This window comes from Nymphalis io, chromosome 13 (assembly GCF_905147045.1).
Source record: "Nymphalis io chromosome 13, ilAglIoxx1.1, whole genome shotgun sequence".
Lineage (NCBI taxonomy): Eukaryota > Metazoa > Arthropoda > Insecta > Lepidoptera > Nymphalidae > Nymphalis > Nymphalis io.
This window is the reverse complement of record NC_065900.1, coordinates 9794825-9866913: the sequence shown is the minus strand read 5'-3', so window position 1 is coordinate 9866913 and position 72089 is coordinate 9794825. Positions and strand designations below refer to the sequence as shown.

The 72089-nt window shown below is 35.8% G+C and overlaps 2 protein-coding genes and 1 non-coding gene across 3 annotated transcripts; 1 reads left to right on the top strand and 2 right to left on the bottom strand.

Annotated features, from left to right (window-relative positions):
• Nucleotides 1-14412: 14412 nt before the first annotated feature.
• LOC126772973 (uncharacterized) lies at nucleotides 14413-14724 on the bottom strand. The gene has a single exon (XM_050493577.1). The coding sequence runs from the start codon at nucleotides 14722-14724 to the stop codon at nucleotides 14413-14415; it is 312 nt and encodes a 103-aa protein (XP_050349534.1).
• Nucleotides 14725-14863: 139 nt separating this feature from the next.
• Nucleotides 14864-14936, top strand: Trnav-cac (transfer RNA valine (anticodon CAC)). Its single transcript has one exon. It is a non-coding gene; the product is annotated as a tRNA-Val (tRNA).
• Nucleotides 14937-27447: 12511 nt separating this feature from the next.
• LOC126772972 (uncharacterized) lies at nucleotides 27448-56150 on the bottom strand. Its single transcript, XM_050493576.1, has 16 exons — nucleotides 55330-56150; nucleotides 54685-54751; nucleotides 54194-54277; nucleotides 53229-53505; nucleotides 52630-52719; nucleotides 52453-52521; nucleotides 51365-51553; nucleotides 50018-50101; nucleotides 44945-45028; nucleotides 39872-39955; nucleotides 34594-34713; nucleotides 34126-34219; nucleotides 32841-32893; nucleotides 31959-32095; nucleotides 27882-27988; nucleotides 27448-27485 (listed from the first exon to the last, which is right to left on the bottom strand). Exons 1-16 carry the CDS (start codon nucleotides 55355-55357, stop codon nucleotides 27448-27450), a joined length of 1605 nt encoding a protein of 534 aa, XP_050349533.1. The 5' UTR covers nucleotides 55358-56150.
• Nucleotides 56151-72089: the final 15939 nt, after the last annotated feature.

The window sequence follows — 72089 nt, the reverse complement described above, 5'->3', positions numbered from 1 at the left end:
ACAAATAAGCTTTGCCCCTGTTCCCAAAGGATTTCACAAAATCCGCATAATAGCAAGAGCTCGGCTTTAGGCCGTGGTCCAAGATTCTCTGGAATTGATACAAAATACGATGTGACACTATGTGGTTTTTGCTTTATGTGGTACACCTTTTATTAGATATTTGGTTGTATAAAAGCAAATTTAAATTACTGGTTATTTTATAATAACACATTTTTATAATAAATATATGTCAACGCCAACAGACATTGGCATTGTAAGAAATGTTAAACATCGCTTACATCACCAATGCGCCAATAAACATGGGAACCAATATGTTATATGCCTGTAATTACACTGGATCACTCACCTTCCAAAACAAGAATACCAATTACTGCTGTTTTGCGGTAGAATATCTGATGATCGGGTGGTACCTACCCAGACGAGCTTGCACAAAGCCCTACCACTAGTCAAAACTACTTACTCATTCGGAATTCGGATTACAGTCACTAAACGTTTTCATTATACGTAAATCGTAGTCAGTGATAATTTTTTTGCATAGATAGGTAAAAAAAATCGCACTAGGAGTATTTTTATTTATTTATATTACATTGTTATATATTTATATTCATATGTAAAATCAATACAAGCTTACAATGGCGAAACTGTGTAATTCATGGAGAAATGATGTTATATTTTTCTTGGGTCTTAAAATTATTTGAGTTTTAACTTTAAGCATCTTATTAGCATTATAAATAAGAAAGCAAAATAATAAAGTGAAATCGATTGCATTGGTGCAGTGTGTATCTCTGCATAATTAGAAGAAGTTCTGAATACATTTAATGCATCTCTAACAAGAACTGCTCAGCGGAATATAAAAACAATATGTGTAAAGTGTTATAAAGGGTTAATTGAAAAATTTATATGTGGAAATTTGAAGTAGATAGTTATAGCAGATAAGTTTCATTACTAATACCACGTATATTAAGAACTAAGCTTATAACAAAATCAAAAATATTTGACCCCTGATGCATCTTGCCACAAATGTCGACAGTGAGATTTAAGACAGTCTATCTTCGCACATTTTATTAAATTACGCATCTTTCTAAGTAAAGCTCAAAACTATACATATAAATAAAATTGAAGTGTCTGTTATTTCAAAATAACTGCCACTTTTAAAGGTAAACAAAAGCAGAAAAACCAGATAGGAGAGATTATTTTTTATCAGAAAATAACGATATAACGATTCAGATAACTCTTCAAATCACTTCTCATTGTAGAGTAAATTGATTTCCCAAAATAATGCAATAAAAAAACAGATATATGTCTGATTAAATAAGCCAGCTGTGAGTTCAGCTACACCTTCGTTATTTTTTCGGTTATACATGGCTGTAGCTGCCTCATTGGTCACGTGCTAAGTTTATAACGCTGCATATCCAGTCCTAGATACAAAGCCGATACAAGAACGATACAGCTATCAAAAATTTTCAGTTACAGCGTGGAGTCTGAAAATTAATAGGGTTTTCACTCTCATGCCTCCTAAATCCGTTGGTCCTACAACTGAACTCTTCCCGTTCGAGTCAGATTTAAATTTTCATTTGATTATAAGATAAAGAGAATAGATAATGTTTGTGCATACATAGTTCTCTTTTGAAAATGCCTGACGTGATTCGTCAGGCTCAGTGGTAAGAACGCGTGAATCTTAACCGATGATCGTGGGTTCAAACCCGGCAAGCACCACTGAATTTTCATGTGCTTAATTTGTGATTATAATTCATCTCGTGCTTTACGGTGAAGGAAAACATCGTGAGGAAACCTGCATGTGTCTAATTTCACTGAAATTCTGCTACATGTGTATTCCACCAACCCGCATTGGAGCAGCGTGGTGGAATAAGCTCCAAACCTTCTCCTCAAAAAGAGGAGAGGAGGCCTTTAGCCCAGCAGTGGGACATTCACAGGCTGTTACGGTTACGGTACGGGATTTGTCAAGGCGATATCACGCTACTATTAACATACATGGCTGTTTTAGATTTATGATAAGTAAAATATTTGAGTGAGTTATGTTTCATGCAAGCCCGTCTAGATACCTACTCCACTTACACATTTTACTGCCAAAGAGCAATACTTAGTAATATAGTGCTCCGGTTTGAAGGATCATTAAGCCACATTATCTAAAAGTGTAATTTACAACATCTTAGACATAAAGGTTTGCGGTACATTGGCGATATATAGTTAAAATATCTTATGGCGCGATATCTATGGACGGTGGTGACCAATAGGTCCACATATATAACTCATTTATAAAATGATGTTTCCTGAGATAATCACATTCAAACATATAAACTCTCCAACTATTTAATATTAGTGCCGACAGCACATCAAAATAACTTAATGTCTGATTAGCGATTAACCTAGATTATTCTAGCCCGCTCTTAATTCGATCTCGAGGTCAAACTGTTTAAACGCCTTGTAAATATGTTAATCTTCCAATCTAGACTAGGCCATATCATCATTTAAAAAAAAACAAACCATTCTTTGTACTTTACTAATTCATTGTTTTTTTTCTCTCTATAATTTGCAGTGATTTCCTGGAGTTAAGAGTTTACTGTAAAGCTATCACAACGCTATATGTCTTATGTTTATTATATTATAGGCTTAAGCATTACCAAGTGACTATACAAATTTAAAGTTTTTTTTTTTTAATTAAAAAAAGAAAACATTTTCTCCCTTTTTTAAATTATTGATTTAAATGAATAAACCAAAGAAATAACATTATTTTTAATAATATCCCAAAAGAATGCTTGTGTAAGGAAGGATTGAGAGATATCTACTACTAATTAAAATATGGTATTGAAGATCGTACTATCTATTAAAACATATTTAACCCATTCCCTCCCTACACGTGTATCAAATGTGATTCACGGCTATGAACCTGTTGAGATCGAATTAAATTTTGTACAATATATTATATAATATTAGTTCAAAGAATCTTTATTCACAAAATAAAAAAAAAACTAACGTCACTTACATGAGAACAACATGACATAAAGTTAAATATAATAATGGTCGCCATATAGGTAGGTACTCAGCTAACGAGATACCAAGTAATTTTCTTATGTCATCAGTATTAATTTTCCAAAATGTAGCGTGAGAGCCGATACATGAACTCGTTAATTGAGCTTACATTTTTATGGTACGTAGTAATTTGTTATAAAGTTGTACTCGTTCAAAGGTTATACGTACGGTTATACGTTCTTTTCGTACATACTTACTTCTAATTTAACGGGAGAGTTAGTAAATTAGGTCTATAGAATATTAATTTCGAAGAAAAATGGCGTATGTGATGTTTAACATATTATTGTTTTATGTTGCAATAATTGAAGTTAAATACGCGATTTTGGATTAATCGAATCTACCGTGATGACGAAATTTTCTTAACTTCTATTACACGATTGAGTTAACAATTCGTGTCACATGCCGCATATAAATTAGGTATGAATTTTACTTATTTATAATTAAGCGAGATTGTGGTCGTAACTTCGTTCATATTTAATACGACAATGATTCGACTATTCAATTATTAAATACTTTTTACGTCAATGTCATTATTTTTTTTGTTAAAATATTATAGGCTATTTATATTTTATAGGCCATTCTTAGTAAAACTTTATATTATTATGTCCTCCTAACGAGGCTAGTCAAGATCACTAACATAATTGTGACCACACGTGTTGTACAGCACAAGTGTGTGAGAGTTTCCTTTGAGATTGACCGCCGTGACCGAAATCGAGCATCATATATTCGTATTTTTATGGAATGCAACAGAATACCCATGCAAAAGTTTTAGGATGAAAGCCGCAAAATTTTACAAAAAAAGAACGCAGTATTTTAAATGAAAAATTCAGCAGGTTTCACATATGCCAACGTTTGCTTTTTGTATGTAAAAAGGCTCCCACGTATCGCCTTTTTTCGAAAACGACGTTACACGTCCTATCATTACGGTAAAAAGCCACGAAAATATAATTACGAGAATGCCTTTATACATGAAACCAAACCAAGCTTTTTTTGACTAGTCGAGTTTTATGAAAGCAAAATTAGTCTTGAATTTACGAAATAATAACAAAATTTTAATTTACCTCTAAATATCTCTTACGAAATCTTTATCAATTTTACACAAAGAATTTCATGCTTGTTTTTATTCGGATTCTATGAGTTCACATTTTTAACATGAAATCGAAGAGAAACTTTGTATCTCATAGTTCTAGTTGTTACTCTTACGTGCGTAAAATTATCTGACCTAGTATCATAATGGTATACTAGTTGGAGACGGAGCAGTATCCGCTTATAGGAGACATTGATATACATGCCTGTCATTAGCTAGTCACTGAATATTATAATGCAGTGTCCCCGGCGCGTATATCTGTGTGTCTGTCTGAATGCAGTTAACTACCGAACGGTTTTTCATACAAATTTCACTAATGGGTGGAGTGATTCATGAGGAAGGAGTAAGTATGTAATCCATTTTTTTTTATAGAAAAGGAAGGCGGACGAGCATGTCAACCATCGCTTACATAGCCAATGCGCCACCAACCTTGGGAACTAAGATTTTATGTCCATTGTGCCTATAATTATACTGGCTCACTCATCCTTCAAACCGGAACACAACAATAACAAGAACTGCTGTTTTGCGGTAGAATATCTGATGAATGGGTGGTACCTACCCAGACGAGCTTGCACAAAGTTATTACCATATAAACGTTTTGTAGACCCTTATTGAGCACGTGCAAAGCTGGCACGAGTATATTATAAAAAAATTAATAAAACCGAATTAATATCCTACAACTAACAATAAGCTTTTGCTTCGGTTGTCCTCTTCTGCAGGAAAGATTTTTTTTTTATAGAATAGGAAGGTGGACGAGCATATGGGCCACCTGATGGTAAGTGGTCACCAAACGCCCTTAGACATTGGCATTGTAAGAAATGTCAACCATCGCTTATAGCCAATGAGCCACCAACCTTGGGAACTAAGATTTTATGTCCCTTGTGCCTGTAATTACACTGGCTCACTCATCCTTCAAACCGGAACACAACAATATCAAGTATTGCTGTTTTGCGGTAGAATATCTGATGAGCGGCTGGTACCTACCCAGACGAGCTTACACAAAGCCCCACCAAGATGTGGAAGATTATGCCTTCAGTCTGGGTCTACTTTATTGCTGGTTGCTAAATATCTTTGGTGGATGATGATAGATTTATTTCGACACATACAGATTTCTTATGTTATATTTTGATGCCAATTACAAAATTTAGAACACAAAAAACTTAGTGCTACTTAGATTTAAATCAATATTCTGTTAAACTTCTTGTATTTTATTTACTGGACCATCTAAGGTATTAAATATATCTATTGTAGCGATATTATTGTATTGTAATAACGATATTTATAAAAATATATGAAAATTATGAAATTTATATTCTATACTTTATTATAAAGATTACAAGAAAGTCGTAATGATGAGAAATAAGCTGTTGTTTCTTGTGTCTATAATAAAATGAGATATAAAAATATTGCTTTTCGAATGTGGTACAATGGAGTGGGTTACCACCCACTACCAAAAGAAACTTGCTCTTAGCCATACCGCCAGTATATTACAAGCTCAACTTACTTGTATATATGTTAATAAATTAATTCTAGTGTATAAGAGACGAGGTGTATATTTTATGTGAAACGAGTAGAGTTAAACAACTTACGACGGCAACACGTTCACACGCGTGTCATCGTCGAGTCTCGTCGTGTATACTGATATTTATGGCAATCAGTTAAACGGTTTAGAAATTAATGTGCTGTAATGCTATCTAGTAGAAAGATACGACAAAGCATAAAAACTTCTCCATGAAAAAATATTATTATACATTTTACATTAATAGCTATTTGTCAAACAGTGACGAATTATATTAACCTCAATCATACATACCAACATATTTTTTTATATTGTATACGGTTATACAATATTAAAGCAAATATATTTGCGAGCAAAACAACAAATCGTAATTCACGCGTGAATTTATCATTTATTCACGCCTCAAATAATTCAATCAAGCTTTATGTATTATGAACATATAATTTCCACGCAATGTTACGTCACATTTCACCAAACGCAGTTCATGTTGTCTCATTGAACTTAATTTCAATTAAACAACGGTAGCAAATTCGTTACTCTTGATACACAGGGGAGTTTATGTATATCACAATCAACTTACCCACAATGAATTGACTGGAATTAATACCGATTTGATCAATACATAATTTGAATGCTGACATAAGATACAGTATTTTACGTTTGAAGTTATATTTAAGTAAATGTTTTTATAAAAAGAGAACATTTAAAGCTTCCGTTGATACAAATATTTTAAAAAGATTCGACAAAAAGAAAACTTTGTGAAGTAATTCACTTAAGATTTCTGACTTATATTGAATGCAATTTGAGCGTGAAGAACGAGATCTTGTCGGACAAACTTTTGTCACTAAAAACTATTATGCAAATTCACGTAATGCGATATCGCTAAAATTATGTCTAAATAATAATAAATACAAAAATTGAAGAGATTTTCAGTCACAGTCTCTTTTTTAACTTAATATTAATTTTCTTGAGCTACAAATCTTTGGGTTTTTAATAAAAGGTGTGTTTTTTTTAATTCATGTTAGCCCGATGTCATTGTCTACATACAAAAACCTTAACTAAAAAAAAACCACGAAAAAGTTCAATATCTCAACTATATTATTTACCTTATGTTAATACATCCTTACTATATTGGAAATTCAAAAGTAAATTTTGATTGCAATTTGCAAAAGTAAGTTTGATTGTTTGTTGTTTTAGCTATTTAACCAACCCTCATTAAATTTTTCATAAATGTTGTCAGGGGTACAAAATGAACTCATCTGATCTCGTCCCCCGCACCCGGGGGATTCCTGGGCGGAAACTAGTACATTTTTTGTACGTGGCACATCGATTAGCAATAAAATGTTAATCGAATAAATGTATCGTAAATACTATTTAAAAAAAAATTCAGTCCATATTCATTCTGATGTCACTGTTCACTATTATAAATAACTAATCCTTCAAAAATGTACCACAGGAAGGACAAACTCTCATTACATCATTCATTGTATTTATTTATGATTATAAAAAAGAAAAAATAATGATAATAATATCTATAGACTCGTTTTAATTTTATAAATTAAAACATAAAATCCATAAAGAAAATATTTTTATTTTTGAAGAAGGAGTATTTTTCTATATATTAAAAAAATATCCGCCTATTAATATTACATAAAGGAAGAAAAGAAAAATACATTAGAAAACAGATATCGTGAATATGGAACAGAAGTCCACTATGCGGCTAAGCTATATTATTACAGCTACGAGTACCTACATATTTTATTTAACATTGTACGATTGTATAATATTTATAATTTATTTATTGAATCTGTCTAAATTTTGTTTTTTCTTAAATTATCAAGATTTTAGTATTTTATGTGTCAGTTATTTCTGCTTCCTCATTACTATAAATATAAGAGTGTGATTGTGTATTTAATTAAAATATATTAGTTATCAAGTTTTAGTTTTTAAGCATATTCCTTTATTTGTATTTCTACTCCATTTCTGCCAGTGCGGTAACTCCAAAACTTCAACTCTTTGTTTCATATTATTAAATAAAACGTATTTCGCTGACTCTGATATTACAATTTATATGAGTTTTGGAGTCAGAGGTCCACCAACTATGTCACTTATGTAAAAACCCTAGATTTATAAAAAACTGCCAACTACAGTTGTGTACATTTTTTTGGGTATAAATATTTTTTTTATTGTTATTACTTATGTTATACTTACCATCGCCTACATCACCAATGCGCCACCAACCTTGATAACTACGATGTTATATCCCTTGTGCCTATAATTACACTGGCTCACTCACCCTTCAAACCGAGACACAGCAATACCGAGTACTGCTGTTTTGCGATAGAATATCTGATGTGTGGGTGGTACCTACCGAGACGAGCTTGCTTAGATGCAAGGTATTTAAGCAACAGAATCGTAGATCGGAAGATTTGTATAAAATAAATTATTCTTCAAGCCATTTAAGTCACTATAAAATATATTAAGTGAAACTACAGGAATTCACAGTAAGTTTATTGGTGATTATTAAAATAATCTAAAAGTAAAAATAAAAACCCTTAACCTTACTTTTTTCTAATCAGAATGACATAGAAGCATGAACTTCTTGCTTTAAAATCACGCACTTTCAAACAATCATTTATCTTTTCCTTATACTTAAGTGCGAGTGAAGCCACGGGCTAAAGCTAGTTTTTCAATTTCAATAAAATAAATAAATTTGACTCCAAGAGAATTTAAACCTCTTGTTGAATAACAATTACGAATAATTGGCATAAATGAATTGAACTATTTGAAGCCTCCGTAATTTTTCGATTGAAAATACAGGTTTCTTTTACTTAACTAAACTACTGGCTTGTAAACTGAATCCAGAAAGGTACACTTTTAAATGTTTGCAGATTTTTCTCGCAACGAGTTGATGGGTAGTACAAATTAATGAAATTGGATAGCCTTTGACTCAAACACATTTGGTTACGTATTCACTAGCAATATGGTAAGCTCACTGCAGTGCGAGAAAATATACATTAATTACTTACAAAGAAAGATTAAAGATTAAAGCAATATTAATTGAATTCGAGAGTAATTCCTGTAATTGTTGCAAAATGTTTTAACATTTTTTTTAAGTCAAGCGGTGTAAGCAACACGCTATTTGAAGTTGTCATTTATAAGAGGATAAGAGAGTGTCATGCCGATACGGCAAACGAGTCGGTTTTTGTCTTAAGGTGTGCCAATGTTATAGATTTTTTTAAATCAATAATAATTGATGATTATGTGGTACCTTCCCCGAAGGGCCTGCACAAAACCTTGTCACTGGGTAAAACTTGGTCGTGTTGCGGCTTCGCTTCACTTTTTTTTTGATATTGTCTAGCGATAAAATCATTTCTTGTAGACAGATATCGTGCATGATTTTACGATTGTTTGATGGCTTACAATAAAAAGTACTTGTTTTTATAAAATTTAATAAATTTGGTAAATTTAAAACTTATTTATTTTTGAAGATGTTTTGCAAAGAATTATTCAAATAATGGAAATACCTAAAGGGACGCTCGTTTATAGCACGATAATTAGGATAGCTTTGTTGGTCCGAAATTTAGCAATTTTTCCTTTGTGTTTGAATAATTTTATTACCTCCTAATGTATTTATTTCAAAATAATTTTCTATCTTGTCTTTGTTGTTACTCATAAAATACAAATATACTAGATATTTGTATTTTATGAGTAAAATTTATATTATTAAAACTAATTATGATATATTTTTTTGTAAATTCTTATAAGGTCTCCTCAATGTTGTAGTTCCGTATTCCTGGAAAACAAGAATAAAGAAAAGGAAAAATGATTCATGTGATATAAAACCCATAAACACACCAATATACGTATGTATATAATATTAATATTGTTTTTCTCGACTTCAGAGAATAAGATGAATTGTCAAAACATTTCACAGGCGTCCAAATACTCCTTGATTTGTATCTGTGAATTTCAGCTTCAATTTACGTGCCGTTTCCACCTGGATATCATATCGTATTCTACGCATTATTATAATACTATTCAATAACTTATCCTTCTTAATAACATTCTTTCTTTTCCTAAATTAAACCCACAAGATTTTCCTCCCACAGTTCTACAGCCATAAATCAAATGATTTGATAGGATCTATAAAATATATCGACTATAAGAAAAATAAAGGAGAAATTTTTCTTGCCACAAATTTGGCGAAGATAAAGCTTGCTGATGTAATAGACAGTATTCCGCCATTATCTAGTATTTATTAGCAATCGCTGAAAAGAATCATTGGAAAGAATTTCTCGACTGAATTTCGTTGTGTTTTGTTTCATTTCGCGTTAAGAGTATCTAACTGAAGCTATAATAAGACACGAGATGATATTTTTGAAATTGGTGATTTTGGCAGTGTATGAAAAATAAAGATACTGCCTGTACAAAATAAAAATATAAAAAAATTAATTTACTTAAAACAACATCATATTTGTAATACTAGTTACGAAGATTTTTTAGTTTTAATATATCTATAATTTAATGAACCAGTTTCCGCCAGCGGCTTTGCTCGCGAGTCAAGTACTCAATATCATTTTCTGTATCTTATCTTTGTCAGAATAATGTGTATGCAAAATTTCATGGTGATCGTTTAAACAGTTAAGGTGCGAAAACGTAACAAGCATACAAATAAGCTCACTTTCACATTTATAATATTAGTAAGAATGTGATGCTTCTTTTCAGTAACTAAATTGTACCATTTTAATATTGTACAAAATAGTAAATTTACAATCGAGTAATATTTTCATAAGATTTTTTTTCATTTGTATAATATGAATATTTATTTCTACAGAATTATATGAAAACAATTAGAAATTATTTATTACTATTATTAAATTTAAATTATTAATTTTTATTATTTTAGTCAAATTTAAAATAGTCCCTCCCGATTCCCACCCGACGCAAAGCTGCCCATAATGCAGGCCGCATTTCCGCGCTGTACGTCAATGGACAACCTTTGTGCCAAGTGGGACCCGGAGCGACTGTCAAATCCAGAGGGGATTTGACAGTCGCTCTCTAAGGCGACAGCCAATTTCCCTTATTAAAGTAAGGGCATCCGACCCCCAACATCCGACGTCTCGAACGATAGTGGCACAAATAAATAATTTTTAAACAAGGGGGCATACACACAATTTTTAAACTTCTCCCGCTTCCTCGGTGCTGCACTCTCAGCAGCCGCCCCAGCCGTCCGTGTTGTGTGGGCCACGTGAGAGGTCGCGAAGGTATTGACACAGGTAGCATCCCATATCAAACTTCTTCCCCTTTGCCATGGGACCAGTGTCAAACCATCTCTCTTTCTTGTTCTCTTGCCATCGGAGCGACTGAGACGTGGTAGTTCCAGGACGCATGGGACATTCGCCGAAACCAAGGCCCTCCGGACAATGACGTTTAGAGCGTGGTGTCGGGGAAATCTACCCGAGCATCGTCCGCAACTCAATGCGAAAATTAGAAATTAATGTTGTTATTACAGAATATTATTAATTAGTTACTTGATATTATTGGTAATCTATGATATTATTATAAATGTAAGAGTATATTTGCTTGTTCCACTTGAATCCGATTCTTTCGCCTAAACTCATTAAATTCAACATGCTAGCTCACAAAAATGCGACGAGCATGTTTTTACTTTTATTTTTTACAGGCAAGTAGAAAAGCAAATGGGTCATAGTAAGTGATCACCTCCGCCCATAGACTTAAGCCTTGTAAAAAACTTATCATTTCATACACTGACAGAACACCAACATGGTTTTTATGTTATATACCTGCCCATAATTCCACCAGTTTACTTTCCAATCAGAATACAGCAAAACAGAGTACTGATTGTTTTATGATGATAGGATGATTGAAGAATAAATTTTAGTAGGAGTTAATGTCGCATTTATAATATTAGTACAGACATAAATATAATACATTAAAATAAATCTGCGTAATAGAAGACACATTTATTATATCATAATTATAATTGGTTACTCACCGTGACAGTTGGCATAATATATTATGTTGTTTTTTTATATATTTGCCGGGAGGGCAAATGATTGTACTCCACCCGATGGTAAGTGGTAGTAGAGTCCAAGCGCGATGACGGCCAGTACAGTCGGGAAGAGTTAGTTTAGTTTTTTTATGGAGAAGGTTTATAAACTTTGTTATAGCTAGCCGTTGATGATAGTTTTTATAGCTTAGCTATGCCGCAGCAGCATATCAACTTCTAAGCGTTTGGTTATCACAATCGGTATGTGTATATACAGAAACAGACATTTAATATATATTTTGCGTGTAAATATATATAAGAGTTCGAGATTTAAAATTGTTCATCCTACATGGTTGTATGCCTAACTGTGTAACAAATTTTATTAATGTTATTGTAATTAAATAATGAATACAAATATATACAATACGATTATTACCATTAATATTTGCTTTTTAATTTTTTTTTTTTAAAGTTAGAAGATACTTCTCAATGATTAATTTTATTATTATATCGCCAAAAACAAAACTGTATTGCTTTTTTCTGGTTTGAAGGGTGAGTGAGCCAGTTATTACAGGCGCAAAGGACATATTAAGTTCTCAGATCAGTTTAGATGGATGGAACTGCATCATCATACCGGCCAACTTCTGAGTTGACGTGTGATATATAAAATACACCTTCTGGGCGATATACAGAGTCCAAGATGGTTTAAATTTCAAAGCGCCCTCAAACTTCCAGTGACGCTGCTAGGACTAGTAGGACAATAGCTCTTAGCCCTCCAGTATTTTTGTAATAAACAGGACTAACTTCCGTTTATATTTCATATGGTAATAAAAATAAATAAGTAATAATGAAACGTTTATAATAATCGTAACGACAAAATAATAATAGGTGAACTAAAATTTAATAATAAACTTACAAAAAAGCCATTAAGCCAGCGGCTAGGTTTAAATTAGCTCACTACGGATGGAGAGATTACTTGGCTATCGAGCCAAATAACCTCTCACTTTATTTTTTAGTATATTTGTTGACATTATTAAAAAATGTAATTCGGTAAATGCAAATTCGGATCTGTTAGTATTTTATAAAAGTTCAGACAGCCTAATCATACTCATATTAAGTATACAGGGAATTATTAAAAAAAATGTAAATAAATAAAGTAATTTACTGCTGGCCTTAGGCCTTCTCTCCTTTTTGAGTAGAAGGTTTGGGGCTTCCTCCACTCGTCCGCCACATGCAGGTAGACGATGTTTTTAGTCATCGCTGAGCAAGAGACGGATTATAAATACCAATTAATCACATTAATATTCAATGGTGCCCGGGTTTGATCTCAGTCGGAATCATTGGTTAAGGTTCGTGTCTTCCAATCACTGGGCCCTCACGCCTCAAGTACTTATTTTAGATAATTACATTATTCAAAGCCCAACCTCAATAACATTAATAATGATATTAAGATATTGCAGCGGATCGACGAACACGTCGCATCGATGTGATGTTCGTTATAGTATTTAGTTAGAACCTAATTTTGATCAAGCGAACTAAATATTTGCAAACTTTTTTGTTCAAATTTAATGCAGTATTAATTATGGTCATCATTCGTTCATATCCTATACTCGCTTTAATTACATACTTCAAAATAAGAACCCTCAAAACGTCACAAGGGATCAAAAACAGTACCTAAAATTCTCAAACGCGAGGCATTTATTTCTTGCTTCAATGAGCTTTTAAGCCCGACCCTTATAAAGTTTTACTTTTTCGTACACCTAATTGCCTTGACTTAACGTATTTCTTATTAGGTATTTCATACGATAATAATTACAGCAACATACCAGACGTTGCTGTATAAGTTAATTAAAAGGAGAAAAGTCTTCGCTTTTTTATTTAAAAAGGATAGGCAGATTCACTACTGGGCCACTAAATGGTTACCACCGTCCATACACAGTGTGAGAAAATTTATCAGAACCATCTTTTTCATCGCCATTATAATTAATATATTCGCTCCCTTGTTAAAGAAAAAATTTGATCAATATTAAATCCCCAACGTAACTAACATAATTATCTGAATAAGGATTAAAATGAATTCGAGAAAATGGCTTCGCAAATAACTTGTATTTTTCTACTTATTCTCTAGGGAGGGTTCCCAGGGTACAGTGAACCCCCCTAGTCCCGGCGCCTATTGCAGCGGGGGGAGGAGGTCGGGTCTGCAGCAGCATCTTCTTCCCATGCCCGCTCCGCGGTCTCCTTCTGTGACATCGCACTTTCACAGAAGGAGACCATCTCCGACCAGCACCCCTCGCTTCCGGGCATCTCGTCGATGATGCTCGGCAAGGAGAGGTCTCTGCCGACAACCGCCGCCAGGGAATGCCTCTGGGGCTTGCACGCGGCACACTACGTCAGGGTGTGATGCGCCGTGTGGTATGACGCACCACACTCGTGGCAGGAGGGTGACACCTCCCGCCGCGCTATCTCGTGCAAATACTTACCGAAACAGCCATGTCCGGTAAGCACCTGCGTCAGCCTGAACGAGAGCGTGCCTCGTTTCCTTTTGACCCAGCAACTCAAGTGGGGACGTACCGCCTCCACTGTCGCCAGGACCGCCGTGGGGGACCCCAGGTCCTCCTCCCATCGGGTGATCAGGGCCTGCTGGGCTAGAGCCCTGATCCGCCCGACCTCTGCCGACCCTGGACGGTCGCCGCATTCCCTCGCCTCGGCCCGGAAGCGGCACACCTCCGCGAGCACCTCCGCCTAGAGTTCCCAGGGCGGGTCGCCCGCGAGGAGGGTCGCCGCTATCCAGAACACCGTACGATATCCCCTGATCGCCCTCACCGCTATGACCTTCTGCGGCTTCCGCAGGAGGGCCCGGTTTTGTGTTGTGAGTGCGTCCACCCATATCGGGACACCGTACAGTGCCATCGACCTCACTACACCGGCATAGAGGCGCCGGCATAGTGATTCCGGTCCTCCCACGTTGGGTAGGAGGCGGCCTAAGGTGGCGGCGGCATTGACGAGCTTCGGGCCGAGTTGCACGAAATGCTGCCCGAATCTCCATCGAGGCATGTTAGCCTACAAAAACTATTTCTTGGACAAAAAAAAACCGGCATAGTTCAGCCATTTTATACAAAATATATACAAATTATGTGTATAACCCCACGTTTGCTACTCTGTAGTTATCGTGTATTTCGTTATTATAAACAACGTTTCCGTAGTGTAGCGGTTATCACGTGTGCTTCACACGCACAAGGTCCCCGGTTCGATCCCGGGCGGAAACAATAATATCGGAATGATCATCCTTTTAGTTTTTCAGTGAAATATTAAAATATTAACACAGTGTTGTTTACCAATTACTTTGCTTGGTTAGCATCCCTTTTGATTTATTTTTTATTAAATTAAATTATAGCATAACTGCATATTCCGACTTCGTGCGGTCAAAATATGGATATTATCCCTTGAATTTTTCAATCATTAAGATATAAATATTCGCCAATTGATCTATTCACCCACACAGTACTGTGCTAAGGACATATATCTATAATATAATATACGAGCATAATCCATAATGCATTCATTTTTATATTCTTATGTTCTGTTTACAGCTTCTATGTGTGAGCGATGGGGTCATCGTATATTCGACCTCTTAAAAAAGTTGGCCTGTTATTTGTTTTTTTAATGTAATAGGTAAGTGATCACCACCACCCACAAAAATTGACACTATAAGAAATATATCATCCCTTCCATCGCCAATGTGTCACCAACCTTGGAAAGTATAATGTTATGTCCCTTGCTCTTGTAGCCGGGCAGGTAGTTAATTAAGCGGAACAAGTCTTTGAATCATGAGTTACCTGAATACTAGGTAATCAAATTTTAAATCATTTTAAAATGAAAGCAAAAATAAACTTTTACTGGTGGTAGGGCTATGTGCAAGCTCGTCTGGGTAAATACCACCTACTCATCAGATATTCTACTGCTAAACAGTGGTACTTGGTATTGTTGTGTTGGTTTGAAGGGTGAATAAGCCAGTGTAATTACAGGCACAAGGGACAAACCATCTTAGTTTTCAAGGTTAGTGGCGCATTGACGATGTAAGCGATCATCAAGCATTTTGATCGATTAAATAAAATTTAATACGATTTTTTCAGTGTGATTTGTTCTAACTGCACTTTTAACATCTAAGGTCAGTTGAGCTTACATATGTGATGAAGTTTAGATATTAAATAATCACTTGGCCCGTATAGTTAGTCACTATTAATATTTTCCGATCATTATAAGAAATGCCCTAATCATTTATCATTTGATCCATAAGATATATAAAGTCAAGGAAAATAACAGAATGAAATATTAAATGACAATTTTACCATCCTAATATACTACTCACATTTTATATGAGTACCAAATTTAGTGTATTATTGGCCATAATTATTATTCGCAATAAGAGAACATCAATAGCTGAGAACATTAAAGCTGCCAACTTAATTATTTCATGTTGTAGCCAATATTAAATCAAATTGAAGTGTAAATATGTGAACAAATCGTATATAAGCTTATTAATGCGCGTCGAAATTACACTAATTTATAAAATTACATTTATATTCACGCTCATTTTAATTAACAATTGGATTAACTAGTATTGCGAGAAACTAAAAAGTTAACGACAAATTTGTTTTAATTTTTAACGCTTACAGGTAATTAGATAACATGAACTGTCTTCTTCTTAAGAATGTCAAATTAATAATGACATATTAAAGTCAATTGATATTATTGATTTGACAATCGAAAGAAGATTGCATTGACGATAACATTGTCTTACTGATCACTTTCTATTCTACTGGTACAAGCTCGTCCGGGTAGGTACCACCCACTCATCAGATATTCTACCGCAAAACAGCAGTACTTGGTATTGTTGTATTCCAGTTTGAAGTAAGAGTAAGTGTAATTACAGGCACAAGAGACATAACATCTTAATTCCGAAGGTTGGTGGTGCATTGGTGATGTAAGCGATGGTTAACATTTTTTACAATGCCTATGTCTATGGACCTTGGTGACCACTTACCATCAGATGGCCCATATACTCATCCGCCTTCCTATTCTATATAAAAAAAACATCGTTTCTAAGTTAGGCCGTCAGTGCTGTGACTTCTTTCAAATGCTAAATCAATAATGAGCCTACTAATAATCAGCCGCTAAACTTTTATTTGCAGGTCGTTAGAATTTAATTTAACCGACTCATATATCTGACTGCGATATAGTTTTAATTGAATTATGTTAAAAAGGGTATTGAGAACAAAGGTATTGATTACCTACATTTATAATAATTGACAACTTATTTTATAAAAAAGAAAGAGCTCAGATGGCACTATGATAGATCTAAACAATTAATCTTCCGATACAATTCAGATTCAACGTGGGCAAGCGTTAAATTATGTTTATATTACATCTGGTCGTCTGCAGTAACACAAAAGGATTAAAGTGTTCCCCTCAAGAGAAGAAGGGCTTTTTGCTTAGCAATAAAACATTTACCGGATTTTACTTTATTTTTTACGTTATAAATAATGTCGAGTTTTAATTCTGACGTTGAAGGGTTTTTTTTTTCTATTAACAAAAGGATTCAAGCATCGCTATGATAATATTCGTACTTGTAACACATATCTATCTATAAATGTGAATACGGGATGTTTTCATAAAACAATGTGAAAACATTATCTCCGTCAATCAATCAATCAAGAAGGCATCTGTAACATATACTGTATATCTCTTACCATACACAGAATATTTTAATAAAATTATGGTGCTGATGGAAATGGATGATTACTTTATTTGCATATTTGTAATAGACTAGCTGCCATCCATCAATGCGTCTTTACATTATAAAGTAAATTTACTGAGTGGTAAGGGTTTATGCAAGCCCATCTGCATTGTACAAGCCCAGAGTGCATAACACCCACTAATCAAATATTCTACTGTTCAATACTTAGTAATGTTGTATTCCGGTTTGTAGGATGAGCCAGGAACCAGTTTAACTACAATACTGCAATGGCGTCAGTAGCGACGTTCAATTTTAGTGGGTGGTAATACCCACTAAAAATCACACACACATCCCCTTTAGGTAGAGCCACTTTACTGGTATCTCCAATGTCTATGGGCGTTGGTGACCACTTATTGTAACGTAACCCATGTGCTTGTCAGCCTACCTTTTCTATTCTATAAAAGAATCCCCCAACTTCGATCAGGAGGACATCATCACTAATTATAATTCTCTCTTTATAATACAGCCGTGATTTTCGCTAACGATGCTTACGACGCGAACAAACGATATATTACTTATTAGCTTAGTAATATCCCCAGGGGCAGACCAGTGACGTTTAACGCGAGAAAAACGCGCGAAGCATCTAGTAATATAAATAAATCTAATAATCATCTGGTCAAAGTGATATACTAAAAACAGTTGCGTGCCACAAAATAATAATTAAAATTATAATGTACTGAGAGTTTATTTTAAGGTGCTATTCACAGAAATTTCTAATCTGATTTGAATATTATTTAACATAGGCCGTTTATTGAAAAAGAAAACTTTGTAACCGCACGCTACGACCAGATGAGCAGTAACCATAACCTTCAATAAAATAATTAATAATCAAATAATTTTCTTACAAGTGTAGACAAGTGCTTATTAGACAATATGAAATTGTTTATACAAATACATTCGACTCGAGCTTAAACGATCTCTATTTTATCATTCTTTTATATATGTTTGGTCACGTGAAGTATCAAATACTTGGTGAATTATACGAATGTATTCGTTAATTGATATACGTAACTTGTCTTATGCCCATATTTGTCCATAGCCCAAAAAACGCAGTCATGACACTAGGCGTGGCTAGTATTACATAGTCCAATTCCAATTTTATTTTTTAAATGAAGTTCATAAGTTAGATGCAAACAGTCTATTACGATTTTCAACGCCGTAGCCAAAACCGAAATTAATTTGACCGCGCTGTGGTTAATGTAAATAATTAATTGTCTATTCTGACCAAAGTTTACTCATTTTGTTTGTTATTTCATTAAACACAATCCTTATTTTCACAATATCATATTCATTTTGTATTCAGTACTGTTTAAAAAAAAAAAACTATTTTTTACACATTACAGTAAAGTATCAATTTTCATTGTGAAATTTATAATAGCTAACCGTAGTATATTTTGCTCGTTTTTAAATCGCATTTTGATAACTTTTCATATTTTGAATAATTTATTTATGGTGCCCTATTGAAATGTGATGGTTTATAAAATATTGTAATTTATTTTCGTACTAAGGTATTATATTATATTAATATACACAGTATAAAAATAAACAGCCATTGTACTGTATGAAGGCGCGGAACGGTGAAAATGTATTTCAAGCATCAAGCAACATATTCTCGTTGAAAGGGGCGAAAATATGACTTATTAAGTTGATTTCAAAATCCAAATTGTAATAAGCACACTTATATAATTTTCAAGCAATTCAAGTGCTCAATTATATTTAAAGAGTGCAAACAAGCACTGTGAAACACTGCACAGTGAGTCTTTAAAGTGGCCCCAATTCGTGCTATTTCTCGACACCAGCTAATTACTTTTTATTCACTTTCAATTAACTAGTACTTAAAAGGAAAATGTGTTCAGTATATTAAGTACTTAATCAATTGCCTTGTTGGTCTAGCAGCAACATTATATGTTTATGAATTAAAAGTCCCAGGTTCGGATCGTGGGTCTCGAAATATATGGTATTGGGTTTTCAATATTATGGGTAACTTACCAAACCAACTCTCCTAGGTAAGACGTAAATGCGTCATGAGATGAAATTTTAATGACTTTAGATCAAACTAATTAAAAAAAAAGTTTAAAATTGTATTATACTAGCTGCCCGTCCCGACGTCATATGGGTAAAAAAAGATTTTTTCTCGTGCATTTTTTATACAATGAGATATAAACATTCGTCATTAAATCTATTCACTCATCCAGTTGGTGTTAAGGCCATATAATAATATGTGCATAAAATATAGAATAACATGTCTTACGTATTTTTTCATGCATCTATTAAATATTTCTAAAATAAAGTGGTTACAGTGTGTTATCTATAAAATATATATGCTGTCGTTGACTTTTTTGTATATTTGGGACACCTACATCTTACAAGCCAATTAACTCCATATACTTAATTAAAAAAACTTTATTTTTTTACAACATTATTTTTGCCTAACATTTAAAAGTTATCCTTAAAAAATAGAATTATATTATGTCGCAGACTTTTTGAATGCCTTTTTAATACCTACGATTTTGTTATATATATACCCATTTATCTCCTGAAGTTTAGCCGGCGTTAGCCATGTAAAACAGGTTTTTAGACAGAGATATAGTTCAGCCATTTTGTATGTATTTTCTTGTTTAATGTTCATTTTCATAGTGAAAACAGAATCAAAATAAGTTGCGTGGTTTAGGAGAAGTTAGCGAAGATACGGACAGAGGAATCCAACGATTGTTTTTTATCAATTACTAATACTTAACTGCCCGCCCCGTCTTCGTATGGGTAAAATAAGTATTTTATAATATATAATAAACATTTGATAATCGATCCATTCGCCACAGAGACGACGCGGACGAGCATATAGGCCACCTGATGGTAAGTGGACCACCAAGGCCCTTAGACATTGGCATTCTAAGAAATGTCAACCTTCGCTTACATAATCAATGCGCCACCAACCTTGGGAACTATGATTTTATGTTCCTTGTGCCTGCAATTACACTGGCTCACTAACCCTTCAAACCGGAACACAACAATATCAAGTACTGCTGTTTTGCGGTAGAATATCTGATGAGTGGGTGGTACCTACCCAGACGAGCTTACACAAAGCCCTACCACAAGTATTTAAGATTTTGATTTATTGTATTATATTAACAGATTAATTATTATAGATGAATTTTAACAATCCAGTGTCTCGTAAAGCACGCCCTGCCACAGTGGTTAGATTATATAATTGTAAAAAAAGTCAGAATAACCAATTTGTATTAAAAGAAATAAAAAATGAGAGAATCTCTGAATAGAACAAGTTTTTGCTACTTTCATACTTACAGAAGAGAGAACATCAATAAATCGTACTTAAGGTGTCATCCGCACATACAAATATATCCAAGAACCGCTTTTATCTTGCATTGAAATTTTATGGCTACATTCATTTGAAAATAATTCTAAAATATATATATTCGTTTGCTTTAAAGTATAATTGAACTTTGGGCTTTGTAAAATATCTAGGTATGACCTCCATTATTAGGATTACAAATTGATTCTCGGCATATTGCTCCATTGTTGAATAATTGAAGGTGACCACTTACCATCAGTTTGACCAATAATCCGTCTAAATTCATGTTAATAATTAAATAATACAAAGTAATTAAGTAACTGTCACGGAATTAACTGCATTTTTAAATCATAAAAAATATAAGGAAATTATAAATATTATTAAGAAATTAATAAAACAATAAAACAAGGCAACCTTCGTCAAGTCCTCAAGTCGTCTATACCGCAATGTTTGAAGACGAAAGTCTTCAACCAATGCGTCTTACCTGCCATGACATACGGTGCCGAAACGTGGACACTAACTGCGGGACTAGTCCACAAATTCAAAGTCGCTCAGCGTGCTATGGAGCGAGCTATGCTCGGAGTATCTTTGAAGGATAAGATCAGAAATGAGATTATCCGGAAAAGAACCGGAGTCACCGACATAGCTTGCAAAATTAGCAGGATGAAGTGGCAGTGGGCTGGTCACGTATGTCGTAGGACCGATGGCCGTTGGAGCAGACGAGTCCTAGAGTGGAGACCGCGAATCGGCAAGCGCAGCGTAGGGCGCCCTCCAGCCAGGTGGACCGACGACCTTAAGAAGGTGGCGGGCACCAACTGGATGCGGAAGGCGGAGGACAGGGAGCTTTGGCGCACCTTGGGAGAGGCCTATGTTCAGCAGTGGACAACGATTGGCTGTTTATTGATTGAATAAAACAATATGTAAGAACTAAACAAAAATTAAAAAGGCTTTATGTATAAATTGAAATCTTTATCGTATTATAATATTTAATCGAAAGCGAAGTATTTCGAGCTAACAATATCGCATTATTCAGATCAGAGTTGCTGGTTTTTGACAGATATAGCGGAAAGAAAGTTTATGGAAATCAGGCCAAGGAAGTTTGGCTAAAAAATGTCACGAAGCAAGAAATAGACTTCTTACAAAGTTGCCTCCAGATTTTGCACTTCAGTAACTTTATTTACTTGCTTTAGTTTATCAAAATTTAAAAGATTTAAATATGAACACAAAAAATATATTAAATGTAAGATTAATATGCATATGTAAATAAGCTCTACGAGGCAAGAGATTGTTAGAATTCATCATCAAAATAATGATAAGTGGTAATTATCGCATGCTAGACACCCATGTCTAGTAATGTAAGATGTACATATGTTTATATTATTACACTGTCAATGCACCGCCAACAGTTTGATTTATATAGCATGTTTTGTCTATTGTGTAATATGTGATTCCGCTGGCTGACATTCCTTTCAAACTAGAATGGTCAGCTGTAGATAAATAATGAAAAGAAACCTACCTAGGTGAGGTGAAATAAAGGTCTAACACGAGCGAACCAATAATACCTTAAGATAGCTAAATTTGCAAACAAATAGTAGTTTTGTAAGTAAAATAATATTCCAGTATTTATTAGACAGATATTAAATTATACGATAGTTACTCTGTCTGCTTGTTACCTCATCACGGCTAAACAAATAGACTGATCGTAATAAAATTTGACATAAAGGTAGTTTAGGTCTAGGTCTAACCTTAATAAAGATCGACCAGATGGGTTTACGGGGAACAGCTAGTGTTTTTATAACAGAATTGAACTGATTCAAAGCAAAAAATAAAAAGCTTATTAGCAGCGAACGTCCGACATTACGCTCTAACTAAATTAGAGCAAACTTTTATACTTTAATGAGATTAACCTTAATAAGGTCGAAGCTGTTGCTGCCTCAGTTTACTATACATTTAATATAAATTTAAAGTGACTCCTCATTAATAAAAAGTGAATTCAATTTGCGTCAAGTATTTACGTCGGCTATATAGCAATGTTTGTAGATACAGACCGAAGCTATAGATTTATGTACTAGAATACAGTATTAAAGTAGTATTCATCATTCAATTATCGAAGTAGTAGTATACTTCGATAATTGAATGATGAATTAAGTTTAAATTATTTTTAATAAATGTAATATGAAATCGTTGGCCAAAATACCTCGTAGAAATCACGTATATGTTCACAGTCACATCCTGTCTGGATTAAAAAGCATCACCAGGCTTCAAGGACTTAATTTGTTTCTATAATTCATATAAGGATCGACAGTAAAACTCTCACTGCCAAGCGTAATAAATGCCATGCTTATTATCGCCGAATAGGGCGGTTCTTTGTACTCCGGTAAGCAAGCCCCTTGAGGCCGTTGATATAGGAGGCCCGCATTGGCGGACCAAGCATTGAACTTCACGGTAGTAAGCGTAAGCGAGTGATGTAGGCATTTTTCCAGCAAGAAAAAAAAACGATCAAATAAATGTATATCCACAAACCCGTAGTGGAGTTTTATGGATAACGAGAAGTTTACCCAACAATAAGATATTTACATGCTGTTCGTTTAAAGTTGTATTCTCAAAAAAATATACGAGTGTTAAATCACATTAACGAGAACAAAACACACTAGCAAAAACTCGACACAAAAATCTGATGCTTAATATATTTTTAGTATTAAATTGAATTCAGCTTTTCGCGAATTCACCCGCATGTGATTTGCAAGAGTTACTACATATACTACAACTTTTGTATAAATTTCTGCACTAATCATAAACCAAGCAACAATTTCACATCAGATTTTCCATCGCAAATTTGTTTTTATTGTATAAAATCACATCGTCGATTCTGTTGTTTGTTTTGTACGTACACGCCTTCGACACAGGAAAAAACAAAAGTCGGAAAGAGGAAAAAATTCGAATTGGCTTTTACCGGACGTCCGTAGCATAGGAAACCACGATACAGATTCACTTTAGGTACTGACCGCTGTCGAAATTGCTTTTATCATCAATTTAGACTATTCGTTCGTCAAGAGGGATATGAAATAAAAATTGTTATCTATTGAATAACGTTTTTTTTTTTTTTTTACGTTGCTTGTAACTTACATAATATCAATACCAGTAATATAATAATATTTATATTAGACTAATTTACAACTGCTGGTGCGCGTGTTAGATACCCTGTGCCCTTTTCTATATCCCTTACAACATGCATGCAAAAGTTTCATGATGATTCTAGTTCTAGTGAAAGCGTAACAACAAACCAACATATAGACAAACTCACTTTCGCATTTATATTACTTTAGATATTCTAAGGTCTGATCAAAATTTCAGTTAACCTCTGCACGGTATTCGATTCCCGTTATAATATTTATACTATAATATTATTTTGACTATATTTCTCCTCCAAGGAACCTAACAAACTACAACTAAACATAACAAAGATAAGTAATTAATGAGATTTTTGTGCGTGTTGTTATTGTTATATATTCTACTATAATTATTAAATGTATAGTTGGTATATTTCATTTGATTTGAAAGACCTAGTTGGTTTAGCATCTATATGTTCGGCGGAGACGACGAGGGCTACGTCTCGTCCCTCCCACAACCCTGACGCCTGGGACTTAAAAGATAGGGCGTAACCCTAGGGCCGTGGATGCGTGAGGTGGAGGCCTCGCGTGTCCTATTTCAGACGGCCCTGAGGAGGATGGCAACCGGGATGGCCTCACGCTGCCGTACACACTAGCGAAGAGTGCGGGGGGCAAGATTACCTTCGCCCCTGAGGAGAGCTCCGCCGAGACACGGGCACCAGCACGGGAGAGGCCGCGGATGAGTTATATCAACATGAGCCCGCAGCCTCTCCGATCTGTGCCGAGGACGGCCATCGCAGTGGTTTCAATGGGTTATTTAATTTATTTTATTAGGATCTCCAACAACGAATACACATGACAAGCTTTAATATAATATGCGAGTTATAAATCTATGTATTCCCTCAGTTACAGGAACACACACAGCATCTATCACATATAACTAAGTAACAGCTAATATAAGTAGTAAAATTAAAATTAAGCACTTAACAAATGTTAAGTGATAGCCGAGACGGCCTAGTGGTAAGAACGCGTGAATCCTAACCGACGATCGTGGGTTCGAACCCGGGCAAGCACCACTGAATTTTCATGTGCTTAATTTGCGATTATAATTCATCTCGTGCTTTACGGTGAAGGAAAACATCGTGAGGAAACCTGCATGTGTCTAATTTCACTGAAATTCTGCCACATGTGTATTCCACCAACCCGCATTGGAGCAGCGTGGTGGAATAAGCTCCAAACCTTCTCCTCAAAAAGAGGAGAGGAGGCCTTTAGCCCAGCAGTGGGACATTCACAGGCTGTTACTTTTTTTTTTTTTTTAAGTGATATGACTTAAAGAACTAAAACAAAAAATATACCTTCATATTGAATGAAGGTAGTCACCTTCATTTTCATTCATTCAAAAGTCATATTGAGATCTATTGAGTTGCATTCATTGGATATCAGACCCGAGATAACTTCGCCTGGACAGGCAATTTTGTACTTGGTAATATTTCTCATCCAAAGTCCTTTAAACGTCGATATGGATGACGTATGGAGAGCTTCGTTAGCTGTCAGCTTACATGATGAAGTTGATGAATGAAAATAACGGCAACAAAAAGTAAAATCATATCGTATACATAAAAATGGATGTTGAATATCTGTTTCAGATTAATATAATTCGAGACATTTATTATGTATGTAGTTTTTTAAAGATAATTTTTGTTATACTATTGGCTTTATATAACTTGCCACTAGATTTCACCAATTCATTGATACATATATATCGTATGATATTGAGGAGGGAGAATATTTTAGCGAAAGTCGTATCGGATAACAATTTATAATATAATTTAAAAGATAATGCTAGTTCTATAAATATATAAATAGCAGTATTTGTGTACATTTTTCTATTCATATTTAATTTGCTCCGAAAATGATTTATTTACCAATTCAAGTTGAAATCCAAGAATATATAAAAATGTTTGCGCACATTGGTGCGTAAAATATTTATATTAAGTATAAAACTTTTATAACTAAATTCACGTCTGAAAACTTAGATCGTTACATTTAAATAAATCTTTTGTATGTAATTTTATCGCTTCGATAAGAGCGTTATGAAATTCCCCTGACGATCGTTTAGAATTCTTGAACAACTTCAATTATTAAATGACAAAAATTGTTGTAAAAACCTTCAAACAATTTGCTGTAGCTGCGAACTATTTTTATTAAAATATTTATCGCAATATTTGTGTGTACAAGTTTTAAAAATATAAAAAAATATTGAAAATAAATACTTCAAAAAATAACCTAAACTTTTATTAATTTTAACAGATTGTGCGTGCACGTTTCTGTAAAATAAAATGGTCGTAATATTGAAACATTAAGCTATCATATATATATATATATATATATATACATATATAACATTCTTTATGATACTTTTGCGTGAAATAGAAAATAATACATAATCAATAATATTAATACAATACGGTGGGGTGAAAAGATGCGTGGATAAAATATATGAAACAAGAGCTCCGTAAGCACCGCTTGTATTGGGTAGGATTTTATCTAAGAGCGAATAAAACATTTTTATTCTTTAAATTTTGAACTTTCGTTTAGATAACAATTAGTATTTTTCACTAATTACTTACCTGAAATCAACGCGCTCGTATACAGTACACGAGCCTCCTTTCACAGTAACAGCCTGTAAATGTCCCACTGCTGGGCTTGGAGCTTATTCCACCACGCTGCTCAAATTCGGGTTGGTGGAATACACATGTGGCAGGATTTCGATGAAATTAGACATATGCAGGTTTCCTCACGATGTTTTCCTTCACCGAAAATCACGGATGAATTATAAACAGAAATTAAGCACATGAAAATTCAGAGGTGCTTGCCCGGGCTTGAACCCACGTTCATCGGTTAAGATTCACGCGTCCTAACCACTAGGCCATCTCGACTTTCGCTCCTTTCGCTTGTATCAAATGTATTTTGAAACCCGGGCAGAATAAGGTGAGAGATGGTGAGCGATCATTCTGTACTGTGCTATCATTTATACAGTGACGAAACTGATATTATGGAAATCACTTCTGTGATTTTGGTTTTTAACATTAAAATGCAGCACCTATCATGTAAATATAACTTTCAATTTGTTGTAATAAGTTACACCTTCACCGTCTAAACCTTTTAGAATAAAGTCCGAGCAATCTATTTCCTTTAACTACGATATTTATCACGGAAACGCATTTCTTGCATGGGTCCGTTTATCTACGAAACTAAAACGAAAGCTTCACTTTCAAATTCAACAGTTTTAGTTTACGTTTGCACGTAAATATTGATTATATTAAAAAAAACGGTGCAAGTGCGAATCTCTCGCGCAATGAGGGTTCCGTACACAATACTAAAAGATTTACCAGGTTATTTTAAGATTTAAACCTTTAATAGGTTTTCCTTTAATTTGTTCGTAAAAATAAATTCCTTAATTTTTTTTTAAATATTTTTTAAAGAATAAATTTACGGTGTTCGTATTTTTTTCCTATACTTGTGCTACATATTATTGCATCTTGGTAAATTTCATGATTCTATGTCAACCGGAAGTACGCTATAGGTTTTGATTCCCCTTGCATGGGAAATACGACATAAACGGCCATATCTTTTGATTGCATAGATTTAGAGGTTTGATTTTGTCACACCTCCAATGGACTGCAGACCTCAGTATTTGGTATTAATTTTACAGACAAACAGACAGACGGAAAACGAAATGATCTTAAGGGCGTTCCTTTTTTCCTTTAGAGGTACGAAACCCTGAAAATGACTAAGAAATCTCCAAAAAATATATACATAAAACTGTATATTTTTAGAGATTATATTATATATATGTAAAGTGTAATTTATTATATATTTTTGGACAAAATTGAATAGATTATTTTTATAGTATAATTAAATTAAAACAAATATTTAATATAAAATACCATTTTAAAATTTGAATTTATTTAAGTATAAATATATTTATTACGAGGTTTCATTCTATATACATATCTAAGATTATCTTTCATTTCTCGATGTTCATTATCTTTTACTTCACAGCAATTCTTACAACACTGAATTCGGTTACCGCCCTTTCTGAAATCAAAATTCAATGTAATTTATCCACTATTAAATTATACTATTATTTAAATGAATCGCAATTACAAATTCTATCAGATATTGTAAACCCGAGGAAATAAATTCGAAAACTTCGTATAACCCATTACACGTTCCATGTTATTGATAATATTTTATATTTTGATTAAAATTACTTATTGTATTAATAATATCAGCAGTATTGGTAAATTCAAGGTAATTTAGATATAAAGCAAAATATAAAAATATAATTTAAATATCGAATTCGAACTGCATTGTATGCACAGATTCATTCTGTGAACCGATTAGTTAAGTCAATAGAAAACATAAAACATTTTAAGATAAACAATCAAACAATGTTATTAATAACACCCTGCATCCCAATTATGGGCCAAGGAATGGAAAATTTGAGCCACGCTGGTCCAATGCGAGTTGTCGAATACACATACAATTTTCTTTCAGCACGAGATAATTTATACACAAAAATATAGCACATATAAACTCAGTGGTACTTGGCCGGCTTCGAACTCGCAATCTTCGGTTAAAATTTATGTGTTCTAGCTACTGGGTCATCTCGGCTGTGATCTTAGTCAATCAATGACAAACTGATCGTACAGTTTTATGAATATAGATTGAAAATGTGCCATACAAAAGAACTAAAACAAAATTATAATATTGATATAATATATAAATCTGTGATGTTATTCCGAACCGGAATAAACTTCAAATTAATTTCTTATCTTTTTTTTTAATATAGAATAGGAAGGCGGGCCAGCATATGGGCCACCTGATGGTAAGTGGTCACCAACGCCCATAGACATTGGCATTGTGAGAAATGTTAACTATCGCTTACATCACCAATGCGCCACCAACCTTGGGAACTAAGATGTTATATCCCTTGTGCCTGTAATTACACTGGCTCACTCACCCTTCAAACCGGAACACAAAAATACCAAGTACGGCTGTTTTGCGGTAGAATATCTGATGAGTGGGAGGTACCTACCCAGACGAGCTTGCACAAAGCTCTACCACCAGTAAATTATACAACAAATTATTATCAGAATTTATACAACAAATTTAATTATTAATTTTTATTTTTCTTTATAAGGCAACACAAACTTTAGAAACTAAACTTATCACACTTTTTATTTTATTTTTGGGAATAAGCTTGAGTACTCTCTTCATTCATAACAGAGGAAACCAAATAGAAGCGTTCCTATTGGTTAGACGCGCGACTACAGCGCCACATACGTTGAACTATAGTGTTCATCGATGTCCGAACTGACCAAAGAAGCAGCCACCTCTCAAGGAAGCACACCGAGAAGTCGTCAGGACCAGCTGCCGAGCTCGCTCCGAGTAAAGCTGAGGAAGAAACGAGTTCTTCGCCGACTGTGGGCGCGAACGCGCTGCCCGAGGGTGAAGCGTGACCTCAATAGGATTGCAGAGGAAGTGTCGCGTGCGCTCGTGGCTCTCGAGGATGACTACTGGGAGGCCACCATCGATCGAGCATCCGAGCACGACACTACGTTGTACCACCTCTGCAAACAGCTTACCGGACATGACTCGCCTGTTTACCCGCTCCTAGATCGAGCGGGTAACAGAAGATATTCCGCCAGCGACAGAGCAGAGATCCTGGCGGAACATTTGGAGGGTCAATTCACCCCCAATCCACCGGACTTATCAAGAATCGATGTCGTCCATCATCACGCGGCGATCCAGAGGCAAGTGGAGGTATTCCTGTCGGCCCCAAGCCCGCCGCTCCAGGGAGACGATTATATCTCTCTGTCCGAGCTGCGGAAGGCCGTCTTCCGATTACCGAAGAGGAAGGCGCCAGGCCCCGACGGAATAACCAACGCCGCGTTGATGCAGCTACCCAACAACTGCCTCGTAGCGCTCGCGAGTGCTTTTAACGGGATACTCCGGACCGGACACTTCCCCGAGGCGTGGAAGAGAGGGAAGGTTATCGCCCTCCCTAAACCCGGGAAGGATCGTCGCCTCCCGGCAAGCTATCGGCCTATCACGCTACTCTCGCACATCGCCAAGCTGTTCGAGCGTCTGTTGCTGCGGAGACTCGCGCCTCACCTGCCCCTGCGCGAGGAGCAGTTCGGATTCCGCAGCGACCATTCAACGACGCTCCAGCTGGCGAGAGTTCTTAGCCACTTAGCCAGTGAGCGAAACAGAGGGCATCCCACCGTCGGGGTCTTTCTCGACATGGAGAAGGCCTTCGACCGGGTGTGGCATGCCGGACTCCTGGCTAAGCTCTTGAACACCTCGGCGCCTCTCGCGTATGTGCGAGTAGTGGCGTCGTTTTTGGAAGGCCGAAGCTTCTATGTCTCGGTGGAAGGCGCGGACTCTCAGCCGCGCCCCATTCGAGCCGGAGTACCCCAGGGTAGCTGCCTGTCACCGCGTCTATACGCGGTGTACACGGACGACATCCCTACCCTCCGCGACCATCTGCGTGAGGGTGAAGAGGATGTGTTGCTGGCCCTGTACGCGGACGACAGCGCATTCTTTTCGTCGTCCTACCACCAGATCGTTGCAATAAACAAGATGCAACGAGTGTTGGATCTGATACCGGATTGGCTAGACAAGTGGAGGATGGCTGTCAACGTCGATAAGACGGCCGCTCTGCTTGTCGGTGCTGACAAGCCGATGCGTCGGCTCACCCTTCGAGGCCAGGACGTGGGATGGCAGACCTCAGTCTGCTACCTGGGGTGTCACTTGGACCGCAGGCTGCGCATGATACCCACCGTTAACAAGGTGGTGAGTCATGCCGCGGCTGCCCGGTCTAAGCTGCACACCCTCTTCACGTCGCGGCTTCCATTAAAGACCAGACTGAGGGTCTACGGTGCCTACGTCCGCTCGCGCCTGACGTATGCGGCCCCCGCCTGGTACGCACTCTGCTCAGCGTACCAGAAGCGGAGGATTCAGATCCAACAGAACCGATGCCTACGCTTGATTGTAGGAGCTCCGAGGTACGTCAGAAATGATGTCATCCATAGAGACACCAGGACGCCCACCGTGGAGGAGTTCGTCCGCAAGCTCGCTCGCTCGCTATTTGCTAAGGCAGATAGCAGTGCGAGCGTACACCTCCACGGTATAGCACCACTTCATGCCAGACCACCTGAGGGGCGTCCGTTACCTCGTGAGCTCCTATTGTCGCCGACCATCAGCGCCGATGCAGGCATCGGTGAAGAGGAAGACGACGATCTGGAGACGCGGTAGGACGACATAACCAGTGAACAACATTACCACTGAAGAAAGATAGCCACTGGGTCACAACGACCCTGGCCCTATGGGCCTAAAAGAATCGACACGACGGTCGAACCGTCGGGGAGGACCATCCCGGGTAGGGGGGGCAACCCCGAGGCCCGTACCCAGACTGGCCTAGGCCAGCCAGGAGGACCATTGATATATATCCGAACTGACCGGTCGATATTTTACGCGCTCTCATAAAAAACTGTAATATGTGGTCTCTGTGAGTTCTACCAATATATAAGCGTGGACGATACTTCCTGCTTCCTTTATCAACTACAGTCTACGTTAGCTAGTTGGTGCTGTTGAAGGTAGGTGCTTAAGCTCAATTCCCTATTGTACATTACAGATGTTAATTATTTTAATAAGTGGTTTCTAAACGTTTATTATGAAAAATAATTCTATAGGTAGCTTTAATTTTACGGCAATAATTTGCAATACCGTTTTCGGGATGTTAGGACAATATTATTATTATGATCATGATGTCTGAGACATCATTTTGATGCGCTTGTTACATGATGGGAATTGCTGTTATTTCAAGTCATGTATTGATACAAGAAACCAGAAAATTTAGCAATAAAAGAACACCCATATTATTAACCATATCCCTATATCGTATCAAATTGTTAATAGTATTGAACAAGATTTTCATCAAGAAGATATTGATATATAGAGCTAACATATAATTTGGATATGTTAAAAATAAGTTTCATACGGTAGATTTTCAGCTATCCACGAACAAAAACATATTATCCTCATTCCAATTGCTACTCGGGCTCCATCAAGGTCAATTCCTCCTACCGTGACTGCGACTAGGCGGCCTTGTCGCATTGCTGGTGCTCCTGAATCTTCCTGAGACATATTGATAAGCTATTACAATTATGTCAAATCAAATAAACTTAAACATCGACTGACAACAGCCTAAATTTGTAGGACTGCTAGCATGAAAGTTTGCATAAGAGTTCCATATTTAAATTAGATAGAATTATTGGAAATTTATTTATTTTATGATTCATTTCCCAAATACAGTACCAAAGTTTGAAAATATCATGAACCTTTGTTTGGCAAATACGTCATTTTGTAATTTGAAATGTTAATTTCCTAGAGTTTATTTAGTATTTATTTGTATAAATGGAACTGATTCGTCGCGATCAAAGAATATAATAAATAGAAGGGTATAGGAAGGGGAGTCTAAACAACGACATCAATACTTTAAAAAGTTGGATATTTCTTTAGAAGTTACCGAAGGGAAAACCTGTACACTCAATAACATACAACAATACTTCAGCTGAACCGAACTAATAGAAAGCTGAAGATGAAGTTTTGAAGCTTATTTCACCACGCGCCTCCTGTGCATACATGTGACAGAATTTTTTCATTTTTTTTTTTTTCATGCAAGATTTTTCTTCGCCTTTCACCGCGAAATTTATCTCGTCGATGTTATCAAGTTCAAATTAAGCTCACTTACAAAACTCCATTGCGGCTTTTCATAAAAATAGATACATATGTAGTAATACGGTTAGTTTTTCTTCTCTACCGAGTATAAATATTACTACATCATTTGTTATGGGTATTAAAGTATATTATTAAAAAATACCTCATCTATATAGTGGTCTTCACTTGAATAGCAGAGGACTTGGTTATGATTTTCTAAAAAAAAATAAGCTTTCATTTTGTTACTTGATTTTTAAGATTAAACTATTTGCTTCTTTAGCTATAAAATTCAATGTCCAATAAAATACACAATGTCACTTACATGACAACAATATCGATATTAATATAAAAATATATAAGTATCTTATAGGTTAACATTTTTTTCTCGAGCTGGGGTTCTCTTTGAAAAATAACAAAGCAACAACACAACAACAAGCACAGTAACAATATCAGTTTTTGTGTTCTTATTACAAATGCATCGACTGACATAAAACATATTCGTCCGTGGTGTAGATTTAAAACAAACACAAGTACATTCTTGTAATACATGTCATTAGGATTGCACAACTATAGCGAACTTGAAACGCAAGCTATCATGATTGCGTTAATTAGAAATGCCACTTCACAAACTATCTGACCATTGCTTGTTTATAGAAAACAGGAGCACTGTATTTTCTACCGTAATTCTAAATCAAGATCCTGTTACTACATAATATCATTTGATTCAACAATAGGATTATGTTTTTTGAAATGTTTCGACTTTTTAATTAAAAAATCACAGTATTTTAACAGTTATACCTGAGATAATAAGTGATGATTTCTTTAATATTACTTGATTTGAAGTAACCAAAAACAATCTTTTAACAAAAAAAGTTAAGCTACAAGAAAAGAAGAAAACAATGTTATACATTATTTTGTTCTTTATTGTTACTCACTTAAACTACTGGAGCTAGATACTGGACTATAGGTTAACGGAGTATATTTTTTTTCGTTGGCATATACCTAATTATTTTGGTTGCCCCAAACTACATAATACTAATATTTGCTTAATTAATTTTTTTTTTATAGAATAGGAAGGCGGACGAGCATATGAGCCACCTGATGCTAAGTTGTCACCAAACGCCCTTAGACATTGGTATTGTAAGAAATGTTAACCATCGCTCACATCACCAATGCGCCACCAACCTTGGGAACTAAGATGTTATGTCCCTTGTGCCTGTAATTACACTGGCTCACTCACCCTTCAAACCGGAACACAACAATACCAAGTACTGCTGTTTTGCGGTAGAATATCCGATGAGTGGGTGGTACCTACCCAGACGAGCTTGCACAAAGCTCTACCACCATTAGCTCACATTTCGATTCTTGTTACTGGAACAATTTACTGCTTATTGAATTATTGTGTTTGTTTCTTAGTAAGATTAAACTGAAATGAAATGATTACTTACTTATTTTGTAAATAGACGGCATCGACTTTTCAACTAGTTTATTACACGTTTGCGTGTTTACGAATGAGAAAACATCAACTGTTAATTTATTTTTCTATAACAAAAGCAATGAATGTTATAAAATAATTTGCCACAGTTTATATTTTATATAAGGTTTTAGTTTACGTAATAATTTATGTCAACTGTTAAATATTATATTTAATTTAAAAAACTTGAATCTTATTCTTTAAATATTTTTTACATAATATATGTCATAGTAAGATAACAGTAGATTGAAAATATTGTGTATCAATGCTCTTGTTTACGTTATTTTATCATCTGACGGGACCAATATCGCAAGCCCAAGTAATTAAGAATACCATTTCCAAATCAATATGTAAATCATAATATAAAAATTAATTATTAACATTACACATGCCAACACATTTTAACTGTTTAGACTTCATGAAACAATGACATTTATCTTACTTGATCACCCATTTTTCTATGCCAATTATCTCTGTAGTAATATTTCATGCTATAAGCCCTTCGACGATGCATCCTTTTATCGGCAACGGCTGACTTTTTATAAGCATTGTAGGGATATTTCTAAAACAAACGTAAAAAGTTGTTTGTAAAAATATTAAAATTAAAAAGTTACCCATATCATTCGATCGCTTTTTCTAAGCACACTAATGCATAAAAATATAATAATATAGCATCTACAATAAAACCAAAGTAACTATTTGTGAAAAAAATAAGAAATTGTACAAGTGATTAGCTAGACTATTAATAGTAAAATTAATTATATGAAATATATAAAAATAAATAATTAGTTTACTCTTTATAATAATAATGTTATCCAGACCGATTTCGGCCACGGGGGCCAATCTCAAAAGACATTAGCAAACTACGCAAGAGATATTATAGTGCACATGTGTGTGCGCAAACACAGGTGCACTCTCTATTCCCTAACTCTCATGATCCGATGGGACGGCAATCCGACACGGCCGGAAAGAGTTCAGGCGCAGGACCAACGTGCTTTACGTGCTTTCCGAGGCACGGGAGTGTACACACTTCCAACTTCTAGACTCCGGGCTGCTATTGAGAATTTTCTGACAGAAAAACCCAATTACCTTTTATTGGACTGACCTGGGAATTGAACCCAGGACCTCCGGGTCTGCGGCCTCACATCAAGCCACTAACGAAGCAATCAGTCGAAACTCTTTATACAGCTAATTCGATTAAGGGTGTCAGATAAAGGTAAAGAGAAGAAGAATTGTATAGATGAGAAAAAAGTGTGAAGTTAGTATTCGTTGGTATGCATTAATAATAATTCAATTGTCTTTAATTATTATCTTTTGCTTTGTATCATCAGTGGCACACCGCTGATGATACAAAGCAAAATCGCCATGCTGGGGATGGACGTTCGCTGCGACCTTAGTCCAAGGGATTACATCGAGGCTATTATAAAAACAGCTTCACGGAAACTCGGAGTTCTGAACAAGGTGAGGCGTTTTTTCACGCCACAACAACTGTGCCTGTTATACAAAACACAGGTACGGTCTGGCGTTGAATATTGCTCGCACCTTTGGGATGGCTCCGCTAAGTACCTACTGGAGGCCTTGGACCGGTTGCGGCGACATGCAGTACGCATTATTGGCGACGTAAAAGTCACAAACACCCTTGAACCTTTACAATTGCGTCGCGAGATAGCAGCACTGAGCGCTTTCTATCGACTGCATCACGGCGAGTGCTCTGAGGAATTATTCTTTCTAATTCCTGCTTCCCCCTTCCTTCTTGAGTCTACGCGAGCTGGTTCTCGATGTCATCGCCTAACTGTGACATTAATTCCATCGCGCACAAAGAAATTTGGCAACTCCTTTTTTTGTCGCACTTCCAAAAAATGGAATTCCTTACCAGCTCACGTGTTCCCCTCCTCTTACAACCCGGGTTCCTTCAAACGAGGCGTGAAGAGGCATCTTGCGGGCCGGCAAGGCGGGGACGGCTAGTACAGAACATTCTTCCCGACTGTACTGGCCGTCGTCGCGTTTGGACTCTACTACCAATTACCATAAGGTGGAGTAGAGTTATTTGCCATCCCGGCGCATAAAAAAAAAATCTATTTTGTATGTTCCTTAATTGTCGAAAGAGAGTAGCTACTGAATTTCTAGACGATTCTTCTCGGTAGAATATACTTTTCGAACCGGTGAGAGCGTTTATAGTAACAGTAACAGCCTGTGAATGTCCCACTGCTAGGCTAAGGCCTCCTCTCCCTTTTTAAGAGTAAGGTTTGGAGCTTATTCCACCACACTTCTCCATTACGGGTTGGTGGAATGAGGCAGAATTTCAGTGAAATTCGACACATGCAGGTTTTTTCACGATGTTTTCCTTCACCGCCAAGCACGAGAAGAATTATAATAACAAATTTAGCACATGAAAATTCAGTGGTGCTTGACTGCGCTTGAACCCACGATTATCGGTTATGATTCACGCGTTCTTACCATAGCATCTCGGCTTTTGTGAGAGCTTTTATTTAATTTAATTGTGTTAAATGATTTAAAAGTACTCGCAAGAGCCTACTCGAATTAAGTATATTTTGATTTGAATTATCAAATAAAGTCTATGAATTAAATAGCTAAATAAACCTAAATTTAAAAAATAGTTATGTTTGAAAGCCATAAGAATATTATGTTTACAATTATATAATTACAAAAGTCAAAAGAATAAATGATTCTTTTGACTTTACTTAAATAAATATAAAATAAAATAAATATCATAACAAAAACATACAAAGCTGGAAGATATATTTTAGAAAAGCTTTCCTTTACAACACAGTATTTTATATGTTAATTATTAAAAAAAATTGGTATATTAATAAAAAATTAAATAATTTTATTTCAAAGTTATACAGTGGAAATAAAAATTCATTTATTTTTATATAACAGACCGAGCCAGTGATATTTATAACCGAAGCAAATATATCTTTAGCACGGAAATTAAAACTGTGACCTTTTAAATTTAAAAGCATTTATAGGTCAATAGTTATGTTCAATATGCACAAATAATAAATAAAATCGAATTTTTGGTATTAATTTGATGTAATGTTGGTGTTTTTAACTTACTTTTAATTCGAACCTATTACAATAAAGAATTTGCTAAGGCTTTATCCAATGTCAAGCAAACCGATTAATTAAAAGTAAGTAAAGTAAGTAACAGCCTGTAAATGTCCCACTGCGGGGCTAAGGCCTCCTCTCCCTTTTTGAGGAGAAGTCATCATCATCATCATCATATCAGCCGAAAGATGACCACTGCTGGACAAAGGCCTCCCCCAAGGATTTCCACGTTGGCCGATCTTGCGCTGCCCGCATCCAACGGCTTCCCGCGACTCGTTCTAAGTCGTCGGTCCACCTTGTAGGAGGCCTGCCCACGCTGCGTCTTCCTGTTCGTGGTCACCACAAGAGAACCTTTCTGCCCCAGTGGCCGTCGGTTCTGCGAGCAATGTGCCCCGCCCACTGCCACTTCAATTTACCAATTCTTCGGGCTATGGCGGTTACTTTGGTTCGCCTGCGGATTTCATCATTTCTGATTCGATCTCGCAGAGAAACTCCGAGCATAGCCCTCTCCATTGCCCTTTGAGTGACCTTGAGCCTTCTTATGAGGCCCATTGTGAGCGACCACGTCTCTGATCCATAAGTCATCACTGGCAACACACACTGGTCGAAGACTTTCGACTTGAGACACTGCGGTATTTGGGATGAGAAGATATCGTGTAGCTTCCCGAACGCTGCCCAGCCGAGTTGAATTCGACGATTGACCTCTTTCTCGAAGTTGGGCCTACCTAGTTGGATGGTCTGACCTAGGTAGACATAGTTGTCTACAACTTCGAGTGCAGAATTTCCAACCTTGACTTGAGTGGGTGCAACATGGATGTTCGACATGATTTTCGTCTTGTCCATGTTCATTTTTAGACCCACTTGTTGGGAAACCCTGCTGAGGTCATCGAGCATAGTGCCGAGGTCTTCCAAGGTCTCAGCCATAATTACAATGTCATCGGCAAATCGAAGATGAGTGATGTACTCGCCGTTGATATTGATGCCAAGTCCGTTCCAGTCCAAAAGCTTGAAAACATCTTCCAATGCAGCGGTAAACAGTTTCAGAGATATCACGTCTCCCTGTCTTACATCTCTCTGCAGTTGGATAGGTTTTGAGTTCTGATCGTGGAGTCGGATCGACATGGTGGCGTTCTCGTACAAGCACTTTAACACCCTGATATACCGATAATCAATTTGGCACCTTTGAAGAGAGTTTAGCACGGCCCAGGTTTCGATCGAATCAAAGGCTTTCTCATAGTCCACAAAAACTAAGCAAAGTGGCTGGTTATACTCCTCAGTCTTCTGTATAACTTGCCGCAGCGTATGTATGTGGTCTATGGTGCTAAAGCCTTTCCGGAATGCGGCTTGTTCGGGTGGCTGGAAGTCGTTAAGCCTTTGCTCGAGACGATTCGTAATGACTCTCGAAAAGAACTTGTAAACATGGCTCAGCAGTGAGATGGGCCTGTAATTCTTCAGAAGGGTTTTATCACCCTTCTTAAAGAAAAGTACAACCACAGTTCTGTGCCATGCCTTTGGCGTTTGACCTTTGGCTATGACGGAGTTAAAAAGCCTCTGAAGAGCCCTGAGGATCGGTGTACCACCCGCCTTCAGAGGCTCGGCTGTAATACCATCATCACCAGGTGCCTTGTTGTTTTTGAGTTGTTCGAGAGCCATTCTAATCTCGAAAAGACTGACGTCCTGAAAATCTTCAGTGTAGTGACGGGTTAGTCTTTGCCGTGTGGTGACGGCGACGAATATCACCACCCCATCTCATCCCGTGGGGGGCGTAGAAGTCGACCCGAGGGAATATACACCAGAGAACGGGCAGCAGCGTCTCTCTGAGTACTATGACTAACTTACTGCGATCGCCAACCCGTCTGCCTAGCGTGGCGATTATGGCATATCCCCTCAATGATTCGCGCAACTAAACCACGGCCCCTAGTTGAGGAGAAGGTTTGGAGCCTATTCCACCACGCTGCTTGGGTTGGAATAAGGTTGGGTTGGTGGAATACACATGTGGCAGAATTTCGATGAAATTAGACACATGCAGGTTTCCTCACGATGTTTTTCTTCACCGAAAAGCACGAACTATAAACAGAAATTAAGCACATGAAAATTCTTGCAGGTGCTTTCCCGGGTTTGAACCCACGTCCATCGGTTAAGATTCACGCGTTCTTACCACTCGGCCATCTCGACATAATTGAATTGAAAATAATAACAATAACCAATTAATTGAAAAAGTGATCATTCAATATACGAGTACGTACATATATTCACAACTTTCAGGCTAGCTACCACCCGCACCCGTACATTTTGTTCTTACGACCTTTATTTGCCAGTTAAAGTTAAGTTTCACCCCTAGTCTTTCAGATTTTTGTTAAATCAAATCTGATATATACATATATATTGTGTTCGAATCACGTTCATCATCATCATCATCATCATTTTTTGTGATGTCCACGTGTGTGTTTGTACTACTGTCCAAATTAATATGAACATAAGTATAATGGTGAATATTTTTATCGGCTAAAAACAAATGATCATAATACCTATAAACTAACATCATTTTTGAGTGACATTAAATGGAATGCAGGCAGACCAAATCACACCAAACCAATGTTTATCTGTATTTCTTGTTCAAAATGGATTTTATAATATAATAATATACTTACAGTTTGCTTTTCTCTACTAATTTGATATTCCTTGCTCTCAAATTCTGGTACATTGTTATAAGTTTGTTTACGATGTCGATTACGCTGAAATTAGGCGTAATTATAGTTAATGATTTACTTTTTAATTGTGATCTTCAAAACATTTAGCGGTAAAAAGACATCTGACTTTCTACATGGTTCCTTCAAACGATGCGTGAAGAGGCATCTTGCGAGCTGGCAAGACGGGGGCAGCTAGTGCAAAACATTCTTCCCGGCTGTACTGGCCGTTGTCGCGTTTGGACTCTAGTACCACTTACCATCAGGTGGAGTAGAGTCATTCCTCCCGGAAATATAAAAAAAATTTAAAAAATCTTCATTACGTCAAAGGGAATCACTGTCTTGATAAATAGTATATTATAGCTATCATTTTAATTGTGCTCATTTTCATTTGCGTTATTTATTTGGCCTAGTGGTTAGAACACGTGAATCTTAACCGACGATCGTGGGTTCAAACCCGGGCAAGCACCACTGAATTTTCATGTGCTTAATTTGTGATTATAATTCATCTCGTGCTTGACGGTGAAGGAAAACATCGTGAGAAAACCTGCATGTGTCTAATTTCATTGAAATTATGCCACATGTGTATTCTACCAACCCGCATTGGAGCAGCGTGGTGGAATAAACTCCAAACCTTCTCCTCAAAAGGGAGAGGAGGCCTTAGCCCAGCAGTGGGACATTCACAGGCTGTTACGGATATTGGTCAAGCAAATACAGCTTTGTTCAACTTAAATGCAAAAAAAAAATGTGACGTGATACAATAAAATAAAGTTAATATTTGCAACATATAGGTTAACACTAACGCGTTTGGCATGCAATTATTAAAAAAGCTTTTTCATCGCAGACCTGTGTAATTATAGTACACAAAATTCGTTGAGAAAAAATATATATATATAACATATAAATAGATTTTTGTGACGGTTCTTCTCAGATTTCAACTATTTCTTCCGGAACCGTTTCAAAATTTTTGACAATTAAAATAGCTTAGCTTCTATGTTAAAATAAAAAATAAAAAATTTGCGTCAACACGCATCTCCTGACTTCTTAAATTGTAGGTAAATGGCATATACTGAATATTTTAGAAACGCATCCAGTCATGGATAAACTTAAGCGACAATCTCTACGATCAAGAATTGTACGAAATATATGATAATGTGGAAAATCAAGAGACCCACAATCGCTTGATGAACTTTGTGAAGCCATTGAACGGGAACATTGTACTGGTTCCTTCAAACGAGGCGTGAAGAGGCATCTTGCGGGCCGGCAAGGCGGGGACGGCTAGTACAGAACATTCTTCCCGACTGTACTGGCCGTCGTCGCGTTTGGACTCTACTACCAATTACCATAAGGTGGAGTAGAGTTATTTGCCATCCCGGCGCATAAAAAAAAAATCTATTTTGTATGTTCCTTAATTGTCGAAAGAGAGTAGCTACTGAATTTCTAGACGATTCTTCTCGGTAGAATATACTTTTCGAACCGGTGAGAGCGTTTATAGTAACAGTAACAGCCTGTGAATGTCCCACTGCTAGGCTAAGGCCTCCTCTCCCTTTTTAAGAGTAAGGTTTGGAGCTTATTCCACCACACTTCTCCATTACGGGTTGGTGGAATGAGGCAGAATTTCAGTGAAATTCGACACATGCAGGTTTTTTCACGATGTTTTCCTTCACCGCCAAGCACGAGAAGAATTATAATAACAAATTTAGCACATGAAAATTCAGTGGTGCTTGACTGCGCTTGAACCCACGATTATCGGTTATGATTCACGCGTTCTTACCATAGCATCTCGGCTTTTGTGAGAGCTTTTATTTAATTTAATTGTGTTAAATGATTTAAAAGTACTCGCAAGAGCCTACTCGAATTAAGTATATTTTGATTTGAATTATCAAATAAAGTCTATGAATTAAATAGCTAAATAAACCTAAATTTAAAAAATAGTTATGTTTGAAAGCCATAAGAATATTATGTTTACAATTATATAATTACAAAAGTCAAAAGAATAAATGATTCTTTTGACTTTACTTAAATAAATATAAAATAAAATAAATATCATAACAAAAACATACAAAGCTGGAAGATATATTTTAGAAAAGCTTTCCTTTACAACACAGTATTTTATATGTTAATTATTAAAAAAAATTGGTATATTAATAAAAAATTAAATAATTTTATTTCAAAGTTATACAGTGGAAATAAAAATTCATTTATTTTTATATAACAGACCGAGCCAGTGATATTTATAACCGAAGCAAATATATCTTTAGCACGGAAATTAAAACTGTGACCTTTTAAATTTAAAAGCATTTATAGGTCAATAGTTATGTTCAATATGCACAAATAATAAATAAAATCGAATTTTTGGTATTAATTTGATGTAATGTTGGTGTTTTTAACTTACTTTTAATTCGAACCTATTACAATAAAGAATTTGCTAAGGCTTTATCCAATGTCAAGCAAACCGATTAATTAAAAGTAAGTAAAGTAAGTAACAGCCTGTAAATGTCCCACTGCGGGGCTAAGGCCTCCTCTCCCTTTTTGAGGAGAAGTCATCATCATCATCATCATATCAGCCGAAAGATGACCACTGCTGGACAAAGGCCTCCCCCAAGGATTTCCACGTTGGCCGATCTTGCGCTGCCCGCATCCAACGGCTTCCCGCGACTCGTTCTAAGTCGTCGGTCCACCTTGTAGGAGGCCTGCCCACGCTGCGTCTTCCTGTTCGTGGTCACCACAAGAGAACCTTTCTGCCCCAGTGGCCGTCGGTTCTGCGAGCAATGTGCCCCGCCCACTGCCACTTCAATTTACCAATTCTTCGGGCTATGGCGGTTACTTTGGTTCGCCTGCGGATTTCATCATTTCTGATTCGATCTCGCAGAGAAACTCCGAGCATAGCCCTCTCCATTGCCCTTTGAGTGACCTTGAGCCTTCTTATGAGGCCCATTGTGAGCGACCACGTCTCTGATCCATAAGTCATCACTGGCAACACACACTGGTCGAAGACTTTCGACTTGAGACACTGCGGTATTTGGGATGAGAAGATATCGTGTAGCTTCCCGAACGCTGCCCAGCCGAGTTGAATTCGACGATTGACCTCTTTCTCGAAGTTGGGCCTACCTAGTTGGATGGTCTGACCTAGGTAGACATAGTTGTCTACAACTTCGAGTGCAGAATTTCCAACCTTGACTTGAGTGGGTGCAACATGGATGTTCGACATGATTTTCGTCTTGTCCATGTTCATTTTTAGACCCACTTGTTGGGAAACCCTGCTGAGGTCATCGAGCATAGTGCCGAGGTCTTCCAAGGTCTCAGCCATAATTACAATGTCATCGGCAAATCGAAGATGAGTGATGTACTCGCCGTTGATATTGATGCCAAGTCCGTTCCAGTCCAAAAGCTTGAAAACATCTTCCAATGCAGCGGTAAACAGTTTCAGAGATATCACGTCTCCCTGTCTTACATCTCTCTGCAGTTGGATAGGTTTTGAGTTCTGATCGTGGAGTCGGATCGACATGGTGGCGTTCTCGTACAAGCACTTTAACACCCTGATATACCGATAATCAATTTGGCACCTTTGAAGAGAGTTTAGCACGGCCCAGGTTTCGATCGAATCAAAGGCTTTCTCATAGTCCACAAAAACTAAGCAAAGTGGCTGGTTATACTCCTCAGTCTTCTGTATAACTTGCCGCAGCGTATGTATGTGGTCTATGGTGCTAAAGCCTTTCCGGAATGCGGCTTGTTCGGGTGGCTGGAAGTCGTTAAGCCTTTGCTCGAGACGATTCGTAATGACTCTCGAAAAGAACTTGTAAACATGGCTCAGCAGTGAGATGGGCCTGTAATTCTTCAGAAGGGTTTTATCACCCTTCTTAAAGAAAAGTACAACCACAGTTCTGTGCCATGCCTTTGGCGTTTGACCTTTGGCTATGACGGAGTTAAAAAGCCTCTGAAGAGCCCTGAGGATCGGTGTACCACCCGCCTTCAGAGGCTCGGCTGTAATACCATCATCACCAGGTGCCTTGTTGTTTTTGAGTTGTTCGAGAGCCATTCTAATCTCGAAAAGACTGACGTCCTGAAAATCTTCAGTGTAGTGACGGGTTAGTCTTTGCCGTGTGGTGACGGCGACGAATATCACCACCCCATCTCATCCCGTGGGGGGCGTAGAAGTCGACCCGAGGGAATATACACCAGAGAACGGGCAGCAGCGTCTCTCTGAGTACTATGACTAACTTACTGCGATCGCCAACCCGTCTGCCTAGCGTGGCGATTATGGCATATCCCCTCAATGATTCGCGCAACTAAACCACGGCCCCTAGTTGAGGAGAAGGTTTGGAGCCTATTCCACCACGCTGCTTGGGTTGGAATAAGGTTGGGTTGGTGGAATACACATGTGGCAGAATTTCGATGAAATTAGACACATGCAGGTTTCCTCACGATGTTTTTCTTCACCGAAAAGCACGAACTATAAACAGAAATTAAGCACATGAAAATTCTTGCAGGTGCTTTCCCGGGTTTGAACCCACGTCCATCGGTTAAGATTCACGCGTTCTTACCACTCGGCCATCTCGACATAATTGAATTGAAAATAATAACAATAACCAATTAATTGAAAAAGTGATCATTCAATATACGAGTACGTACATATATTCACAACTTTCAGGCTAGCTACCACCCGCACCCGTACATTTTGTTCTTACGACCTTTATTTGCCAGTTAAAGTTAAGTTTCACCCCTAGTCTTTCAGATTTTTGTTAAATCAAATCTGATATATACATATATATTGTGTTCGAATCACGTTCATCATCATCATCATCATCATTTTTTGTGATGTCCACGTGTGTGTTTGTACTACTGTCCAAATTAATATGAACATAAGTATAATGGTGAATATTTTTATCGGCTAAAAACAAATGATCATAATACCTATAAACTAACATCATTTTTGAGTGACATTAAATGGAATGCAGGCAGACCAAATCACACCAAACCAATGTTTATCTGTATTTCTTGTTCAAAATGGATTTTATAATATAATAATATACTTACAGTTTGCTTTTCTCTACTAATTTGATATTCCTTGCTCTCAAATTCTGGTACATTGTTATAAGTTTGTTTACGATGTCGATTACGCTGAAATTAGGCGTAATTATAGTTAATGATTTACTTTTTAATTGTGATCTTCAAAACATTTAGCGGTAAAAAGACATCTGACTTTCTACATGGTTCCTTCAAACGATGCGTGAAGAGGCATCTTGCGAGCTGGCAAGACGGGGGCAGCTAGTGCAAAACATTCTTCCCGGCTGTACTGGCCGTTGTCGCGTTTGGACTCTAGTACCACTTACCATCAGGTGGAGTAGAGTCATTCCTCCCGGAAATATAAAAAAAATTTAAAAAATCTTCATTACGTCAAAGGGAATCACTGTCTTGATAAATAGTATATTATAGCTATCATTTTAATTGTGCTCATTTTCATTTGCGTTATTTATTTGGCCTAGTGGTTAGAACACGTGAATCTTAACCGACGATCGTGGGTTCAAACCCGGGCAAGCACCACTGAATTTTCATGTGCTTAATTTGTGATTATAATTCATCTCGTGCTTGACGGTGAAGGAAAACATCGTGAGAAAACCTGCATGTGTCTAATTTCATTGAAATTATGCCACATGTGTATTCTACCAACCCGCATTGGAGCAGCGTGGTGGAATAAACTCCAAACCTTCTCCTCAAAAGGGAGAGGAGGCCTTAGCCCAGCAGTGGGACATTCACAGGCTGTTACGGATATTGGTCAAGCAAATACAGCTTTGTTCAACTTAAATGCAAAAAAAAAATGTGACGTGATACAATAAAATAAAGTTAATATTTGCAACATATAGGTTAACACTAACGCGTTTGGCATGCAATTATTAAAAAAGCTTTTTCATCGCAGACCTGTGTAATTATAGTACACAAAATTCGTTGAGAAAAAATATATATATATAACATATAAATAGATTTTTGTGACGGTTCTTCTCAGATTTCAACTATTTCTTCCGGAACCGTTTCAAAATTTTTGACAATTAAAATAGCTTAGCTTCTATGTTAAAATAAAAAATAAAAAATTTGCGTCAACACGCATCTCCTGACTTCTTAAATTGTAGGTAAATGGCATATACTGAATATTTTAGAAACGCATCCAGTCATGGATAAACTTAAGCGACAATCTCTACGATCAAGAATTGTACGAAATATATGATAATGTGGAAAATCAAGAGACCCACAATCGCTTGATGAACTTTGTGAAGCCATTGAACGGGAACATTGTACTGGTTCCTTCAAACGAGGCGTGAAGAGGCATCTTGCGGGCCGGCAAGGCGGGGACGGCTAGTACAGAACATTCTTCCCGACTGTACTGGCCGTCGTCGCGTTTGGACTCTACTACCAATTACCATAAGGTGGAGTAGAGTTATTTGCCATCCCGGCGCATAAAAAAAAAATCTATTTTGTATGTTCCTTAATTGTCGAAAGAGAGTAGCTACTGAATTTCTAGACGATTCTTCTCGGTAGAATATACTTTTCGAACCGGTGAGAGCGTTTATAGTAACAGTAACAGCCTGTGAATGTCCCACTGCTAGGCTAAGGCCTCCTCTCCCTTTTTAAGAGTAAGGTTTGGAGCTTATTCCACCACACTTCTCCATTACGGGTTGGTGGAATGAGGCAGAATTTCAGTGAAATTCGACACATGCAGGTTTTTTCACGATGTTTTCCTTCACCGCCAAGCACGAGAAGAATTATAATAACAAATTTAGCACATGAAAATTCAGTGGTGCTTGACTGCGCTTGAACCCACGATTATCGGTTATGATTCACGCGTTCTTACCATAGCATCTCGGCTTTTGTGAGAGCTTTTATTTAATTTAATTGTGTTAAATGATTTAAAAGTACTCGCAAGAGCCTACTCGAATTAAGTATATTTTGATTTGAATTATCAAATAAAGTCTATGAATTAAATAGCTAAATAAACCTAAATTTAAAAAATAGTTATGTTTGAAAGCCATAAGAATATTATGTTTACAATTATATAATTACAAAAGTCAAAAGAATAAATGATTCTTTTGACTTTACTTAAATAAATATAAAATAAAATAAATATCATAACAAAAACATACAAAGCTGGAAGATATATTTTAGAAAAGCTTTCCTTTACAACACAGTATTTTATATGTTAATTATTAAAAAAAATTGGTATATTAATAAAAAATTAAATAATTTTATTTCAAAGTTATACAGTGGAAATAAAAATTCATTTATTTTTATATAACAGACCGAGCCAGTGATATTTATAACCGAAGCAAATATATCTTTAGCACGGAAATTAAAACTGTGACCTTTTAAATTTAAAAGCATTTATAGGTCAATAGTTATGTTCAATATGCACAAATAATAAATAAAATCGAATTTTTGGTATTAATTTGATGTAATGTTGGTGTTTTTAACTTACTTTTAATTCGAACCTATTACAATAAAGAATTTGCTAAGGCTTTATCCAATGTCAAGCAAACCGATTAATTAAAAGTAAGTAAAGTAAGTAACAGCCTGTAAATGTCCCACTGCGGGGCTAAGGCCTCCTCTCCCTTTTTGAGGAGAAGTCATCATCATCATCATCATATCAGCCGAAAGATGACCACTGCTGGACAAAGGCCTCCCCCAAGGATTTCCACGTTGGCCGATCTTGCGCTGCCCGCATCCAACGGCTTCCCGCGACTCGTTCTAAGTCGTCGGTCCACCTTGTAGGAGGCCTGCCCACGCTGCGTCTTCCTGTTCGTGGTCACCACAAGAGAACCTTTCTGCCCCAGTGGCCGTCGGTTCTGCGAGCAATGTGCCCCGCCCACTGCCACTTCAATTTACCAATTCTTCGGGCTATGGCGGTTACTTTGGTTCGCCTGCGGATTTCATCATTTCTGATTCGATCTCGCAGAGAAACTCCGAGCATAGCCCTCTCCATTGCCCTTTGAGTGACCTTGAGCCTTCTTATGAGGCCCATTGTGAGCGACCACGTCTCTGATCCATAAGTCATCACTGGCAACACACACTGGTCGAAGACTTTCGACTTGAGACACTGCGGTATTTGGGATGAGAAGATATCGTGTAGCTTCCCGAACGCTGCCCAGCCGAGTTGAATTCGACGATTGACCTCTTTCTCGAAGTTGGGCCTACCTAGTTGGATGGTCTGACCTAGGTAGACATAGTTGTCTACAACTTCGAGTGCAGAATTTCCAACCTTGACTTGAGTGGGTGCAACATGGATGTTCGACATGATTTTCGTCTTGTCCATGTTCATTTTTAGACCCACTTGTTGGGAAACCCTGCTGAGGTCATCGAGCATAGTGCCGAGGTCTTCCAAGGTCTCAGCCATAATTACAATGTCATCGGCAAATCGAAGATGAGTGATGTACTCGCCGTTGATATTGATGCCAAGTCCGTTCCAGTCCAAAAGCTTGAAAACATCTTCCAATGCAGCGGTAAACAGTTTCAGAGATATCACGTCTCCCTGTCTTACATCTCTCTGCAGTTGGATAGGTTTTGAGTTCTGATCGTGGAGTCGGATCGACATGGTGGCGTTCTCGTACAAGCACTTTAACACCCTGATATACCGATAATCAATTTGGCACCTTTGAAGAGAGTTTAGCACGGCCCAGGTTTCGATCGAATCAAAGGCTTTCTCATAGTCCACAAAAACTAAGCAAAGTGGCTGGTTATACTCCTCAGTCTTCTGTATAACTTGCCGCAGCGTATGTATGTGGTCTATGGTGCTAAAGCCTTTCCGGAATGCGGCTTGTTCGGGTGGCTGGAAGTCGTTAAGCCTTTGCTCGAGACGATTCGTAATGACTCTCGAAAAGAACTTGTAAACATGGCTCAGCAGTGAGATGGGCCTGTAATTCTTCAGAAGGGTTTTATCACCCTTCTTAAAGAAAAGTACAACCACAGTTCTGTGCCATGCCTTTGGCGTTTGACCTTTGGCTATGACGGAGTTAAAAAGCCTCTGAAGAGCCCTGAGGATCGGTGTACCACCCGCCTTCAGAGGCTCGGCTGTAATACCATCATCACCAGGTGCCTTGTTGTTTTTGAGTTGTTCGAGAGCCATTCTAATCTCGAAAAGACTGACGTCCTGAAAATCTTCAGTGTAGTGACGGGTTAGTCTTTGCCGTGTGGTGACGGCGACGAATATCACCACCCCATCTCATCCCGTGGGGGGCGTAGAAGTCGACCCGAGGGAATATACACCAGAGAACGGGCAGCAGCGTCTCTCTGAGTACTATGACTAACTTACTGCGATCGCCAACCCGTCTGCCTAGCGTGGCGATTATGGCATATCCCCTCAATGATTCGCGCAACTAAACCACGGCCCCTAGTTGAGGAGAAGGTTTGGAGCCTATTCCACCACGCTGCTTGGGTTGGAATAAGGTTGGGTTGGTGGAATACACATGTGGCAGAATTTCGATGAAATTAGACACATGCAGGTTTCCTCACGATGTTTTTCTTCACCGAAAAGCACGAACTATAAACAGAAATTAAGCACATGAAAATTCTTGCAGGTGCTTTCCCGGGTTTGAACCCACGTCCATCGGTTAAGATTCACGCGTTCTTACCACTCGGCCATCTCGACATAATTGAATTGAAAATAATAACAATAACCAATTAATTGAAAAAGTGATCATTCAATATACGAGTACGTACATATATTCACAACTTTCAGGCTAGCTACCACCCGCACCCGTACATTTTGTTCTTACGACCTTTATTTGCCAGTTAAAGTTAAGTTCCACCCCTAGTCTTTCAGATTTTTGTTAAATCAAATCTGATATATACATATATATTGTGTTCGAATCACGTTCATCATCATCATCATCATCATTTTTTGTGATGTCCACGTGTGTGTTTGTACTACTGTCCAAATTAATATGAACATAAGTATAATGGTGAATATTTTTATCGGCTAAAAACAAATGATCATAATACCTATAAACTAACATCATTTTTGAGTGACATTAAATGGAATGCAGGCAGACCAAATCACACCAAACCAATGTTTATCTGTATTTCTTGTTCAAAATGGATTTTATAATATAATAATATACTTACAGTTTGCTTTTCTCTACTAATTTGATATTCCTTGCTCTCAAATTCTGGTACATTGTTATAAGTTTGTTTACGATGTCGATTACGCTGAAATTAGGCGTAATTATAGTTAATGATTTACTTTTTAATTGTGATCTTCAAAACATTTAGCGGTAAAAAGACATCTGACTTTCTACATGGTTCCTTCAAACGATGCGTGAAGAGGCATCTTGCGAGCTGGCAAGACGGGGGCAGCTAGTGCAAAACATTCTTCCCGGCTGTACTGGCCGTTGTCGCGTTTGGACTCTAGTACCACTTACCATCAGGTGGAGTAGAGTCATTCCTCCCGGAAATATAAAAAAAATTTAAAAAATCTTCATTACGTCAAAGGGAATCACTGTCTTGATAAATAGTATATTATAGCTATCATTTTAATTGTGCTCATTTTCATTTGCGTTATTTATTTGGCCTAGTGGTTAGAACACGTGAATCTTAACCGACGATCGTGGGTTCAAACCCGGGCAAGCACCACTGAATTTTCATGTGCTTAATTTGTGATTATAATTCATCTCGTGCTTGACGGTGAAGGAAAACATCGTGAGAAAACCTGCATGTGTCTAATTTCATTGAAATTATGCCACATGTGTATTCTACCAACCCGCATTGGAGCAGCGTGGTGGAATAAACTCCAAACCTTCTCCTCAAAAGGGAGAGGAGGCCTTAGCCCAGCGTGGGACAATAACAGGCTGTTACTACTATTTATTTAATTTTATATGTATAGTTTTTGACGTTAATAAAAGTTGAATTGTACCCCTGACAATGTATATACAAAATTTGATGATGATCGGTTGATTATTTACGACATAAAAGCGTAACAAACAAACACACTTTCGCATTTCTAATATTAGTAAGGAAGGCTATACTATGTCTTCGCGAGTAAGATTCCATCATTCACGCACAATGTACAATAACAATTAACAAATTTCAGTTTTATTCAAACTTTCTAAGACAGTTATTTATTTTAAGCTATGTACAGTTAAACATAAAAATAAACACTGGTGGTAGAGCTTTGTGCAAGCTCGTCTGGGTAGGTACCACCCATCCATCAGATATTCTACCGTAAAACAGCAATACTTGGTATTGTTGTGTTCCAGTTTGAAGGGTGAGTGAGCCAGTGTAATTACAGGCACAAGGGACATAACATCTTAGTTCCCAAGGTTGGTGGCACATTGGTGATGTAAGCGATGGTTAACATTTCTTACAATGCCAATGTTTATGGGCGTTGGTGACCACTTATAATCAGGTGGCACATATGCTCGTCCGCCTTCCTATTCTATAAAAAAAACCATTGTTAAAATAATATTATCGTACATTTTCTTCAACAGATGAAACACTTTTATGTAATGTTATTCTTGTTGTAAATGCTCGCGCTACAGTTATTGGTACTTCTTTCTTTCGTGGTTTTCGTTTTTTTATGCTAAATTTTCGTTTTTTCTTCTGCTGTCTAAGTCCAATATTATGATCTTGAGAATATTTTGGTAAATGTCGCGAGCTTTTTGCCTAAAGAAATAAATTATACTTTAGCCTGAAGTCTATAAATGTGCCTCTTTATATCTTTATTATAATAAAACATTAATTGAGTATTAATTACCTGAAGTTCATCAATATTGTTGACTTACATTTTTAAATAATTCTTATTTTTTATAAAATAAGTGTCCCGTGGCTAGCTGCCTGGCCACGAGATACTGGCGGCACAGTTTTCCACCCACAGTTGCGATCATCAACATTGTCTAACCATTACAGGAGAGTAGTAGTTACTTGGTTAAGATATTAAGTTTGGAAGATATAGTGGAATCTAGGATATAAATTGAGTTAAATATTTATCGCTTCCTACTATCTCTTGCAATGTTAAATATATATGAAAATTATAATAAATTATGATATGGATACCTCAATCCAATTAGCTGGCATAGCTAGTATTTTAACCAAAATGGATTCAAATATATCGAAGAAACGAAAAAAGAAAAATTTTAATTTTAAAAGAAAACAAACAATATTAAAAAACAAATTATCACTACACATTAAGAAGTAAAATCGTAGGAAAAATATAAGCTGTAAAGCATATTTTCTAGATTAACTCCAACGCACCTACACAAAGTGAATAATACAACTACACGATTTTGGTTCCTAGACTATTTCTATTCTCCGTCACGTCGCCTGACGCCCGTACGATTCGCGCGACAACATTCAGTCGCCTCTGCCCGTGGAATCTTTGGTACATTTCCATAACTTTGTATCAGTACCAAGACGCGTCTTCATACGCACTGTGCGAATATTCGCTGCTGTTTATTTTCCGTGGCCAAACCGTAAAGTTGGAAAACTAACGTTCAAAATAAAATGTGATGCCAAACTAATATTATTTTATCGAAATATTATGACCATAATTTTTTCATACGTACATCCATATATTGATCGTCTTCATTAATTGAAGTTACTTTATGTTTTTTCTCAGTTTCTTTCTGATTGTTCTATATTTAAAAAAAAATACTAAATTATCAAAGAGTATTACTTTATTTCGTAATATCTAATATTGTTCCAAAAACTATATCAATCCATCATCATTAATTCTTACTTACCACGTCATCCAATTTCTCATCATCGGACAAAGACGCTTCGTAAGGCGTTTCAGTTTTAGTTACAGTTTCAGGGCGATCCGTCCCCCAACCCTATATAATTCAAGATTATTTTACATCATTGTTCATTTTCTGTCAGTAAATATTTTACACTAATTTTACCTTAGCAAATATTTACTTAGGAAAACTACTACAGGCTTGTTATGAAATAAATTAAAGCGTAGGTATCTTATTAATACAGAGCCCCTTCTATACTTTATAAGTACTCTGGGGATTTAGCAAACAAACAATATATTAAGAACTATGAAGTTTATTTTAATTACAGCTATTCATTTGCAGAATATATATTGCGTATTTAAAACCTGTTTATTTAAAGAGGCTCAGCAATTTTTTTTTATAATGTCCTTTGTAAACAGTCAAAAGAATGCTTTATGATTCTAAGCTTAATTGATCCTAATGCTATTAATTTGAAAAGGTATCATTATCATCCCTTTGTCATCCACTGCTGAACATAGGCCTCTCCAATGTTACGCTAATGAGCTCAATCTTCAGCTCTCAATCTCCATCCGCTGCCAGCTTATAATGTATGCATTTTAGCTCACCTTGTCATCCTTACATTGTCCCCAACTAAAAACAGTGACTTCAGAATCTGTATTTGTTTTTTCACTAGCTAATCGTACAACCCGACCAGGTTTATCGGACATCATACCAGCAAATGTAAATACTAAAGCAAGGTCCGCCGTCCAACCTATATATTTTGGATGGGTTATAATTCTTTCAATGGGTAAGTACTGTTCGTAGCCAGTTTCAAACATTTTCTTTGTACCTATCACGACAAATGACGCGGTCAACTCTGGTTGCATGCTATCATCTATTGAGCTGTAACAATATTTTATATACCAAATGAACGCATCAAAGCATTAATATATAGTAATAGTCCTCCAGACCGATTTCAGCCACGGCGACCAATTTGGTACTAACCAAGAGAGATTAACCAACTGCGCAGGACATATTATAGTGCACAAGTGTGTGCGCAAGTGTTTACACACACACAAGGTGCACTCTTTTTTCCCTAACACTCATAATCCGATGGGACGGCAATCCGACACGACCGAAAAGAGTTCAGGCGCAAGACCAATGGCTTTACGTGCTTTCCGAGGCACGGGAGTATACTTACTTCCAACGTCCAAATTCCAGGCTATTATTAAGAATTTTCGACAGAAAAACTCAATAACTTTTTTATTGGCCCGACCTGGGATTTCAACCCAGAATATCCGGAAAACTTTACAAGTTCTCATTATTCAGGTTTTATATCATAATTTCGGAAAATAATTTATTAAAATCTTTACCGGATATCGAATCTCTTTTAATAAGAGATTTAGCCATAACTTATTGAAAGTCCTTTATCGGGAAAAATAATTATATCAATGTCATGAGAGGCTTAGTTTATAACTCAAAATGTCCCAGTGACATTATCTGTTCGAAGCCTTTCGAATATTTTGTCAGGCGTATAAGCTTTATGCTGACGAGATTTGAGACTACAATAAAAATGTCACGAAATACTAACAAGCAGTGTGCGGCGGTGATAACGACGTTATCGTGAATAATGGTCCCCGTGCATGTCCTCTTTGAGCCATCTGTGAATACTACGCTGAAAAATAACGGTAGTAAATGATTTTTTACATAATATATTTCTTTATTTAAAAACAATTTTAACTATAAATTATTGCGCGCTTAATTGAAAGTATTCGGATAACAACTGATACTCGGAAATAAAATCAAATGTCTGAATTTGAAAATTAAATTGATAAATAAATATAAAAAATAAATATTTTTAAGTTTTAGAAAATTATTTAGTATTCATTGCGTATAATTTCTCTTTTAAAATAGAGTAAGAAGTGAATTGTGTGCATTTATTACGTACTGCATCAATATTGAATTTTATTTTATTAAAATAAGTTTAGTAATCATTTTCTTTTACATCCTTTCCATAAACTCATTAATTGTTTATTTTTTTTTAAAGTAATCATATCTAGTTTAATAATATGGCATACTTACTCAATTAATGCCACAAATAAGTAATTATCTGCTGGTGTTTCATCGCTCTTTTCAGATTCTGTATCGTCTTCAAAAAAGAAATATTAATGATATATTAATAATAAGGCATTGCATTCACCTTTTATCCCAATCCTATTAAATATTTGACGCACTGACAATTAACGACTTCGAGCCATTACACCTAAGAAACCTCGTTCTAGGTATAAGCGTAGATAAATAAATGATGGTGCCTGGCTATATACAAATTATTAATTATATAACTTATTAATTGTTAAAAATAACATTTAAACATAATGCTGAGCTAATTAATGGTACGCAATTGTAAATAGTGAGTTACATCATGTTTGTTATGTAATTTTAAGTTTTTTTGTGTATCACGTTGGCTTCATAAATTATATAAATAAATAGCAAATTGAAAATAGTCCTCTGATCTACTTAACAAATAGATATTTTTTTTTTGAAGGAACCAACCTCCATCTGCGTTCTTATCACTATGAACTTGAAAAATTATTATCGTTCCACAAAGTATCAAAAAAACGTTATCAATAAAGAACATTACAAGCCTATTTATAAAGTTTTCATAAATAAAATATAGTTTTATTTATTATTGAAACGTAGCGTTACATATATTTTTTTACGACTTACCTTTCAATTTATTAAGCCACGATAACATGGTATAAAAGTAAGCGTATATATTTGTTTAGAAAATGCGTATTGAATTCAGAAAACTGAACCATTTTGATTATAACTGTATCAAATGTATTTAACAATTATGTAGTTACTCTTTTATGACTTCCTGGTCGTAAGCAACGAACGGATTAAAGTGCAAATTTAATAAACTTAAAACTTCATTATTTATTACGGAGACCCAAGAATTGTTCTCGACTATGCACACAGTTGCTGTTGCAGTCGACACTGACCAGTGATGAAGCACTGACCCTGGACCGAAAGCACTGGTGTCCGTTATCAGATTAGCGAGTGTCCCGAGAGGCACACTTTGTGGTGGCACGAGTTGGAGTGCATTTTCGGTGCGACACTGTTATCTGATCTCGAAAATGTTTATTAAAAAGTATAACCTTTTGAACGACTTGTTCAGATGTTGTGCAAGTTGCAGCGTACCGCACAGTTAGTTACTCTACGTAGACAATGGCCACCGTGTCAAGTGATTTTTAGACATTTGTCAATTTTAATAAAAGTTTTTATTTGTATTTTAGTGTCATTATATTAATATTTTATCGATGCAACTAAATACCGTTAACAATTAATTTGTCCAAATTAATAAATAAAATTATAACAATAGTCCAAATTATTACGAAAAGTCTGCTTTGACGCTTACAAGGAGACAAATTTCTAAGAACAACTGAATCAGTCTTATTATAATGAGTGTCAAAAGCTAAGCTAACTAAAGTTAACTAAACTAAATATCGCTTTGGCGATGTCAAGAGATGATTAATATTTTTTATAAAACAAAGTGTACGTTGGTGACCACTTACCATCAGTTGGCCCATTTATCTGTCTATACTATAAAAAAGTCTTATACAACTTATTACTAATATAGATTTTAGACACAACGCACATACATAACATGTATCAGGATAAAATCATTAATCTATTAGGCTTAACATACTCATTAAAATCTTATGCTCCAGTACTTCGACTCTAATATTGTAGACTGGCTTTGTACAATACCGTGGCCTGGATTAATTTTATATATGAAATATGAGTATGAAAACTGCTTAGAAAATCTTGTTTAAGATGTTATCAAGATTTGTATTAATATATTTGTTCTTTTTCTTGAATATTTTTATCGATGATTTTTTTTTAAAGATTACGTACTATATTGCTAAATTGAAATAACGATATCCTCCATATAAATTGATTGAATATATAAAAATATTTATAAAAAACTTATTTCATTTCGCTTATTATTTTCTATGTATTTTTTAGGCTTTACCAGCCTTAGCAATTTACTACGCATATCATAATCAGAAGCCGCCGAAAATAATATCTAAAGAGAATGCGGCGTCATCATCTCTGTCTAAATTATATTTTATGTCGTTTGCACAATCAGATAATATAACAATAAGCTTGCTGACTTATTGCTTCTACTGGTGCAAAGAGACCTGGTTTTTTTTCGCCCAAATAATCGGAATTGAGATTTAACGGAGATAAGCTGCTTTTATTATCGCCTCAATTCCACACGGTAATTTTTTTTTTTTTATCTTTATAATAGTATATATAAATTAAGTCAATATATACTGAGATATATAATATTGGACCGATCGTAATGAAAGTATGCAAAATTCTTTTACATGCAGAAGATGCTTATACTATCCACTTTGTTGGAACTAGTCGCTAGAATCATCTTCTTACCGTTGACCTGATTGTCAGGTAAGTAAGTAAGTAATACTATTATATATAACAATATAACAATAGATATACTATTGTAGACGTAAGCGCTCGAAAATGCCATTAGAATATTTACTAAACTAGAATTACAATAAAGATGTGATATCTGCCATGTATCTATTTGCGTTTAGTGGTTTAGCCTAATTTCTTCTTTTTTGTTCTTCTATCAATGCTTTTATTTATTTGGTAAACAAACAGTACATTAATTCTTAAAACTTTGATATTAATATTACCACACATACCACTTTCATTTAATCATTAATCATAACTATCTACTTATATCTACACATAATTAGAGCAAAACAAACTAATAATAATAAAACAAAAGACACGAGAGAAGTGAAAATTTAAATTAAAGAATTAGGATTTATTAGCTCTGACAAAAACTTCCTAAAGAGTGCGATTGATTCCGTAAATAAATAAATACTGGAAAATTTAGTGTTATATTCCTTACAAACTCTATGAATTTCGCGTATAATTAGTTTTTAAAAAGAACAAACTGAACAAAGCCTTTTTCCGTGAACGTACATTAGGACACCTGAAACTTAAGCAAGAAGAAGGTATGGCGAATCTATATAATTCCTAATTAATTTAAACAAAAATAATTGATATCTCAGCGTTCGACGATCAACTAGTGGGTTAATTGGAATAATTTCATTTGTTGCACGACGTTTAAAATTAAGGCATCTTATAAATTTCCGTTGAATTTTTTCTAACATTTCAATGTATCAATTGTATTATGGATTTCAAATTATAGATACATATTCCAAAATAAATCGAACCAATGCTTTATACAAAAGAACGAACGTTGAGTTACACTTAAAATCTTTGCTTACTCTCAATACAAAACCTAGCATGCGGTAGGCTTTAACTGTTGTCTGGATTAAATGCGTATATATGCTTTTCTTAAAGCCTAAAAATATTTTAAATTACAAGTTATATCAAATTGAATTCCTTTTTCAAAGCGAAAATGTCTCTTAAAAATGGTCACCTCAGTAATATCTAAAATTAAGCCTGCAAAACATTTATTTTAAGCGAAAACAAAATTGCTCAAAGTAGCCTCGAGAGGTGTGTTGTTGCTTTTTATCGGCCTTTATTCCTAAGTGTAAGAGGTGAAAATAATGTATTGTAGTTCTAGTTTTATTTCTTCTTTAGGTATAGCCTCTTTCCTTATAGCTTGTAAAAGGTAAAACATATCGCAATTCTTATAAAAATTGGATATTCATGATGAACACTATAGTATAGTACACTTGATGGTAAGTGGTCACCAACGGTTATAGACATTGGCATTGTAAGAAATGGTAATTATCACTTATATCGCCAATCCGCCACCAACCTTGGGAACTAAAGATGTTATGTCTCTTGTTTTAATTACACTGTCTCACTCACCCTTCAAACCGGAACACAACAATACCAAGTACTGCAGTTTTGCGGTAGAATATCTGATGAGTGGGTGGTACCTACAAGTGAACAGAAAAAAAAATTAAACATACATGCTTTTAGCAGAGATGGCCCAGTGGCAAGAACGTGTCCTTGGGTGTAGCATGTGCTTGGTTCTGAAGTTAAGCAACGTAAGGAATTTTTTTACACCTGTCGTCGAATAATTTTAAAACCTTCTCTGATAGAGACTAATAAATAAATTCGTTTAAATCTGAACACCGCTAAGCAACATTTATAAGTAGGTAGTATAGTACCTATAAAATTTCAGATCTTTTCAGGCGATACTTTAGTAATTTATGTTCCATGTTGATGCCAATAAACTCGCGAGACGAAGCCTTATGAAGTGAACTTACACCCACAATAAGCTTCTCTCAATTAGGCTTTACAACAAGTTTATCGTAAGTGCCGTAATAACAAAGGTCTTGTTTATATCAAAATATTGACTGTGTTCAGAGGAATGAACAGACATATTTGACAACCGATTTTGGAATTTCTTCTGATTGGTCTCAATTAAATTATTTGATTCTGCATGATTGTGTAAGTGGTTGTATTTATGTATGCGCGCATATTTGTGAGTAATTTTGATTATTTTCGGAACAAATAATGTTACTGACTCCACATCAATTTAATTGGAAACGAAATACCCTAAAGAACCGTTGTTCCGGATTAAGTTTCTAATCAAATTATTTGGAATTTTTATAAACATTAATTAATATTTCATATCGTTAAAAATATAAAACACTATTTTTTCAGTGTAATACGTACCAAGTATAAGGATTTAACTTCGAGCCGATGAAATTTCCAATATAGACCTCACCCCCTGTCTCATCAGATATCCAAGATGGATAACTTTATAACAAACAATCGCGACTGATGATTATATATTTATGCAATTCTTATGAAAGACTAGTTATATGTACAGGACATATTGTTTTGTGCTAAAACACAAGTTCACTTATTCCCACTCACTTATAATCTGATACGACCGGAAAAAGTTCAGTCACAGGGTTAACGGCTAAGCACTACTAACTTCTAAACTCAGTGCTGCTACAGAAAATATCTCGACAGATATTTTCTCCTTATTAATCTGTATAATTTAGATGTGTATTTAATTTGTGTAAAATGATGAATCCTGATCAATAACTACGAGTATAAATATTCTCCATATATATTAAGCAAACGAGGACATAATTTATACAAAAGCAAATATTTTTATGACCAATTATAAAAATATCAATTTCAGCAACAAAAATATAATCAGCCACCATTCAAAAGAAGTATCGTTTCCAGTACGTCATTAGGACACTCGAATTAATTACGTAGTCACTACAAAAAGAGGAAATTATAAAAGAAAGTCATTAAACATTTTCGTGGATAAAATTTTATAGTCAGAATATACCATTATGTCGGCTCAGATACGCAGTAGACGCAAGCGTGACACGAATGAAGAATGATCACCTAATTTAGCGTGACGGAATTTGCTGATTTGACTTGAGGCGTAGATTATTACGAATCATTCTTATCATATTATCTCTATAAATGTTGAGTTATAATAATTTTCATTGAGAACAACTATTTTTTTTAAAACGCTTTACTTATAAACATTGCTTAACAAGTTCTTAGTTGAGAACTGATATTTTTATTTTAGTCATCATTCGAAAGAAGATATTCGAAAGAAGGCATATTGTTAAATTAATCACTAATTTATATTAAAATAGACTTTGATATTGCTATCAAAAGTCATTGACAGATATCACAGTAGAATTAAAATCCACAAACCATCTACAAATTAAAAAAAATCTTCGAGCTTGGCGTATAGCACATATGATTTATGAATGAAAACCCAGTTAAGTTACGATTTACATTTTAATGTATTTCGATTAGTTTAACTTTTTTTTGAGAACCATAATTTTTCATCTTCAGATTATTATATGCCACGTTTCAGCCTGTGATATCATTCGTTTACGAGTAATCAATTAATAAACTTGTCATTAAAGTAACCAGCTTTCTTCTACTTGAATTCTTTTATTAATGTTATATTATTAAGTTTTGGAGAAAATAGGCTGTAACAAAGGGACGGACATACTCGAGAGGGAAACTTTATAGGTTTCGTTATGTAATGGGTTCTACAAACTCCAAAAATAGATCCCCTAATTAATTAAGCTACTTACGCCTCATATTAAATTGAGGTAAGTTTTAAAATTTAATTGGGAATTAGGAATGCAGATTGTTATAGAACGAGATGTTGAATATAATATAATAATAATAATATATTTTTGCCAACAGATCTTTTTTTTATTAGATTTTAATAATATTTTTCTTATAAATCTTAATACATGAAAGTTTATATGAAAAATCCAATGTTAATTGAATAAAATAAGAATTAAATTATACTCTTGTGTGTTCCAGATGGTCTAAAATGAATGTATTCAGTTACACTTAACAGTTAACTAATTCTACCGATTCCCTATTGCTAACATAAGCTCAAAAACATTCTAGATTACCAAATACATCATCATATTTCGATAATTTATTTATATAAAAATAAAATTTATATTTTATTATTAAATATAGAATTTTATCAAAATTACATCTAGAATAAACATACAATCTAACTAACATAAACAATAACAATAATAATAAACATCTATATAAATAAATTAATATTTAAAAATATGATCTACTATCGTACGATGGGAGAGGCCGCTGTATTTTGTTTGTTGTCATCTTTCGATTATACACTTATTTTGGTTGACTAATTCGAACAAAAAGCAGTTAGTGTGACAACTACAATAGTTATACATATATTCTAGCTTATAGGTAATAAAAATGTTTAATTTATTTTAGGTATTATTATTAGTATTGTAAGAATATATATAAATAATAAATTTCTGATACCTTGAGTATTACAATTTTCGTAAGGATCTACAATTTGTTTGAAAGTAAAATGCAGCGTTTAGTAGTATTTATGTACTCATTGCGAACAAAAAGCAAATCTTTTTTATTTTAATAATATTATAATAGTATATAATACTACTTGTATATAGATAAAAAGATAAATTGTCATCATGTCCTTACCTGAGTATTTCGAATAATACTTGTTAAATAGTTGCTAAAACGGGAAAAAAATAATCTTAAATTAATAACTTTCTTTAAATCGTACTATTAATATCACGCTCATATGTCAATTTCCAATATCAAAACATAGTATAAAAATTTTAATAATAAAATATTATTTTATAGTAATAATAACATTTGATCGTTAATAAAACTTAACGTGAAAACTGCATCAAACTGTATTAATTAAACATTCTTCGTGTACCGTAAACCATGTTTATAATCGATTTGTTTGGCTAGCTCGTTCGTAATCACCTTAGCTACACGTTAACGTGTCGGCTTTGTATCGACGTGAGGATTTATTACTTCGCGCTGTGGAATATTTAACACTAAGCTAGATTTGATTCGAATAAGCATTGATCATCTAAATCGAGAAGAATTGAAATGGTAAATCAATTATGCAGAAGTGATTTATCCGAATATGAAGTATTTGGTATTCAATAAGCAATACTCAAAAAATATATAAATATAAATGTAAAAAGATGCTCAAAAAGTACAATTTGATATTTTAACAAAATATTAAACATCAAAAATGTATTTAAAAGTTGCATGCAATCAAAACAGAGTGTATAAATTAAATATTAATAGTTTCAATCAACCAATCGTTGTCCACTGCTGAACATAGGCCTCTCCCAAGGTGCGCCAAAGCTCCCTGTCCTCCGCCTTCCACATCCAGTTGGTGCCCGCCACCTTCTTAAGGTCGTCGGTCCACCTGGCTGGAGGGCGCCCTACGCTGCGCTTGCCGATTCGCGGTCTCCACTCTAGGACTCGTCTGCTCCAACGGCCATCGGTCCTACGACATACGTGACCAGCCCAATGCCACTTCAGCCTGCTAATTTTGCAAGCTATGTCGGTGACTCCAGTTCTTTTCCGGATAATCTCATTTCTGATCTTATCCTTCAAAGATACTCCGAGCATAGCTCGCTCCATAGCACGCTGAGCGACTTTGAATTTGTGGACTAGTCCCGCAGTTAGTGTCCACGTTTCGGCACCGTACGTCATGGCAGGTAAGACGCATTGGTTGAAGACTTTCGTCTTCAAACATTGCGGTATAGACGACTTGAGGACTTGACGAAGGTTGCCAAATGCTGCCCATCCAAGGCGAATTCTTCGATCGGCTTCCTTCTCGAAGTTGTTCCTACCGACTTGTATTATCTGTCCTAGGTATGTATATTCACTAACAACTTCGAGAGGTTTCCCCTCGACGTATATCGGTCCCGGCACGACATGCCTATTGAACATGACCTTGGTCTTGTCCAAGTTTATACCGAGACCGACACACCGGGAAGACTCGCCTAGGCTACGCAGCATTTCGGTGAGTTGTTCCAGCGACTCTGCTATGATGACAATATCGTCGGCAAATCGAAGGTGTGAGATGTACTCGCCGTTTACATTGACTCCATACCTAGTCCAATCCAGCGTCTTGAAAACGTCTTCCAACGCGTTGGTGAACAGTTTCGGGGATATTACATCCCCCTGTCTCACCCCTCTGCGCAGTTGGATCGCCTTCGTCTTACAGTCCTGGATGTGGACAGTCATTGTAGCGGCGTTGTACAGACATCTCAGTACCTCGATATATCTCCAATCGATATGACATCTCTGCAATGAGTCGAGCACTGCCCAGGTTTCGATGGAGTCGAAGGCTTTCTCGTAGTCCACAAATACCATAAACAGCGGCTGATTGTACTCTTCGGTCTTCTGCACAATCTGCCGAACAGTATGGATGTGGTCCACGGTGCTATAGCCTGATCGAAAGCCGGCTTGCTCTGGGGGCTGGAACTCGTCAAGTCGTCTGGCGAGACGGTTCGTGACGACTCTTGAGAACAGCTTATACACGTGACTCAGGAGGGAGATTGGTCTGTAGTTTTTCAAGAGGGTTTTATCACCTTTCTTGAAAAACAGTACCACCTCACTCCCGCTCCACGTTTCCGGGGTCTTGCCATGTTGGATGACGGAATTAAAGAGGCTTGCTAGCTCTTTCAGGACCGGAGTCCCACCTGCCTTAAGCAACTCTGTTGTGACTCCGTCATCTCCCGGAGCTTTGTTGTTTTTAAGCTGTTCTAGAGCCGCCCTAATCTCGCCTTGGTCAACGACCGGGAGCTCCTCGGAGTAATGGCGCATAAGAGGGGCGCGCTGGTCATCAATACTGATTCCCACGGGTTTATCCGATCTTGAAGAGAACAACTGCCCATAAAACCTCTCTACTTCTCCGACAATCTCAGGCCTAGAGGTAACGACCCCACCATTTTCAGTTTTAAGTTTTGTCAGACGCGGCCTCCCAAACTTGCGAGCGAACACTTTCGATCCCCAATTTTGCTCAATCGCAGCCTTGATGGCATGGGTATTGGAGCGTCGGAGATCGCGTCGCGTCAGCGTTTTTATTATTCGATTTAATTATCCTTATCTGACAAAAACGATGGTAGTTCTCGTCGTTTTCTCATGAGCTCGAGTATCTTAGCAGAGAGTTTTGGTGCGTTGTCTCTTCTCTGTGGCGGAAAACACTTGCGGGATGTGTTTTGCAGTATTTTGACCAGCGTGACGGTTCTCTCATCAATGCTGCTTATGGTTTCCAACGCGGTGAATTGATTTCGAAGTTCAATTTGGAACTTTTCGGAGCGTTGAGCAGCTTGGAGCATGGTAGGTCGGAGAGTAGACCTCATCATTCTCGATCTTTCGGCTTTTAAGTTGATATTTATAGTGCTTCGAACCAAGCTGTGATCAGTTCCGGTATTAAACCTGTTGATCACTGAAACATCTCTAAATATGTGCCTTTTATTCGAAATGATAAAGTCTATCTCGTTCCTTGTCACGTTATCGGGGCTTCACCAGGTCCACCTCCTCTGAGGCTTCTTTTGAAAGAAAGAATTCATCAAAAAAAGCCCCTGCGCTTCGAGAAAGTTTACCAGCATTTGCCCCCTGTGATTTCTGCAGCCCAAGCCGTAAGGTCCGACTTTCGATTCACCGCTATCTTGTACTCCCACTTTAGCATTAAAGTCTCCCATAACAACATTGTAGTGGGCCTTCGAGGTGTCGTTGAGGGCCTTTGCGATGTCCTCGTACATCGCTTCGACCACATCATCAGAGTATGTCGAAGTTGGCGCATATACCTGTACGACCTTCAGGGAGTACCTGTCGGAAAGTTTTAGGACAAGGTACGCTACCCGGTTCGATACACTACTGATTTCCACAATGCTGCTAATGAGATCCTTATTGACTAGAAAACCGACACCACCCTGGGAGAGGTTATCACCTTCGTGGAAGTAGAGTAAGTTACCGGACTCTAGAGTTATCGTGTCCTCCCCCTGTCTTCGGACTTCAGATAACCCCAGTATATGCCAGTTTATATGACTTAACTCTACTTCTAATTCGGCGAGGTGATGGTCCAGCCTCATCGAGCGTCCATTGTACGTTGCCATGTGCAGTCGTTTTATACGGTAGCCTGCCGTGAACCGGTGATTCTTAGCACCCCCTGCCCTGCAGATACCGCGACCGCTACCTTGGTCGGGCCTAGCGGGCTTGCCGGTAACTGGGGGCCTATTTTTGGGCGCATCTGCCATTAAGGGGGGGGGGGGGGGGTTTGCCCATACTCGCCGCGCTGGGCAGGTGTGTTGGCGAGCGCAGTAGGGGGGTAAGATGTTTATGGGGGGGGGGGGCGCTGCTGCCCATCCCCCCTTTTCCCCGTCCCTCAGTCGCCTCTTACGACACCCACGGGATGAGATTGGGGGAGTAATATTCTAGGCCGGTACTCCGGTAGACCGGTATTAATAGTTTGATAAATAAATAATATGTAATACACATTTCTTTTGTTTTTCGATACTATGTATTTATCTATTGCCCGTGGCTTGGCTCGCGCGTAGGTATAGGCAAAGGATAAATGGTTTTAGCGAAGTCTGTGATTTTAAAGTAAAAAGCATGAAATATCATACTGGTTAGAAAAAGGTGTATTACGATATTTTTTATCAGTGAACTTACAGTGATGCCTGTAGTTTGACTTAATATATTTTATAGTGATCTAAATGGGTTGAACCAAAATTTATTTTATACATGTTTTTTTTGACGATCTACGACGCTGTAGCTCAGATGCCCCCGTCAACCACGTCGTTGTTAATGCTATAAATGTACATATACAAACAATGTGTACATTTTTTTTATTCGAAAATATTCAGATTAAACTAAACTATTTAACTCACTGAAAACTTTATTTATTTGTATAAATTGTTTGGTTGAACACGCTAATCTCAGGAACTACAGATATTCGAAAAAATATTTAAGTGTTGGATAGCCCATTTATCGAGAATAGTTATAGGCTATACAACATCACGTTACGACCAATAGGAGCGGAGCATCAATGAAAAATGTTAATAAAATAGGGAAAATTTATTCCTTTTGAGAGTTTCTGTTGCGTGCGCTGCGTAAACGGTTATAGTTACACAACAATCATGTATTACGGAATTGTTTCTCTTGAAAAGTTCTTAAAAAAATATAGCATATATCTATCTTTTGAGGTTGACTTTATAACCTTTTGTATGGTAATCAAATTTGTTCTAAAGTAATGCATTATTTGGTAAGTCGTTTTTTTTAAACATGGCATTAATTCTTATGAACGATAGGGATATGATCATAGTTTTTAGTATTTTTATAAATTTGACATATTTCAACGATGATTTAAGTAGGTTGTTTAAAAATCTCTTGCTTAAGGATTTGTTTTTGGTTTTTAAATAACTTTGTAAGTTAATAAAAGGTTAGGTAAGTATTTCGTTTCGCCGCCGAATATATTTTTTTCTCTTTATTTTTTTTTAATTTATACTTAGTCGGTTAATTCACAATATTCTTTATTTTTCAGTACACAGATTAATCTATCAGTTTCCTGTTAAGGTATCGTTTGCAGTCAAAATTACAATAAATAAAACACAGGGAAAGACATTCAAGCAAAAATGTTGTATAATTATACTGAAATATTATAAGTGTGTTGTGTAATTTGTTATTAAAGTGTGTGTTTGTGTAATTTCACCATCGATTCGGAGAGGATTTTTCATTTATAGCTAAATCGCTGTAAGCTTGGCCCTCTTGATTGTTTCCAATACCAATATTTTCAATGTAAATTGGGATTAATAAAATAAATTGTTAAACCTCCGCTACAATATATGCAAAAACATATTTCAATTAAACTAAATAATTGCTTGTAAACAAATTCAAATATACTATAAAAAGGATTCTACTAATTATCAGATTTACTTTAATATGGATATAATGAAATGTATTTTATAGTTTGCTGATTTCTATTGATAAAGCGATGACAATGGATAGAGAAAGCCGATGTGTCGGACGAAAGATGTATTTGGCGAATTGTGTGGCCGATTGTTATCGCATTTCATTGACCTGGTGGAATAAGCTCAAATTAGTCTCCTCAAGAGAAGGGGGGGAATACTTTTAGGCTGTTATTAATTTATAATGTGTATATGTATGAGATAGGTGTAACGTCATCGGATCTTTTGAATGTGTGAGTAATAATAATTTTTAACTTGATTGTTTTTAAAATACAAATGCCCAGACCACAAAACACTTAAAATATAAAAAAATGTCACGAGCGAGATCAATGTTAATTTCAAACGAGCCATATAGTCGCAACAATCATCTGAGGTATTGTAGCGAATAATATATTAATAATGTATATTCGTGCATTTCAATGTAACTCGATATTTTAGCAACTGAATATTATATTCTCATGCTGAGAAGTGAAATGGCCCTCAAAGGAATATCAAAAAACTTTATAACCATTCCCAGCGTAGACGCAAAACGCTTCTTAACGGCTTAGCAAGTCATATCCTAACAATTATAAACGCTTCGTGTGGATATAGTATGTTCTTTTTATTATTTGAACGTGTATTTCTTGGATTAAAAAATGTATTATGTGAGAAAAAATTTATAGTGCGTACGTTTTGAGTACGAAAAAATTTTTATTCTATTGTAATTAAATATATTATTACAGTAAGCTCTAGAACACTTTTGAATTGCCTTGTTTAAGAAATGTATAAGTTACTCATTTTAATTGATTTAAAAAAAGAAGGAAGTTCTCAATGCGGTTGTATTTTTATGGCTGTTACCTCAAAACTCCATTTATGAACCGATTTGAAAAATTCTTATTTTGTTTGGGAAGGTATACTTCCCGTTTGGTCCCATTTATATAAAATATGTATAACCAATTATACACAATTCAATTTATATGACTTGTATGTAACTCAACGAACACGTAGGAACTCAACGCTTTTTACAAGTCTGTTATAATCTTTTTTTATAAGACACACATTTATTAATAGGCATATTTAAAAATATTTGCAAACGATGTAGGAACTGAATGTTATATGTATTTGTTAGATTTCTCCCGTTTATATCAAAACGATCTATAGATCATTACATTATTTCTCTTAGTACTCCTTTGTTAAAAAAAAACCCTGAATCTTAAGCTCTAAGATTCTATAAATATAATATGCATATTTTTACGCCATATTGTAATTAATATCATTATAATAATTCCCAGTGGTTAGAACGCGTAAGTCTTAACCGATGATCGCCAGTTCAAACCCAGGCAAGCACCACCAAATTCTCATGTGCTTTATTTTCGTTTATAATTCATCTCGTGCTTGGCGATGAAGGAAAACATCGTAAGGAAACCTGCATGTGTCTAATTTCACTAATTTCACACAAATTCTGCATCATGTATGTTCCACCAACCCGCATTGGAGCAGCGTGGTGGAGGTCCAAACCTTCTTCCCAAAAAAAGGAGAAGAAGCCTTAGCTTAGAAGTGGGACATTCAAGACTGTTTCTGTATAATAAATAATATAACTCGTGCGATTTAACTTCGAATCATTTCAAGTATTTAATTATTTTCAAAGATAAGCATTTAACATTGCCTTCATGTATTACATAAAGAGGATGTAGAATTACTTTGTTTAATCTAAGGATATCGTCTAAATTGGGAGTGCTTAATCTCGTCTCGTCACAAAGCCAATCGACAAGAGAACATTTCAATGAATAAAGCCGTTTAAATGAATATAAATTAAATGAATTATTATATTAGTCTTATTCATGATTTTAATTAAAACGACGGATTTCGTCTCATTAGCGAGTCTTTTTGTTCAACGTTCAAATTAATTTGGTTTGTTTGATGTTGATTACGAAGTTTAACCAAAACGTTTATTAAATTTATATTTAAGTAGTTTTTCATTAATTATGCCTAGTTGACTATTTGCTGTTGAAATACAGAATATAAACATCACTGTTTATACTTACATTTGAAATCACATACAAATAATACGAATACTTTGTTCACTTCGGTGTGCAATAGACATTTTTTTTTAATAGCACGAGCGTATGGGCCACCATACGAGCACATGGATGGTAAGTCTGTCACCAACGCCCATAGACATTGCCATTGTAAGAAATGTGAACCATCGCTTACGTCATGATGTTAATTAATAGTTAATATTTTTTACGGCGCCAATTTCTATGGGTGGTGATGACCACTTACCATCAGGTGGTGCATTTGCCCGTTTGGCCATTTATAATAAGCACGTTTGACAACACAAATATAAATATAAAGCTATATATTAATAAAATTTAATATTTTTCTTGCTTACATTATTATTACCCAGAGAATTAAGATTTTTTTTTAAATCTATAAGAAAAGATTACTCTCGGTCTTCGAGCACTGATCGTATCAACCTGTCATTGTGTACGTATATATGCTAATACGACAACTGATTGGGCGAGTGATTACTGATAGTGGTTTCTGAGCTGACTACGTTAACAATTAGCTAAATCACATAATATATACAACCTCTATATATTATATATTCTACTTACGTATATTATACATTTTAAATTTTATGTCCATGTTGTCTTCATGCCAATTACTAAATCGATTTTTTAATAATCAACCCTTTCTTAAAATTTATTAAAATGGTCAGGTATTGTAATAAATAAGAAAAATATGACAAAAATTATAATTGCTGTCATCTTCTTTAGATAAATATCTATAGACATATAATAAAATTGTAACAGGATGTCTGTACATTATGGATATTGGAAAAAAACTAATATGAGGATCTTTATTAAAGCAACAGGAGCCAACACAACAGTTTTCGGAAATATTGTCTGTGTGTCTGTATGTTTGTACCCGCATCACGCAAAAACTACTACATGTAATTATATGCGGCTGTCTTACTTAAAATATAGGCTCCATTTTACCGCAAGAATGTTTAGATTGTTTTTAATTTGATATTACCCGGACCTCACGTTATTTAATGAATTCAATGCTAAACTAATAGATTTTGAGTAAGCTAGCGCCACTCTTACATAAAAAGACGAGTTAGTCGATATGTATAGCTGTTACTCAAAAAAAAAAGATGGCGCCGATTATGTTTTAAAAGTTTGTCTCAACCGATCTCAACCGATCACAACTAATCTCAAACAATAATAACAAAACAATATTTAGTTATGTTTCATCGAAAGCAGGTTAAAAAAAATTAAAATCACACACAACGTTAGCTTTGCTAGTTAGCTTTTCCTATAGCAAAATATAATTTTTTATCTATAATATTATAAATAGGTAAAATTTATTTTGTCTATTATTTACTTACACCTTTTATTATTTGTAAAATAGAAATAGTTGAATAGTACGTTTTTAATTTTAATATTCTTTTTATTATTTAAAACTTTATACCGCTATATAAAAATTGATCGGTTGCGGTGCCCCTCCGAACTTTTAACTATATACTTAATTAATATTGATATCTTAGGATTTACGGCAAAATTAAAATTCACACGCATGAAAGAATATGAACTATCATATTGGTGGCCATAAGAATTCATATGTTCTATTCGTATGTACCATATTTATCACATATTCTACCGCCGAGCAGCAACATTTAGTATTGTTGTGTTACGGTTTGAAGGGCGAATTAGCCAGTGTAACTACATGGGACATAACAATTCAGTTTCCTAGATTGGTGGCGCATTGGTGATAGAAGGGGTAGATAATATTTTTTATAGTGCCTATGTCTATGAGTGGTGGTGAACTATTGAAATAAAAAATAATAACGGGCCACCCTTTTCAACATGACTTGGTCAAAGTGAAATCATCATTATCTATATTTACAAAAGAAAAGTAGTATATGTAGTATATCAGTTATGTGGTTTCCATAGCACAAGCTTTGTTTAAGCTTAATTTGGGATCAGATGGCCGTGTGTGAAAAATGTCCTCGTATATTATTATTATTATTATTACCCTTTTCAACAGGTCTGTATCATAATGTGGGACGAATGTACGAAGATCCACCACTCACACATAGAAGCCAAAAATAGAACCAATAATAAATAAATGCATGAAAAAATACGCAAGGCGAAAAGATCGATCGGTGAATGTTTACCTTATTGATTAAAAAAATGCACGGGATAAAAACCTTATTTTACCCGTACGAATTCGTAGAGGGCAGATAGTTATTGAATATACAAAACAAACGTATTTTTTACTACATATGTAGTATCTGCAATACCAACCCTAATGCGCAGCGTGGTGGAATAAGCTCTAAGTCTTCTCCCCAAAAAGATAGGGAAGTATTAGCCCAGTAGTGAGACATTTAAAAGCTGTTACTTTTACACGGGTGTGGTTATTACATATCGATCGCAGAAGTAGTTTTTAGTCAGTTAAAATGTACTCTACTGTTATAATTATATAATTAACTGGTTTTCGCCCACGGTTTCGATTGCGTTTTATTTAGAGGGTAAGTGTTAGGTTTAAAAAAAGTAGCGTTTTAAGAGTTTCTCATATCAAATTTCATCAAATTCAGTTCAGTGGCTTAGCCGTAAAAGTGTAACAGACAAACAGTTACTTTCCCATTCATAATTTCAGTATAGGTATGTCATTAAAACTTGATTTCAATGTAGTTGGTCGTAATTAACGTACATTAACACATGGACAAAAGTAAATATGGGGCTATAGTACCACCAAGTCAGTTTATTTTTTTTTTATACGTAGCTTATATAAAAATGCTATATATGAATTTAAATGTTAAAAATAACGCAGTATAAACAGCAAATGGAGAATTTCAACATAATTTAAACGCGTCAGTACTACATCACTTTGATTGAGATGTCGAGATTTTTCAGTGTACATTACACATACGTTTGAGAAGAAATACCGATTTTTAAATTATAAACAGCGTGGATTTTGTACAATTTACGAATAACTTCTTTTTTTTACAAATCAGAATTAATTTACAATACTGTAATAATTATAACCATGTGAATAGTATCGGGATCAATGGCAATTCTGATTTTGTAAGCGAAAAATGTACCACCAGCATTAAAAAATTCTATATTGTGCCATAACAGATAAACTGTTTTTTTTTTAATTCCGCTTACACTCTTAGGCTCACAA

What these genes read in the sequence shown, in the direction of transcription:
- LOC126772972 (XM_050493576.1), bottom strand. Translation starts at nt 55,357, where the DNA reads ATGTTATCGTGGCTTAATAAATTGAAAG. An exon ending in TTATTTGTGGCATTAATTGA is followed by an intron (nt 54,278 to 54,684) that starts GTAAGTATGCCA and finishes GTTATTTTTCAG; the next exon opens with CGTAGTATTCACAGATGGCT. An exon ending in GACAATGTAAGGATGACAAG is followed by an intron (nt 52,720 to 53,228) that starts GTGAGCTAAAAT and finishes TGAATTATATAG; the next exon opens with GGTTGGGGGACGGATCGCCC.
- LOC126772973 (XM_050493577.1), bottom strand. Translation starts at nt 14,724, where the DNA reads ATGCCTCGATGGAGATTCGGGCAGCATTTCGTGCAACTCGGCCCGAAG.